We start from the raw sequence: 72,089 nt of genomic DNA, 5'->3' as shown, positions 1-72,089 counted from the left end.
AAGGTCCGTATAGTAAAAGCTATGGTTTTCCCAGTAGTGATGCATGGAAGTGAGAGCTGGACCATAAAGAAGGCTGATTGCCGAAGAATGGATGCTTTTGAATTCTGGTGCTGGAGGAGACTTTTGAGAGTCCCATGGACTGCAAGAAGATCCAACCTCTCCATTCTGAAGGAAATCAGCCCTGAGTGCTCACTGGAAGGACAGATCCTGGAGCTGAGGCTCCAATACTTTGGCCACCTCATGAGAAGAGAAGACTGAGGAGATTTCACCCCTCCCATACACAAGAATCTCCTGATCATCTCCTGATGGTCTCTGCTGACTCTCCAGAGAGAAGGAGGCGTGTCCTGCCTATCTACTTATTCTGCCCAGCAACATATCTGTGTGTGTGTGAGAGAGAGTCAGTCAGTCAGTGTATCGGAGAGAGTGAGAGTGTTGGAGATCCTAGAGATAAGATTGCTGTTAGAGCAGCTGCAGACTCTCAGTGTAGCATTGATTTATGCTTAGAATATTCAGCTCTGTATATAGTTTTGTATCATAGTTGTAGTTATAGAATGAAAGGAAGATATTCTACAGAGCTGCTCTCCGAGTGGTTTATACTCTGCAAGACTCTGCGAAACTCTGCTGCGCAACGACTGTATTATTGAGACAGTGAATCCGGTGCTCTCAGCTCTAAGCTGTGAGTCCACAGCACTGTGACCTGTTCCTGTGGGAAAAGGAGGTCTCTGGCGGTGCTACCCAGCTCGCCTAGCCCAGTCGGGGTTGAGGTGCATGAGTCCAGTTGGCGCACTGGCTCTAGGGCGATGCTGACATCGGTTATGGGCCCAGTCGTTGTTCCAGTCGTCTGACCTGGCATTGTTCCAGTCATCCCAGGCGTCCCAGGCGTCCCAGTCGCCAGAGGTTTCTGTTGCTGATTGCCGGACGGTGGAACGGACGCTGCATGCTGGACTGATTTGCGGTGCCCAGAAGCAGAGCTGTTTTGGAGCAGAGTGTTCAAGCTGCCGCTGTTGCTGTTGCTGCTGCTTGATTTATGGAGGTATGTTGCTGACTGCCAAAGGAAGAAGATAGCATCCCTGTTTGCCTGTTAATTGCGCTCTGAGTGGGAGAGAGAGTGGCTGAGGGAGTCAAGGCTTTATCTGTGTTGCACGAGGGAAGTGTCTTGCTCTAAGTAATAGCAGACATGGCCTGTGCACATTCTGGCCAGATGGCTCTGTCCTTTCCTCTCCTCACGCCTGAAACCTATGCAGTTTGGCAAGTAAAGATGAAAGCGCTTTTACAGAGGGAAAAGCTATTTTACACGATAGAAGATGACCGTCCCGATAAGGATGATGATGATTGGGCTGAATGGCATGCTGCAGATATGAAAGCCCGAGGGACAATTATTTTGAGTGTTTCAGACCACTTGCTGGTGAACTTAGAGGGTCAAGAGACTGCACAAGCTGTTTGGCATAAGTTGAGAGATATGCATCTTAGACAAAATGCTGGTTCCAGTGTGATTTTCTTTAAGAAGCTGTGCAGGCTGCAGTTGGAGAAAGGTGGTGATTTGCCTAGCCATCTATCTCAATTAAAGCGTCTCAGACAGGACCTTGTTCAGCGAGACCTGGCTATTTCAGAGGCTGTGTTTGCAATGCTGATGATCAATAGCCTAGATGAGTCTTATGATGGAGTGGCTGCCCAGATTTCCACAATGCCTTCTGACCGGCTAACAGAAGATTATGTGTCTAGCGTGCTCTTGAATGAGTGGGATCGCAGACAGGCTGTTAAAGAAAGCCAGGACTGTGCTGTTAAAAATATGCTTGAAAATGTGCCTGAGTCTTCAGCAGGGGAAAGTGAAAGTGAAACTGCTGCTGTTAAAGCTTTGAAATTGAAGCGGTGCTTTTCGTGTGGAGCACAAGGCCATTTGAGTTTCCAGTGTAAGAAGTCTTCAAAGAAGAAGGGAAACTTCAGAGGCAGAGGGGGAGGAGGACGAAATCCCCATGCACCTGCTACTTCAAAGGCCTTGATCTCTCGCTGTTCCAGTCAACGTGGGCGGAGTTTCTTCGTGGTCGACTCTGGCTGTTCAAACCACGTGGCCAAAGATAAGAATCTCTTTGTTCAGCTTGAGAAGCAAGAAAAAGAAATTCATCAAGCAGATGGGACAGTTCTCACGAGTGTGGCTCAGGGAACTGTGTTCTTAAAGAGCCTGAATGCAACTATTAAGAATGTCCTGTATGCGCCTGATATTCAGGACAATTTGTTGAGTGTTTCCCAGCTTGATCGTCAAGGGTTTAAGGTGGTGTTTGCTAAATCTCGCTGTGAAATTCTTAGAGATGGCAAGCTCATTCTGTATGCAAAATGTGTAAATGGATTGTACCAATTGCCTTTTGTTTCAGGTACAGGCACTGCAGAAGCTACTGAGAAAAAGTGTTGCAATTTAACTGTAGATAAGAATGAGAAGTTGCATGACCAATGTATTCATTATTACCATCGCGTTTATGGTCATTTGAATTTCCAGGCTGTGGCAAAAATGCCTGATATGGTTCAGGGTATGAAGTTGAAAGAATGTCCCTACCACATGAAATGTGTTTCTTGTGCAGAGAGTAAGGCAAGGCAAGCTCCCAAAGGTACAGAGTCTGGGAGAGAGGCCAAGAAACCATATGAAGTCATTCATGCAGACTTAGTGGGGCCTCTAGCGCTCTCTAGAGGCAATTCAAGGTTTTTCATGGTTCTGATAGACTCCTATTCGAAATATGTTTGGGTCTATATGCTGCAGAAAAAGGCTGAAGCCTTTACCAAGTTTCGCCAGTTTTGTAAATGGCTCAGAAATGTACATAATGAGAATGTACGTTTTCTTTTCACAGACAAGGGTGGAGAGTTTTGTTCAGAAGAGTTTGAGAGTTTTCTTTCTGAACAGGGCATTGAGCATAGGACAGCCACGCCCAGATCACCCTGGCAGAATGGTTTATGTGAGAGAGTAAACCAGACTCTGCAGCAAGGAATCAGAACGCTGTTACATGATTCAGGGCTGCCCAATCCTTTTTGGGCTGAAGCTCTTTCGTTTTTCTGTCATGTGTATAACAGGAGGTACCAGTCTAGTGTAAATTGCACCCCATATGAGATGCTTCACGGAAGAAAGCCATGTGTAAAGCATTTTAAAATTTTTGGTTCGGAGGTTTGGGTGCACACCTCGCAGGGTGACAAACTGAGCAAGCGTGGAGAACATGGTGTTTTCCTAGGATATGAGAAAGGGTCTTATCGTGTTCTGATCACAGACACGAAAACCATAAGGCTGACCAGGAGTATTGATGACAATCCACAATGGGACAGAGTTGGCGTTTTTCAGTGCAATCCCATTTGTGATGATGGTGCAAAAGGGGCAAAGAAAGTTAAGAGGGAGGCAAGTGTTGTTGGTGGTGATAATCCTGATGCCAATGTAGTTCCAGATGATGGCACAGATTATCAGAGCACAAAAGCCTCAGGTGAGTCTGACGCTGACTCAGACTTAGCAGCTTCATATACTTTAGCTCCCCATTCTCCCAAAGAGGAGGAAGCACCAGAACAAGAGGATCAAAGAGTTCTGCGCAGGTCCGAGAGAACAACCAAGGGTGTACCACCGAAAAGGTTTTCTGAAGAGTTTGCAAAGACTGCGGTCACAAGCAACTCTGGTGGAGTTTTTAAACCTAGCATGAAGTGTGCTGAGAGTAATAGCACAAAACGCTGCATTTATTTCCTTACCTGATATTTGAAGGGGAAAGCGTGTATTTGAGTTCTGAAAATGGTTTGTTCAAATCTGCCTAATTAGAGATGTTAATTTGCATGTGAGAAAGAGAAATGTGTGTGAAGATTTTTCCAGAAGCTGTTTATTCAAAATGGTATTGTAAAAGTGTGTTATATGCCGGGAAAAGAGATACCTGCAGATATGTTAACCAAGGTTGTAAGCAGAGAACAACTTTTGGAGTGTATGTGCAAATTGCAGTTATGTTAAAGATTCTTGAAATGGTCGGATGAAATGGGGGAGGATGAGGAGATTTCACCCCTCCCATACACAAGAATCTGCTGATCATCTCCTGATGGTCTCTGCTGACTCTCCAGAGAGAAGGAGGCGTGTCCTGCCTATCTACTTATTCTGCCCAGCAACATATCTGTGTGTGTGTGTGAGAGAGAGTCAGTCAGTCAGTGTATCGGAGAGAGTGAGAGTGTTGGAGATCCTAGAGATAAGATTGCTGTTAGAGCAGCTGCAGACTCTCAGTGTAGCATTGATTTATGCTTAGAATATTCAGCTCTGTATATAGTTTTGTATCATAGTTGTAGTTATAGAATGAAAGGAAGATATTCTACAGAGCTGCTCTCCGAGTGGTTTATACTCTGCAAGACTCTGCGAAACTCTGCTGCGCAACGACTGTATTATTGAGACAGTGAATCCGGTGCTCTCAGCTCTAAGCTGTGAGTCCACAGCACTGTGACCTGTTCCTGTGGGAAAAGGAGGTCTCTGGCGGTGCTACCCAGCTCGCCTAGCCCAGTCGGGGTTGAGGTGCATGAGTCCAGTTTGCGCACTGGCTCTAGGGCGATGCTGACAAAGACTCCCTGAAAAAGACCCTGATGCTGGGAAAGATGGAGGGCACAAGGAGAAGGGGACGACAGAGGACGAGATGGTGGGACAGTGTTCTCGAAGCTACCAGCATGAGTTTGACCAAACTGCAGGAGGCAGGGGAAGACAGGAGTGCCTGGCGTGCTCTGGTCCATGGGGTCACGAAGAGTCGGGCATGACTAAACAACTAAACAACAACAACAACATGAGAGAGGGAGAGAAACTTCTCTCTCTCCACTTTCTCCATGCCAGGCATCTTCTATCATGTTGCCTCATTCTCAACTTTTCTCTGAAGACAAAGTCCCAAATGCTGCCACCTTTCTTCCTGGAGGAGTTGCTCCACCAGCTTCATCATTTGGGTTGCCCTTTCCTGGACCTTCTCCAACTCTGCCATCTCCTTTCGAAGAGGGAGGCACCCATCTCGCCTCCACTTTTCTGGCCCTGGCATCTTTGCTCCCTGTCCGTTGGCCTCCCTCTCAGGTTGGGTGACCATCTTTTCTCACCTGGGAGAAGCTTCCCTGCCAGTCCAGCTGCCATGGGTGGCCTTGGGGCAGGGGTGCCCAAACTTTTGTCAATGCAGGCCAGATTTGATGAAATGAACATGTGTGAGGGCTGACTGAAGTTTTTGAGCTTTTTTTACGATTTAACCCCAAAGTTGCTGAGCTTTTTAAAGGACATATACTGCCATAGGGGCCAGATTAATAATAATAATAATAATAATAATAGTAATAATAGTAATAATAACAATTTATTTATACCCCACCCATCTGGGCAGCTCCCAAACAAATATTAAAAACACAATACAGCATTAAACATTAAAAGCTTCCCTAAACAGGGCTGCCTTCAATTGTCTTTTAAAAGTAAATTAGTCGTTTATTGCCTTGACATCTGGTGGGAGGGTGTTCCACAGGGCAGGTGCCACCACCGAGAAGGCCCTCTGCCTGGTTCCCTGTAACCTCACTTCTCGCAGGGAGGGAACCGCCAGAAGGCCCTCAGCGCTGGACCTCAGTGTCCGGGCTGGATGATGGGGGTGGAGACGCTCCTTCAGGTATACAGGACCGAGACCGTTTAAATCAACCAGCGGGCCGGATTAGGCCCCTGAAACAGACTTTGGAAATGCCTTCCTTAGGGGGACTGCTGGCCAATGGGAAAGCCTCATCTGCCCGAGTCTTTGTTTAAGGCTAGCTAATACAAAGGAGCTCCCATCCATCAAAAGTTTATTACTGGTGCCTGTAATCAAGCTGTGCGCTTGAGGCTGCTGCTATTTGCGTTTGACTAATTGTTCTTCTGGAGCTGTGGAGGGTGGCTTAATAGCATTCTCCCAAACAGTAATTCTCTCCCCCCACTCCTGCTCCCCATCCTCCTCCAACTCATCTCCATCTGCTTGGCTCCATAGCTATCCGCTCTGGGTGATGGATGGCCAGATACTCAGACACACAGAGTCAGGCGGATGACAGCTAGCAAGATAGCCAGATGCAATCCGGATGACATCAGCTACGATGAAGCTCCTACACTGGCCATGACCCAGTGACCTACTTTGTAGCGATGACCATGAGTAACGTCCGTCCAAAGACAGATGGAAGGAGCATTATTTGAATCTCATTCATAAGAGGTACCTGACTTTTCAGGCTCTGAGTATGTTGACTCAGAGCACCAGCCCAAACTGTTGGAGGGTTCTTGAAAAGGTATCTCAAGTATCGAAAGGTCAGAGCTCAAATGACCCCTTTCCCCCACATAAGGCATGGCTTCATTTCTTATACAAATATTGAGGCACCCGGCCACTCAGCAGACCAGTAGATGCAAAGGTCTGGCTTATTTATGAACCTTTGTTCTCACAGGTGGAGAATAGTTGACTGACCGAACCCAAAGGGTGCTCATCAATGGTTCCTCTTCATCCTGGAGAAGAGTGACTAGTGGGGTGCCACAGGGTTCTATCTTGGGCCCGGTCTTATTCAACATCTTTATCAACGACTTGGATGATGGACTCAAGGGCATCCTGATCAAATTTGCAGATGACACCAAGGGTGGGAGGGGTGGCTAACACCCCAGAGGACAGGATCACACTTCAAAACGACCTTGACAGATTAGAGAACTGGGCCAAAACAAACAAGATGAATTTTAACAGGGAGAAATGTAAAGTATTGCACTTGGGCAAAAAAAATGAGAGGCACAAATACAAGATGGGGGACACCTGGCTTGAGAGCAGTACATGTGAAAAGGATCTAGGAGTCTTGGTTGACCACAAACTTGACATGAGCCAACAGTGTGACGCGGCAGCTAAAAAAGCCAATGCAATTCTGGGCTGCATCAATAGGAGTATAGCATCTAGATCAAGGGAAGTAATAGTGCCACTGTATTCTGCTCTGGTCAGACCTCACCTGGAGTACTGTGTCCAGTTCTGGGCACCACAGTTCAAGAAGGACATTGACAAACTGGAACGTGTCCAGAGGAGGGCAACCAAAATGGTCAAAGGCCTGGAAACGATGCCTTATGAGGAACGGCTAAGAGAGCTGGGCATGTTTAGCCTGGAGAAGAGGAGGTTAAGGGGTGATATGATAGCCATGTTCAAATATATAAAAGGATGTCACATAGAGGAGGGAGAAAGGTTGTTTTCTGCTGCTCCAGAGAAGCGGACATGGAGCAATGGATCCAAACTACAAGAAAGAAGATTCCACCTAAACATTAGGAAGAGCTTCCTGACAGTAAGAGCTGTTCGACAGTGGAATTTGCTGCCAAGGAGTGTGGTGGAGTCTCCTTCTTTGGAGGTCTTTAAGCAGAGGCTGGACAACCATATGTCAGGAGTGCTCTGATGGTGTTTCCTGCTTGGCAGGGGGTTGGACTCGATGGCCCTTGTGGTCTCTTCCAACTCTATGATTCTATGATTCTAGTTTTATTCTTATGAATCTTTATTATTTGTAAAGGGAATCTTTGTATGAGTCAATGCTTCCTTGAAGGTTTTTATGCAGAGGTTGGATGGCCATCTGTCATGGATGCTTTAGCTGAGACTCCTGCATTGTGGGGGGTTGGACTAGATGGCCCTTGGGGTCCCTTCCAACTCTACAATGCCATGCTTTTATGAATACTGCATTGGCAGTTTCTTAAAGGGTGCCTGTGGACACGGGTGGCACTACGATTCTGTGATCCATTTGGAACTGTGTTGCATTTTTCTTCTTTTGTCCTTCCAGGCTGTGACGCTTTATGATTTAACTTTTTGATCCCCCTTCCCATTATATTTGCACTTTGTTAATAAACCAAATTGTTGGAAGGGCTGAGGAGGTCTAGGGTACATGTTGCCATATGTGGTGGACATGCCCTGTGATTGAGGAGTTTTGGAAGGTTTTCCATGTGTTCCGGTGGACTACAAGACACCAGATCCACTTAGAAAGCTGTTTATAAAACTTCCTTAAAGTTTATTGGTTTCCTTTTTCATTGCGGCCCATATGGCCTCAAACTGGAAACTAGTAACAGCTGATTTGATGGGGGAATGTCATTCTCAGATTTGCATGGTGGCCCTTATGGGGGGAAATTACTTGTCAATTGTGGGAAAGGAAGAACCCAGGGAGAAAATAATATGCTTTATGTGAAATTGTTTTGTTTTGTTAAATATGCTTCAGTCAAAGTGCATGATTGGCTCCTTCCATCAACTCATCCAGCTTTATGGAGAGACATTATGGGCTGGCTGAGTTAATCTTCTTCCTTCCTTTTCTGCTTGGCTGGGTAATTACTTCCATGATGGTTCCTGATTGATTCACTGAGTGTTTGTTTGTTATGGGTTGTATATTTGTGGGAGAGTTTCTGTTGTTTCCCTGTTTTGCTCTTATGTTTTCTGTAATGAAATGTTATTGGTGTTGATACTCTGAGTCCCCCCCCCCATTCCTTTGCTTGTTCTGCCTTTGATATGAAGCTTACAGCAATGGAGCTAAAGAACTCAATAGCATGTTGTGGGTTTGGAGGGAGGTCAGTCTGAATGACGCTCTGAGTCCCTTCCAATTCTTGGGGTTCTCTAATAGAGGATTTTGCTGAAGTGGTCAGATATGTTTCCTGGTAAGGCCTTCTCTGACCACTGAAGTGTCCTCATCAGCATCCCAAAAGAAGGCCTTTGAGGTCCATTAGGTCCAGTCGTGACCAACTCTGGGGTTGCGGCGCTCATCTTGCTTTATTGGCTGAGGGAGCCGGCGTACAGCTTCCGGGTCATGTGGCCAGCATGACTAAGCCGTTTCTGGCAAACCAGAGCAGCGCACGGAAAGGGCATTTACCTTCCCGCTGGAGTGGTACCTATTTATCTACTTGCACCTGACGTGCTTCCGAACTGCTAGGTTGGCAGGAGCAGGGACGGAGCAAAGGGAGTTCACCCCGTCGCGGGGATTCGAACCGCCGACCTTCTGATCGGCAAATCCTAGGCGCTGTGGTTTAATCCACAGCACCATCAGCATCCCTCCTGTATAAATATATGTTTCTTTTTTTTAAAAAAAAGAGTTATTATTTTGCACCTTTTTGGCTCAGCACCCTGTGTGTGAGAATCGCCCATACTTCCCTAAATCTGGTGCGAAATCCACCCCCCCCCAAAAATTAAATTTAAAGTGGCTGAACCGCTTTATGAAAGCACAGCTAGACCCATGTCTTCAAGGGATTCTTTCACTGGGATTCTTGCATTCTGAGGGTTGGACTGGATTATCCTTGGGAGTCCCTTCCAACTCTACAAGTCCAGGATTCTAAGTCCAGGATTTATTTATTTTTATCCCCCTCCCCTGCAGTTTTGTGTTCCTGCTCCTTTCTCCCGTAGATCACAAGATGCTGAAGAACAGGCAAAAGAAGGTTTTGGAGAAACTGTGAGTCACCGGCATTGATGATGAGTCAGTCATCCTACCTGTTAGGTCTGTGGAGAGGATGCGCATTAAAGGACTGCAGAAGGCCAACAGATTCTTTCTCTGTGACATGTACATTAAAGGAAAGAAGAAAGCGAGAGGAGAAAGGAAAGGGGACGGTGGAGAAGGCTAATGGCACATCCTCTTTCCTGCCAGTCATCTTTCCGCATCAAACTCTGTCAAAGGGAAATATGGAGAGAAATGTGCCACGCAGGGAAACGGGACTCTAATGTTCCCCTCCCTGTTTCCATGATGGCTTTGACAGGAACATGGCTCAAAACAGCAGTACAGATTCCTGCCCGTTTCAGACCAGTCCAGGAACTGCAAGACACAGGGCTCCCTCTGGAGCAAGGCTCTTGCAAGAGCGATGAGAGACTGCACTAGGAAATCAGTTCATGTAATGAATGTATGGGAGCTGGGGATTGGGGCCAGGAGCCACTAACACATGTTTATTTATTTACAGATGTATTTGTATACCACTGTGTCATAAGAATACATATCAAAGCTTTTTGGGCACAAAAGCATAAAACCGTGTTATCTGTACTTCCTGTCACACTGCGCATGTCCAAAGAACAGTTCCCACAGAAAAAAAAAGTCCTTGCATAGACAAAACAATCTCAGCCTTCTGCTGCTTCTTGAAACTTCTTCTCTGTTCTTCTCTGTTTCTGGAACAAAGGATTCTCAGCCATACACAGAGAATATCCAACACTGCTATAGGGGCTCCATGGCAGCCGAGGGTCATGTCGAAAAGGCCACCATGTGGGGAGGCTGCAACCAACCAAATTCAAACTCCTACAACATTTGAAAGGAATCCCAGAAGCTTCTTCAGAGCTGGGTTCTTCTCACCAGCTTGACTGGTGTGGCAAAACACTCAAACAGTCTCTACAGCAAATACCCCTAACACACATCTCTGAATCCTGGAATCATAGAATCAAAGCACAGTGAAGTTGGAAGGGCCCAAGGGCTGCTCCAGACCAGCAGAAGGAGCCCTGCCAGCCGGCCCTCCAGCCTCTGCATAAAAACCTCCAAGGAAGGAGAGTCCACCACCTTCTGAGGTCGTCTGCCCCACTGTCAAAAGTTCTCCCTCATGTTTAACAGAGGAGGAGATCTTCAATGTGAAAGGTGGGGACTATCATCAGCTGAATGGATACATGGCTTTCTCTACTCCGTTATGATGCTGACACTCAGGAGCAGGGGTAGGCAAACCAAGGCCCGGGGGCCGGATCCGGCCCAATCGCCTTCTCAGTCTGGCCCATGGACGGTCCGGGAATCAGCGTGTTTTTACATGAGTAGAATGTGTCCTTTTATTTAAAATGCATCTCTGGGTTATTTGTGGGGCATAGGAATTTGTTCATTTTTTTTTTTTCCAAAATATAGTCTGGCCCCCCACAAGGTCTGAGGGACAGTGGACTGGCCCCCTCCCTGCTGAAAAAGTTTGCTGACCCCTGCTCAGGAGACTTATCCGGAAGTCATTCTCACTGACCCGGAAGCTGTTCCCCTGGATCTTGGTTGGTGGCAACTTGCTCTGGTGGGGAAGTCATTAGGTGCACAGTGGGTCTTCGTCCCTCTTTTGTCGGCTCAGCAAGGGAGTGGGGGCAGGTAATAATAATAATAATAATAATAATAATAATAATAATAATAATTTATTATTTGTACCCCGCCCATCTGGCTGGGTTTCCCCAGCCACTCTGGGCGGCTTCCAACAAAGATGAAAAATACAATAAAATGTCACATATTAAAAACTTCCCTGAACAGGGCTGCCTTCAGATGTCTTCTGAATGTCAGGTAGTTGTTTATCGCTTTGACATCTGATGGGAGGGCGTTCCACAGGCGGGCGCCACTACCGAGAAGGCCCTCTGCCTGGTTCCCTGTAACTTGGCCTCTCGCAGTGAGGGAACCGCCAGAAAGCCCTCGGAGCTGGACCTCAGTGTCCGGGCAGAATGATGGGGGTGGAGACGCTCCTTCAGATATACTAGACCGAGGCCGTTTAGGGCTTTAAAGGTCAGCACCAACACTTTGAATTGTGCTCGGAAACGTACTGGGAGCCAGTGTAGGTCTTTCAAGACCGGTGTTATATGGTCTCGGCGGCCGCTCCCAGTCACCAGTCTAGCTGCCGCATTCCGGATTAGTTGTAGTTTCCGGGTCACCTTCAAAGGTAGCCCCATGTAGAGCCCATTGCAGTAGTCCAAGCGGGAGATAACCAGAGCATGCACCACTCTGGCGAGACAGTCCGCAGGTAGATAGGGTTTCATCCTGTGGACCAGATGGAGCTGGTAAACAGCTGCCCTGGACACGGATTTGACCTGCGCCTCCATGGACAGCTGTGAGTCCAAAATGACTCCCAGGCTGCGCACCTGGTCCTTCAGGGCCACAGTTACCCCATTCAGGACCAGGGAATCCTCCACACCTGCCCGCCTCCTGTCCCCCAAAAACAGTACTTCTGTCTTGTCAGGATTCAGCCTCAATCTGTTAGCCGCCATCCATCCTCCAACCGCCTCCAGACACTCACACAGGACCTTCACCGCCTTCACTGGTTCTGATTTAAAAGAGAGGTAGAGCTGGGTATCATCCGCATACTGATGAACACCCAGCCCAAACCTCCTGATGATCTCTCCCAGTGGCTGCATGTAAACGTTGAAAAGCATGGGGGAGAGGGCAGAACCCTGAGGCACCCCACAAGTGAGAGCCCAGGGGTCTGAACACTCATCCCCCACCACCACTTTCTGAACACGGCCCAGGAGGAAGGAGCGGAACCACTGTATGACAGTGCCCCCAGCTCCCAGCCCCTCAAGACGGTCCAGAAGGATGTTATGGTCGATGGTATCAAACGCTGCTGAGAGATCCAGCAGAACTAGGAAACAGCTGGGGGTGTTCTGGGGCAAGGTTATCATGTCCATATGCCTTAATGTCAGGAGTCGTGAGAATTAGGGGTTTTGCTATATTGGGTCCTCCCTTAAAGAGGGCACGTGTTGCGGTGAGACCTGGCAACCTAACCCTGTGTTGTGGGCGGGTACGTTTGGATAGCCACAACACCCAATTGGTAGGTCCCTTGATGCTGGGTTCAATCAGGCCAATGGGACGCAGTCCAAACAGATCAAGGGATCTATTTATGCCCATGCACATGACCCAGAGCGTCCTCTTTTGGCGTCTGCAATCGGAACACCCGCCCACCTCTCCCTACTTTTAGGGCTTTGCGCTTGACCTTGCTATGCCGTTATGTGTCTTCTGTCGTTGGGATGGGCATGACAGGAATTTCCCCCACTTGGCTGATTGGCTGGTGCCATTTGGGTTTCACCTGCCGCGTAGCAAATCTTTGCAACTTAGAATCATAGAATCATAGAATCATAGAGTTGGAAGAGACCACAAGGGCCATCGAGTCCAATCCCCTGCCAAGCAGGAAACACCATCAGAGCACTCCTGACATATGGTTGTCAAGCCTCTGCTTAAAGACCTCCAAAGAAGGAGACTCCACCACACTCCTTGGCAGCAAATTCCACTGTCGAACAGCTCTTACTGTCAGGAAGCTCTTCCTAATGTTTAGGTGGAATCTTCTTTCTTGTAGTTTGGATCCATTGCTCCGTGTCCGCTTCTCTGGAGCAGCAGAAAACAACCTTTCTCCCTCCTCTATGTGACATCCTTTTATATATTTGAACATGGCTATCATATCACCCCTTACCCTCCTCTTCTCCAGGCTAAACATGCCCAGCTCCCTTAGCCATTCCTCATAAGGCATCGTTTCCAGGCCTTTGACCATTTTGGTTGCCCTCCTCTGGACACGTTCCAGTTTGTCGGTGTCCTTCTTGAACTGTGGTGCCCAGAACTGGACACAGTACTCCAGGTGAGGTCTGACCAGAGCAGAATACAGTGGCACTATTACTTCCCTTGATCTAGATGCTATACTCCTATTGATGCAGCCCAGAATTGCATTGGCTTTTTTAGCTGCCGCGTCACACTGTTGGCTCATGTCAAGTTTGTGGTCAACCAAGACTCCTAGATCCTTTTCACATGTACTGCTCTCAAGCCAGGTGTCCCCCATCTTGTATTTGTGCCTCTCATTTTTTTTGCCCAAGTGCAATACTTTACATTTCTCCCTGTTCAAATTCATCTTGTTTGTTTTGGCCCAGTTCTCTAATCTGTCAAGGTCGTTTTGAAGTGTGATCCTGTCCTCTGGGGTGTTAGTCACCCCTCCCAGTTTGGTGTCATCTGCAAATTTGATCAGGATGCCCTTGAGTCCATCATCCAAGTCGTTGAATAAGAGCGGGCCCAAGACAGAACCCTGTGGCACCCCACTAGTCACTCTTCTCCAGGATGAAGAGGAACCATTGATGAGCACCCTTTGGGTTCAGTCAGTCAGCCAGTTACAAATCCACTGAGTGGTAGCATAGTCAAGACCGCATTTTACCAGCTTCTTTACAAGAATATCATGGGGTACCTTGTCAAATGCCTTGCTGAAATCAAGGTAGGCTACATCCACTGTGTTCCCATCATCTACCAGGCTTGTGATTCTGTCAAAAAATGAGATCAGGTTAGTCTGACATGACTTATTTTTCAGAAATCCATGCTGACTATTGGTGATCACAGCATTCCTTTCTAGGTGCTCACAGACTGTTTGCTTAATGATCTGCTCCAGAATCTTCCCTGGTATTGATGTCAGACTGACTGGGCGGTAATTATTTGGGTCCTCTCTTTTCCCCTTTTTGAAAATAGGGACAACATTTGCCCTCCTCCAGTCTGCCGGGACTTCGCCTGTTCTCCAGGAATTCTCAAAGATGACTGCCAGTGGTTCTGAGATCACATCTGCCAGTTCTTTTAATACTCTTGGATGCAGTTCATCTGGCCCTGGAGACTTGAATACATCTAAACTAGCCAAGTATTCTTGTACTATCTCCTTAGTTATTCTGGGCTGTGTTTCCTCTGCTGAATCATTTGCTCCAAATTCTTCAGGTCGGGCATTGTTTTCTTTATCGGAGAAGACTGAGGCAAAGAAGGCATTGAGGAGTTCAGCCCTTTCTGTGTCCCCTGTTTGCATTTCACCATCTTCTCCTCTGAGTGACCCCACTGTTTCTTTGTTCTTCCTTTTGCTACGAACATACCCATAAAAGCCTTTTTTGTTGCTTTTAACCTCTCTAGCAAGCCTGAGTTCATTCTGTGCTTTAGCTTTTCTGACTTTGTGTCTACACGTGCTGGCTATTTGTTTGAATTCCTCTTTGGTGGTTTCCCCCCTTTTCCATTTTTTGTACACATCCTTTTTTAATCTTAACTCAGTTAAAAGTTCTTTAGATAGCCACCCTGGCTTCTTTAGGCACCTTCCATGTTTCCGTCTCATTGGTATTGCCTGACGTTGTGCTTTTACTATCTCCCTCTTAACAAACTCCCAGCCATCATGAACTCCCTTTCCTTTTAGTATTACTGTCCATGGGATCTCACCCAGCACTTCCCTAAGTTTTATGAAGTCGGCTTTCTTAAAGTCAAGAAATTGAGTCCTAGTATGCTTGGCTGCTCCTTTCCGCTGTATAGTAAACTTCAGAAGAGCATGATCACTCGCGCCTAATGATCCTTCCACTTCTACCCCACTAACCAGGTCATCAACATTGGTTAGGACCAGATCTAAAATGGCTGTTCCTCTTGTTGCTTCTCCCACTTTCTGGACAATGAAGTTGTCTGCAAGGCCAGTGAGGAATCTGTTTGACCTTATGCTCTTGGCTGAGTTTGACATCCAACAAATATCCGGGTAATTGAAGTCCCCCATTACTACTATCTCCCTTCCTTTGTAAGGAACTTGTAAGGTTGCGGATAGGCTCTGGTTCAGGTGATAGGGATGGAGGAACGCTTTCGCCATCCCTATGTGAAGGGTATTCCGTTAAAGGAATCCAGGGACTCAATGGTTTGGTCAACCCCTGAGAGGGGGTTGTGCCTGTGCCTGAGTCCAGGGGGGCATTTGGGTGGCAGAGATAGCCTGTTCCTGGCTTTCCGCTTATCCAGGTGTTCACCCTAGACTGACCTATGCTGGTGCCCTGGGTCAGCGCTACCTGCCACAGTGCAGGGAGCTAGTTGAACCAGAGCCTGTGCAACCACTCACCTTCTGTAATCAATAAAGTTGTGGCCTAAATTCTGCCAAAACTAAAATTTGAGTCTTGTCTGAATTTATTTAAGGGGGAGGTTTAAAGGTCTAAACACTCAAATACAGGCAAAAGCTCATAGTCTCATAGGCAAAAGATTGTTGCATGCCGAGTTAATATCCCTGTGGGAAATAATGAGGCCTGTCACATAATTCAGAAAACCTTTTGCCAGTTAAGTGTGTGAGTTTTAGCCTATTCCTTGAGCAAATCTGCATGAATCTGCATACGAATGAAAGCCGTGATTCTGACAAAGCCGTGAAATGAGAGCAGGAATTGCCGACATTTGCTTATTCGCCCCACGTCCGGAACAGAAATCAATTTGGCAAATATGATTGGTATTTACTGTTGTTGTTGCTCTTAGACTGCAAGCAACGCCTAATGGATTAAGTTCCCCCATTTCCTTTGCATTGCATTTCCTTTGCATTGAAAGGAATGGGGCGAAATAACCTGACGGCAATGCAACTTACGGAACTCACATAATTAATTGCATAAATTAAATGAGTTGCATGATTTTGACACAGTGGATAGGAAGGTGAATAATAGCCATTTTTGATGGAAGCTGAACTGTAGAGGAATGGCAAGTGATGAATATAGGCTGGAATGGAAAATGATGGCCCTCTCCCTAAATAGGAGGAGAGAGGGGAGGGGGGTGACTATGTTCATATGATGAGATGGAGGCCTAGCCGGCTCTTGGGGTGCAAATCTGACCACACAATAACCATTGGAAACCTATGCCAGCCGCACCCCTCTATTTCCTGATCTGCATACCCAGGGAGACACCTTGCACAGCTGTGCCAAGGGTGTTCTGAGCATTACACAAAGTGCAAAGTGTTTGTACAGAAGCTGAAACACCAACAAGCGCATGACTCACTTCCTCAGATATCCTGGAAAATTACAAAAGTTGCAAGAAGATTTCAACGAGTTACTAAAATTGGCTTGTGCTTTTAGGTCAGTCTACACAGCAGTTATGTTGCTTTGCTGGCTGTCTGTGTACAGGCGTGGGAACATCTTTGCATAACGTTATCCTTGCGGTTACAGTAAAACATGAACCAAGAGAACACTGGTTTTGCACACATTTTAACCAGGCAGAGGGCCGTCTTGGTAGCGGCGCCCACCCTGTGGAACGCCCTCCCATCAGATGTCAAGGAAATAAACAACTACAGCGGTACCTCAGGTTAAGAACTTAATTCGTTCCGGAGGTCCGTTCTTAACCTGAAACTGTTCTTAACCTGAGGTACCACTTTAGCTAATGGGGCCTACCACTGCCGCCACACCGCCGCTGCACGATTTCTGTTCTCATCCTGAATCAAAGTTCTTTACCCGAAGTACTATTTCTGGGTTAGCGTAGTCTGTAACCTGCAGCGTTTGTAACCCAAGGTACCACTGTATCTGATGTTTAGATGACATCTGAAGGCAGCCCTGTTTAGGGAAACTTTTACAGTGGTACCTCTGGTTGAGAACGGGATCCGTTCCAGAGCCCCGTTCGCAACCTGAAAGGAACACAACCCCATCTCCGTGTCTGCGCACGTGTGGGTCGCAATTTGCCACTTCTGCACATGCACGTGATGTCATATTGCGCGTCTGCACATGCGCGAGTGGTGAAACCCGGAAGTAACCCTTTCCGGTACTTCCGGGTCGCTGCGGAAGGCAACCTCAAAACGCGCAACCTGAAGCAAACGTAACATAAGGTAAGACTGTAAAGACTGATGTTTTAATGTATTTTTAATCTTTTGTTGGGAGCTGCCCAGAGTGGCTGGGGAAACCTAGCCAGATGGGCAGGGTATAAATAATAAATAATAATAATAATAATAATAATAATAATAATAATAATAAGTTGACCACCAGAGCAAAGTTCATTTGCCAATTAAACAGAAGTCCAGGCCTTGTGGATTTATATACCATGCCGTCTAGAATCCTGTTCTGGCATTCAAAGGCAGGCCTAACAGAAGAGGGAGAAGAGCGTCCTTGTGGCCAGCAGTCTTCTCCTTCATGCGCCTGCTTATAAAATCATGCATGGTCTGGGTAAAGTCGATAGAGAAAAGTTTTCTTCACTCTCGCCTAACACTAGAAGACGTGGACGTCCCATGAAGCTGAAGGTTGGGAGATTCAGGACAGATGGGAAAAAGGACTTCGTCACACGGCGCAGAGTTAAACTATGGAACTCCCTCCCACAGCAGGCAGTGACGGTCACCAATTTGGATCCCTTTCAAAGAGGATTAGGCAAATTCATGGAGGAGGAGAGGGCTGTGATAGGGCTGCCATATGTCTGGATTTCCCCGGCCATTACCGGGATTTAAAAGGCGAAACTGACGTCCAGGAGGATTTCCAAAAGGTGGCGCTTTGTCCTGGATCATAGGCAAGTCAGGAGGGTGGCAACACAAGAACGGGGCCTTCTCTGCAGTGGCTCCCCTCCTGGGGAATGCTCTCCCCAGGAAGTTTGCCTGACACCTTCATTATACATCTTTAAGCGCCAGGCAAAAACGTTCCTTTTCAACCAGGCCTTTGGTTGATCTTATTGACATCCAACACCCTTTTAGAATGTTTTTTTTGGGGGGTGGTGCTATTGGGTTGTTGTTATACTTATTAGGTATTTTGTGGTTTTATATCTTGATTTTATTCTGTGAACCACCCTGAGACCCCCGGGTATAGGGAGGTACAGTGGTACCTCGGGTTAAGTACTTAATTCATTCCAGAGTTCCAATCTTAACCAGAAACTGTTCTTAACCTGAAGCACCACTTTAGCTAATGGGGCTTCCCACTGCAGCCGCGCCGCCGGAGCACGATTTCTGTTCTCACCCTGAAGCAAAGTTCTTAACCCGAGGTACTATTTCTGTGTTAGCAGAGTCTGTAACCTGAAGCGTATGTAACCTGAAGCATATGTAACCCAAGGTGTTGTTGTTGTTGTTGAGTCGTTTAGTCGTGTCCGACTCTTTGTGACCCCCTGGACCAGAGCATGCCAGGCCCTCCTGTCTTCCACTGCCTCCCACAGTTTGGTCAAACTCATGCTGGTAGCTTCGAGAACACTGTCCAACCATCTCATCTTCTGTCGTCCCCTTCTCCTTGTGCCCTCCATCTTTCCCAACATCAGAGTCTTTTCCAGGGAGTCTTCTCTTCTCCTGAGGTGGCCAAAGTATTGGAGCCTCAGCTTCACGATCTGTCCTTCCAGTGAGCACTCAGGGCTGATTTCCTTAAGAATGGAGAGGTTTGATCTTCTTGCAGTCCATGGGACTCTCCAGAGTCCCCTCCAGCCCCAGAATTCAAAAGCATCAATTCTTCGGCGATCAGCCTTCTTTATGGTCCAGCTCTCACTTCCATACATCAACCTGAGGTACCACTGTATATAAATTTAACAACAACAAACTCTGCTTAAAAACCTCCAAAGAAGGAGATGCAATGACCATCGTGTCTTCTGCCACTGCTCCATGGCCACCATTTTCTGACTGGCACCCAAATCCCAAATGAGCCAGCTGTCCGCCCCCCAAGGGCTGGAAACCCCTGGCCTTAACGTTCGTCCCTGAGGCTGGAAGCGCAGCAAGTGGGACCGAGAAGCCATGCTGGGACCAGATCTTCAGGAATTGCTTTAAAAAAGAAAGCAGCAGCCCCTTCTTTTCCGCCTTGGGTTCTGTCTCCCAGCATCGCTAAATAAATTCCACGAGCCGAGGCAGGGAGTACGACCCACCAGGGGCTGACAGGGAGCCGAGAGGCTGCGCCTTTGTGCTGTGCGTGAGTTATTTATGAGCCCCTCCGGTTTGTGGATATTTATGAGATGCAACATCTGTACGGCGTACAAAATGTGTGGCTTTAAAAGGGAGGCAGAGGAAGCCTTGTCACTTCCAATAAACTCAGCACTCCAAAAAGGCAATTTGTAGAATTGCCTGCACTCACTCGGCACGACATCTACGTATTCCCCCTCCTTTCGCTTTCACCCCCCTTTTTCTTCTGGCAACGTCTTAGAAGGAGGAACGGCTTCAAACGATAGAAAGTTGCATAATGAGGAGGTAGCAGCCGCCCCCCCCCCAATCGCAGCTTCCTCCCCAACAAGCATGATCTGACGAGGGAGAACCGCGAAGGAACGAATTCGGGTTACCAGGTCTGCATTTAAAGCAGGGTAGAAGAAAGGATGTCTCCGCGCAACGTCCGTCTGTGGAACTCCTACCCACAAGAGGCGGGATGGCCCCCACCCTGTAAAGGAGGATTGGACAAAGTAATGGAGTAAAAGCTATGGTTTTCCCAGTAGTGATGTATGAAAGTGAGAGCTGGACCATAAAGAAGGCTGATCGCCAAAGAATTGATGCTTTTGAATTCTGGTGCTGGAGGAGACTCTTGAGAGTCCCATGGACTGCAAGAAGATCAAACCTCTCCATTCTGAAGGAAATCAGCCCTGAGTGTCCACTGGAAGGATAGATCGTGAAGCTGAGGCTCCAATACTTTGGCCACTTCATGAGAAGAGAAGACTCCCTGGAAAAGACCCTGATGTTGGGAAAGATGAAGGGCGCAAGGAGAAGGGGACGAAGAGGACAAGATGGTTGGATAGTGTTCTTGAAGCTACCAGCATGAGTTTGACCAAACTGGGGGAGGCAGTGGCGTGCTCTGGTCCAGGGGGTCACTAAGAGTCGGACAAGACTAAATGACTAAACAAAAACAACAACAAAACAGTCTTTCTGAAATAGCTGTTTCGTGGGCTGTTTCATACCAATTGTCCACTGTCCCACCCGAAAGATCTTTCCAGTGTCTGGTTCCGCTGCGCCTGCCGGCTTGTAGCCGATGGCTTACTAGCTCTCTGTTGCCTAAATGTCATGGATTGGTTGGACAATTGGGGGGGAGGAACTGGCCGGGGAACCCCCAAGGGAAGGAGGCTCAGAGTCCAGGTGTTGGTAAGGAGATGATGATGATGACGAGTGGTCATAGGGTGAAGAAGAAGATCAGGAGGAGGAGGAGGTGTCAGAAGCTGAAGAAGTAACTACTGCCATGCACTCTGTGTGGGGCTACCTTTGAAGGTGACCCGGAAACTACAACTAATCCAGAATGCGGCAGCTAGACTGGTGACTGGGAGCGGCTGCCGAGACCACATAACACCGGTTCTGAAAGACTTACGTTGGCTCCCAGTATGTTTCCGAGCACAATTCAAAGTGTTGGTGCTGACCTTTAAAGCCCTAAATGGCCTCGGTCGAGTATACCTGAAGGAGCGTCTCCACCCCCATAATTCAGCCCGGACACTGAGGTCCAGTTCCGAGGGCCTTCTGGCGGTTCCCTCACTGCAAGAAGTGAAGCTACAGGGAACCAGGCAGAGGGCCTTCTTGGTAGTGGTGCCCACCGTGTGGAACCCCCTCCCACTAGATGTCAAGGAGATAGATAACTCTCTGACTTTTAGAAGACATCTGAAGGCCGCCCTGTTTAGGGACGTTTTTTAATGTTTGAGGTTTTACCGTGTTTTTAATATTATTTTGGGAGCCGCCCAGAGTGGCTGGGGAAACCCAGCCAGATGGGCGGGGTATAAATAATAAATTATTATTATTATTATTATTATTATTATTATTATTATTATAACAGGGTTTAGTGAGAAGGGAGAGTCTATGGCAGAGAGAAGTCCAGAAGCTAAAGCAGGAGAGAAGGGAGACCAAGAGGCAGAAATGAGTTGAGCTGGTGAAGAGGGGTCTCCCCCTCCTGCTGTAACAAGCTCCCCTCCCTCCTTGTCTCCCAGAACCAGGAGAGGCATGAAGCAAAATGAGCACACAGGCGCAGTCTCAAACGCCTTGTGGAAAACCCTGGAGAGGAGACTTAGGCAGTTGTGGGAAGATAGGGACCTTTAGTCTCTGCAACTGCCAAATAGGGGCAAGACCTACCAAAGAGAGTTGCTGCACCCATTAGGCCTGGCACTCCTGTGCAGATCCTGGTTTTCTAATAAAGAGTTAATTTCACCTACTCTGCATGATTTATTGCAGGCTCGCTTCTGGCAGAAAATCAGAATTATTATTTTGAAATCTGCTCACTAAAGCTAAATCTGAAAAAGAATAATTTTATTTGTTGCTAATGCCTTGGATTATTAGGGCCCAGAAAGGCTGGATCTTAGCACAGTCACACCACATGTGCAGGAAAGTCTTGGAGAGAGATGTTTGGAAGAGAGATTCTTTATTTTCTCATAGCAGTGTTAAGAACAATGGCAATTGCTCCAAGTACACTAAAACTTGATTTATTATTATTTATTAAATTTGTATACCACCCTTCTTCTGTAGATCTCAGGGTCATTTCTAAGATAAAAACATAAAATACAGAATGAAAACAAGAACAGAACAGAACAGAACAATAATTCCCCGCCCCCCATCCTCATCCACCTTTAAACAAACATTCCCCACAAAAATATTTAGGCTAGAATAAATCACAGACACGGTAAATAGGTGGAGATTTTACTCACAGGGTTTCCAGAAGTTACATCAAACAAGTCTCCACCTGTTGGCAGTAATTTTTTTTTAAAAAGATGAAAAAAAGGTTCCAAAAGACTTAAAAAGAAAAGTACTTGGTTTCGTTACAAAAAAGATCATGCAATCTTTGGGTTAGCAATGATGCAGGCTATCAAATCTTCCTTTTGGAGAGATTTTTTTCATTCACATGGAGCATTTGCTGAGTTGGGAGCCAAGCCACATGCTTCCTTCTTCGCCTTTTCCAGGAAGCATGGGAGGAGGGAGGAAAAAAGGGGGTGGCAGAGGCTGCTGAGAGGCTGCTGCACTCACCCACCCTGGTAACTTGAGCTCCGGGCTCAGGTTAACCCTTTCATGCACGCAAGTGTGATTCAGTAACTGCATATTGCAAAGTTCTCCCTGGTTCTTAATGATACACATGTTTTTATATAAACCTGAACTCAGTGTGAACTCCTGTCCAAGAGGTAAATAATGCATGCATTTGAAAAAGAAATACAAGAGAGCAATTATAAAAGGAAAGCTTGTGAGCATGTTCAGGTGCTCTCTGCTCTCAGAAAGCCTCATCTCTGACTCACTTGGCCTAAATCTCTTCCAGGAACTACAAAACGGGAGCCACAAACCAGCACCGTAGCTTTAATTCCTACTAATGGTTTTGGATAGGCACTTAAAAATTAAATCATGTTGCTATTTCTTGTTTGCAGAAAGGGCTTGGGAATACTTTGCCTTCCTGAGCAGGGGAACCATGGTATGGTAATGTGCAGCGGTAAGGAGATTTGATTCAGGTAGCTATCTCCCCCATCAGCCTTTAGCACAATTTGATTGGTTTAAACCCCCCCCCCATGGATGTAGCCAGGATTTTTGTTAGGGGGGGCTGGACTTGGTTGGGGGGGGAGTGCTTTTTGAGGTGGGCAGAACCGACATGATTGGTCAGTTAGTTAAGTTTTTCTATTGTTTTCCTTGAACTGGGCGGAGAGGCCCACTTGCCCCTCCCCTGGCTATGCCCATGCTCCCCTCCCATTCATATTCATAAGTGCTCCAAGTCACTTTACCTGCAATATGAAGGAAAATGGTTATTAAATAATATACTTGACATGACAGCTGATGCTCACCTTTCACGAGTAATGCATCCAACTTGTTATACACTGCAAACATCAAAGATACCTAGTTTCATATTGCTGACTGCTAATTGTTTATTACTTGTTACAGGTAGGTAGCCATGTTGGTCTGCTGTAGTTGAAACAAAATTAAAAAATTCCTTCCAGTAGCACCTTAGAGGCCAACTAAGTTATTGGTATGAGCTTTTGTGCGCTTGCACACTTCTTCAGATACACTGAAACAGAAGTCACCAGACCCTTATATATAGTGGGAGGGTGGGAAGGGGTCTTACTCTGAAGGGTGGTGGGAGATGGGTGATTGGCTGGTAGGTGTGGTAAACCTGATGATGACTGTTAACGACTGCAGTTGGTCTTACAGGAAAAAGCAAGGGGTGAGATGGCTAAAAATAGCTTTATCATGTATAACGAGATAAGAATCCAATGTCTCTATTCAGACCAGGTCTCTCCAGAGTTTTAAGTTTGGTAATAAGTTGCAATTCAGCAACTTCTCTTTCCAGTCTATTTCTGAAATTCTTTTGTAATAAGACAGCTACTTTGAGATCTTGTATAGAATGTCCTGGGAGATTGTTTATTACTTAAGTTCTTTTATTTTCCTTCTTCAGTATTTACCAAGTTGTATTGCAATCGCTGCTGATAATGTATTAAGCACATTGTCTCTTTTAAAGTGCTTTCAAAATGCTGTATCTTATCTTTGTCCTGAGTAAAATGTAATAGAATCATAGAATCACAGAAGGATAGAATTGGAAGGGACCCCGAGGGTCATCTAGTCCAACCCCCTGCAATGCAGGAATCTCAGCTGAAGCATCCATGACAGATGGCAACCAACTTCTGCTAAGAAACCTCCAAGAAAGGGGAGTCCATCACCTCCTGAGGGACTCTTGTTCCACTGTCAAACAGCTCTTACTGCCAGAAAGTTCTCTCCTTTCTTGTAACTTGAAGCCGTGGATTCGAGTCCTGCCCTCATCTTCAGTTGTTTATCTGCACCATTTGACCCATCACTCTGACTAGCCCTTCAGCCATGCTGTCCTGCTGTCTCTTCTTCACCACCAGCAGCTGTAGTTGCTAAAGGAGGATTAAAAGTGGATTAGAGCTATTCGCGAAGGAAGAAGAGGAGACTAGCAACAGCCACTAGTCAGGATTGTGGCATAATACCTCCTCCAGGACCAGGATCAGAGGCTGAGGAGCAGGAGCAGGTAGAGAGAGGACTCTTGCCTCCCCATCCCGTCTGGTGGCTTCTGACTGGGGCATCTGGGGGCATCTGGGGGGGATGCAAGGCAGGCCCAGAGAGGCCCCTGGCCAGATCCAGCCCACCGACTCTCCTGACATGGCCCTCTAAAAGCTCTTTCCTCCAACCCTCCTCTGAGTCCATCGGGAAAGAGGCAGGCTTCTGTTGCCAAGAGGGAGTTTCAGAGTTTGCTTCCATCCATTATTCCTGCTTACCTTGTTATCTGTATTAAGGGAAGTTTAATTACGCCGTTAATAGAGAGTGTGCCTTATGCTATATCCGATCGACAGCTGGGCCCTGGCCATCTTTGGGCCTGACTCTGCATAAATGTCTCTGCGGCTGGCGAGAGGCAGAGGGGCAGCAGGACAGAGGCCTTCTGCAATGCTTCTGCTTCTCCTTTCTTCTCCTCCTGGCCCCCAATTTCACCCACACAGTCATTTTCCCTGCCGGGTAATTGCACCTTAGAAACACCCATCGCAGCTGCTATTTCTGTCCAGAGGGTGCGAAGGAGATTCCTCTTGGCTTCGTAAGAAATTCTCTTGCTGAAAACTTGCAGCTCATTCATCAGAACACAAGGGCATACCCTCCAACATTTATCAGGCCAGTGGTCCATCTAGTCCCACATCCTGTTCTCCAAGTGGCCAAATTCCCCTAAGAATTTGCCACTGTGATCCACATGATGGTCACTTCCAGACTGGATTATTGTAACTCGCTCTACGTGGGGCTGCCCTTGAGACTGACCCAGAAACTCCAGCGGGTGCAGAATGTCGTGGTGAGACTCCTTACGGGGTCCTCGCCGCAGGATCACATTCACCCGGTGCTATACCAGCTGCACTGGCTCCTGGTGGAGTACAGGATCAGGTTTAAGGTGCTGGTTTTGACCTTTAAAGTTCTATATGGCCTAGGACCCTCGTTCCTACGGGACCGCCTCTCCTGGTATGTCCCACAGAGGACCTTATGGTCTTCAAACAAAAACATCTTGGAGGTCCCGGGCCACAGGGAGGTTAGGCTGGCCTCAACCAGAGCCAGGGCTTTTTCGGCCGTGGCCCCGATCTGGTGGAATGTTCTGTCACAAGAAACTAGGGCCCTGCGGGACTTGACATCTTTCCGCAGGGCCTGCAAGACAGAGCTGTTCCACCAGGCCTTTGGCCAAGGCACAGTCTGACCCCTTCCTTTGGCAATCCTCATAGAACTCTAGCCCAACGGTTGCCCTTAATTTGATTTGAACTGATTTTAGAATGGATTGATTTTAGAATGCTGTATTATTTTCCTGTTTTTAGCCGCTCTGAGTCCAGCTTCGGCTGGGGAGGGTGGGATATAAATAAATTATTATTATTATTATTATTAAGAACCTTGTCATCTAGATGGACTGGCAGAAGAGGAGGCTGCAGAGGAGGGAAGCCAAGAGGCAGTGCTGAGTCAGGCAGGTCCTGGGTGTCTCCCCCTCCGTCTGGGACAAGCTCCCCTCTCCCCTGGTCTCCAGAAGAGGGATGAAGAGGGAGGAGCAGAGACAGGTGTGTTGGCATAGTCTCAGATTGCTGGGAAGGACCGGGGGGGGGGGGAGGAGAAGATTTGCTGTGCTCATTAGGCCTGCTGCTCTTGAGCAGACCTTTCCCCCTCCTAATAAAGAGTTGAGTTCATGTACTCCATGTGACTGAGTGCTGGTGGGCTTCCTGACAGTCGGATGGGCAGGGTTCAAATCATAAAATTATTAAAGAATATTATTATTAAGACCACCTTTCCAGCCGCTTCTTCCAGCTCCTCTTCCTTCTTCACACAAGAATACAGGATGACTTTATGGAACTTACTGCTGGAAGAGGTGATGCAGAAAATACCTCTTTGGAGAAGGAGAGATTTATTTGTGGCCTGTTAGGCAGGATAGCTCAATGGAACCTCCACTTCTGGAAAGTACACCCCCAAATTCCACTTTCTGTTCCCTCATGTACTTTTAGCCTGAAAAAGGGCATGAAAAACGCATCATTCTCATACCTGCGCCCATGCATTTTAAATGATTTGGGGAACAGGGAAGTCGTTGTGGGATGGAATGGACGAAGAGGTTACTAGAGTGCTTCCAGGGCTCACTTCTTTGGTTAAAAATAAAAATGAGGATTTCAGAAACTGATTTTCCAGCTATTCCACTCTTCTACTATTTCCAGTGTTCTACTGCGAGAGAATTTCAATGTTTCCCGAGAAGATCAGTGCCTCTTGCTCAGAACGGTCCCAGCGCATAGCAAGGGATGAAATCCTTAAGACTGAGAAGTGAAGGAGCAGCTTAGAGTCAAAGTGCAAGAAGGTAGAATGGGTGGAACTCTTTGGGTCCAGTTCTGCCTGTGTCCCAGCTGGCCAAAAGCTCCAGGTGGATTGTGAAGCTCAGAATGAAATGGCAGCTGTGAAAGGACGTGGAGAGGTTAAAGAAAAGAAATGTATAGAAAAAAAGAAAGAAAATGTTGGAAATGTAAAAAAGTAGATGGGGATTATTTTCATATGCGGTGGACCTGTGATAAGGTTAAAAAAAATTGGGAATCAATTTATAATGAACTCAAAAAAATATTTAGGTATACTTTGCCCAAAAGACTGGAAGTGTGTCTATTAGGTTTAATAGGAATGGAAATCAAAATGGGTGACCAAAATCTGTTCATGTATGCTACGGCTGCCGCAAGAACCCTCCTGACCCAAAGATGGAAATCACAAGACATACCAACCATCCAGGAGAGGCAGGTGAAGTTGACAGAATACGCAGAACTTGCCAAATTGTCAGGGAGGATCCGGGACCAGGAAGATCAAAGATACCAAAATAATTGGAATAAATTTATTGAATATTTAAAGGAGAATTGTAAAGAGGTCAAGACACTAGCAGGATTGACATAATACCTTCAATGTATAATAGTACTATTGTGAGAATGATGTGCATGATAGAAAGGGGTTAAATATACCAGTTGCAGGGAGGGAGGGAGGGGAGTCGCGACTCGGCAGAGTCAAAGGGAATGTATGGCATTAATATGGTTTGTTGGAAAAGAATATGTAAGGAAAACAATAAAAACAATAAAAATTTACTTAAAAAAAAAGAAAAGGCTTCTCAGAAGAGCATGATCCTGATGGAGACGACTCTTTGGACTCTGTCTGGCTGATTCAGGGTATTTGTGAGCCTTTGTATTTGAACCCTCTAGGGCAACTTCCCCCATGGAAAACTGAGACAGGAAGCTGCTACCTCACTTCCTCCCATGTCAATAGGACTTTCTCCAGAGACCCTCCTGCTGGATCGTGGCCACTTTCTTCTTCCAGAAGCCAAATGAGCAAGCGGGACGCAGATGCTGCTGCAGGTTTTCCAGGACTTTTGGCAAAGCGTGGCTATTTCCAAAGACGCTGCCTCTCTTTCCTTCTCTCTCTCTCTCTCTCTCTCTCTCCACCCTTTCTTTCTGGCCGCCGTTGTGTGTTTCACTGCTCCAGGTTAGCAACAATTAGTTCAATCCCAACCACTAATTGTTATTTTATTGGAAAGAATAATTGTTTCATTAAAGCCTCCCACTGAGAACTCTTGTTAGAATAAAGTTACAGTACTATTGCATTTGCCAATTAGCGCAGATTTATATCCTGGCTACACCAGCTGCGTCTCGCGGTGGCTCATCCGTAGACTGAGGAATGCCCACCCTCCTGCCAGCCAGCTTCCTCCAGGCCCCTGCCTCCCGCAAACACCAGGTCCTGCTACATCACGGCTGCAATTTAATGTCCAGGTAAGAGGAGAGGCGGGTGGCACTGTGGGTTAAACCACAGAGCCTAGGACTGGCCAATCAGAAGGTCGGCGGTTCGAATCCCCGCAACAGGGTGAGCTCCCATTGCTCAGTCCCTGCTCCTGCCAACCTAGCAGTTCAAAAGCACGTCAAGTGCAAGTAGATAAATAGGTACCGTTCTGGCGGGAAGGTAAACGGCGTTTCCGTGCGCTGCTCCGGTCCGCCAGAAGCGGCTTAGTCATGCTGGCCACATGACCCGGAAGCTGTACACCGGTTCCCTCGGCCAGTAAAGCGAGATGAGCACCGCAACCCCAGAGTCGGCCACGACTGGACCTAATTGTCAGGGGTCCCTTTACCTTTAAGAGGAGAGGATGAGCCTATGAGCTCAGTACCAGCCCAACACATTTTGCTGCCTGAAGCAGACAGCAAAAAGTTGCCTCCCCCCAGACCCATTCCAACAGACCATTGGATCTTATTCCAACATCCTCCATCCCGAGGGCAGTGGCTTTGTTTATGTGATGCGATTCGGACTTGGATGCTGAACCTGAGGGATCCCAGCCTGCACAGGATTCCCCGCCTCCAGAACCAGCTGGGCCGGGGCTGGGGCATGAGCCTGAAGGGCCCTCACCTGTGCTGGATCCTCAGGTGCAGGCATCAGCTGAGTCTGCTCTGGCCCCTGAGGTGATGGAGGACCCATTGCCTGCAGGTGCTCCACTCTCAGCCCCGTCAGGGGAAGCGGAGGTTGCCTCTGGGTCCGGTCACCCTCCAGCCTCTCCTGAGCTGCAGAGGCTCAGGGCAGAGAGGCAGAGGGAACAAAGTTCCCGCAGGAGGAGTGCTCGCCTCCAGGCCAGGAGAGGCGAGTCACCTGTAGACCGGGACCGCCCTATGCCTCGGGGCAGATAAAAGCCAGCCAGCCCCAGTTCCAAGTTGCGGGAACAACGTTGTTGGTTGCTAGTTCCTGCCTGCACCCTGTCCTGCTCTCCTGCCTGAGCTCCTGATCCGCCCTGACTCCCTGCTTGCAAGCCTGTTCCCGACTCCCTGCCCTCACCCAGATTCAGCTACTACGGACTGCCTCCACGTTGCACCTTTGACCATGGACCAGACCTGGACCTTGCCTCTCGGGTAACCCAAGGGACCAGCACAGTTTAGTTGCTGCAAGACAGACTTAACAGCACACACACACACACACCTCCACCTGCTGCCCTTCAATATTTGCCACCAGAGGCACCTGCCTCACTCTGCCTCATTCCAGGGTCGGCCCTGAGAGCACTCCGTTGCCCCTTACATTTTAGGCTATGCTTTTTGGGGGAAAGCTTTCCATGAAGCACACCTTAGCTGAAAAAAGAGACCCCTTTGCATCCTAAAACAGCATTTGTATTCCACTACTCTGAAACTGCTCCACAACTTTCCTACAAGGAACTCATTACTCCCTGGGTGACCCCAGCACAACTTACTGTTGCAAGGTATTGGAAGACTCCCAATGTGGACGTGTTGGAAATGTGGACCTCACAACTTTGAGACTTATTGTTGTTGTTGTTTAGTCGTTTAGTCGTGTCTGACTCTTCGTGACCCCCTGGACCAGAGCACGCCAGGCACTCCTGTCTTCCACTGCCTCCCGCAGTTTAGTCAAACTCATGCTGGTAGCTTCGAGAACACTGTCCCACCATCTCGTCCTCTGTTGTCCCCTTCTCCTTGCGCCCTCCATCTTTCCCAACATCAGGGTCTTTTCCAGGGAGTCTTCTCTTCTCATGAGGTGGCCTGCCTTGCCATGGCAAAGGGGCTTGCATAACTCAGAGAAGCTATGAGCAGGGCCATCCAAGATGGACAGGTCATAGCGGAGAGTTTTGACCAAACGTGATCCACCTGGAGCAGGAACCGGCAAGCCACTCCAGTATCCCTGCCAAGAAAACTCCATGAGACTTATTACTATTGGACAAACCAACAACCTATGTCCAAGAGAACCAAACAGATTAGGAAACAACTGTGTTTCAATCAACTTGGCATCCGTAGAACGTGGTTTTAGGTCTTTGAGAACATGTGGCAACACATGGAATGATACCTTTGCTTAAAAACTGAAATGACTTTAAGGTCAAATGTTATTAAATAGATGCTGCTTCTTTGGGGGTTAAGTGGGATTAATAGTAATAATAATAATAATAATAATAATAATAATAATAATAATAATTTATTTGCCACCCACCTGACGGGGTTTTCCCAGCCACTCTGGGTGGCTCTCAACAAAATGTTAAAAGTGCAATAAAACATCAACCACTAAAAACATCCCTGAATGCTGATTATTACTTATTGTATAAATAAATGAAAACAATAAAAAGAAAATTGTGGGGAGTCTATGAATTTCTGATGTTGGGGGTAGCATTAAAAATATTTTTTTTTAAAGTGGATGGTCATGGGGCTTGGAAGTGGGGGCACAGAGATTTAAGCCTCTCTGCCCAGACAGGGAGGCAAATTGTTCTGTTCCCAGTCATCTGGTTGATTATATCATGACTGGGTAATAATCTCCTGCAATGTAGGGCTCACAGCTCAAGGGTCCCTGACACGCGGCCGCCGAACCTCCAGTAAGCCGATTCTCCTGATCTGAATTGGCGGCTGCGTTTCTGCATGTGCTGCAATGCAGAGTGCCAGGACTGAGATCCTCTTAAGCGACAGTGTAAAAGAATGAACTCCGGACCTTCAACATGCCAAATGTGTGCTCTGTCGCCGAAGAAGCATTTCCAAGGCCTGGCCGCGCACTTTTGGCCGCTTGAGGATGAGACGGAGAGCGAGCGAGCGAGCGAGCGAGCGAGGTGACCGAGGGCGCGGAGGTGACGGCTGGAGGGTCCAGGGAAGGTTTTGAGGTTGAACCAGAGCAGACGCGCCTCATGCATTAAACATTGGCGAAGGCGGGGGCAGAGAGAGCGCCGTGGTTGCGGCGCAGTAATTCAATCACGGGGCCGTTATAATGTAATAAAGTGGGAGAATGATGACCTGTTGTCTGGGATAATTCATCCTCTCTGTCTCCTTTCAATGATGCACAGATCTGCTTAGTGGGTTTATGGAGATTTAATTTACACTATCAGATGACACAACTGAGCAGCCCAGTGAAATACGCCCCAGCAGAATACTCAGGGCTTTAAAGCGCATCTCTCTTTATGGCCTGATGTGTCACCGAGGAAAAAGGTGAGCATCACTCACGCCAGGCACAAATCACAGGCCAGGCTCCCTACCTGCTCCTCACTTCCCCCTTGTGATGACATTTGGCCACGGTCGACGTCGTCTTTGTCTCGCCTCTTCCCTTTCTGCGGAGCCCGTCCTCGCCAACCAGGGAGTTCTTACACGGCTAAGGATGCAGAAGGAACAGAAGTACACAAGAAGAGCATCCACTGGATCAGGCCAAGGGCCCGTCTAGTCCAGCATCCTGCCCTCATAGGGGCCAACCAGATGCCCATTAAGGAACAACAGACAAGCAGTTCATTGTTCAATCTCCCATCCTCCATCCCTCAAATATTGACTATTTGCTGGTACAGTGGTCCCTTGGTTCTCAAACGCCTTGGTACTCAAACAACTTGGAATCCAAACACTGCAAACCCGGAAGTAAGTGTTCCGGTTTGCGAACGTTTTTTGGAAGCCAAACGTGCTCTGTTTTGAGTGTTACGCTTCCGATATGAGTGCCACACTTCTGTTTTGAGTGTTACACTGAAGTCTGTCTGTTTTTGCTATTTATTTTGCATTTTTGTGACTTTTTTGTTTGTTTATGTGACTGTGGGGAACCCAGTTCAGCTACTGATTGATTGATTGATTGATTGATTGAGTGTGTGACTGCAGTACATTGTTTACTGCTTTCATTTCATGGATCAATGGTCTCGTTAGATAGTAAAATTCATGTTAAATTGCTGCTTTAGGGGTTGTTTTTAAAAGTGTGGAATGGATTAATCCATTTCACATTACTTTCTATGGGAAAGCGCCTTGGGTTTGGAACACTTTGGTTTTGGAACAGACTTCCAAAACAGATTAAGGTTGAGAACCATGGTACTACTGTATTTGACCTTGCTATGGATACTGGCAGCTACTATATTCAGGGCCAGGCAGAAATTTTTCCACCTGCCTCATAGCAATCGTCACAATTTTGTGTGGTTATGCATTGGGTAAGCTGCCAACCTAGCAGTTCAAAAGCACGTCAAAGTGCAAGTAGATAAATAGGTACTGCTCTGGTGGGAAGGTAAACGGCATTTCCGTGCGCTGCTCTGGTTCGCCAGAAGTGGCTTAGTCATGCTGGCCACATGACCCAGAAGCTGTATGCTGGCTCCATCTGCCAATAAAGCAAGATGAGCGCCGCAACCCCAGAGTCATCTGCGACTGGACCTAATGGTCAGGGGTCCCTTTACCTTTACCAATGCATTGGGTAAGCTGTGGCTTTGGCTGGAGATGAGGTTGTAGTCTCTACCTGCCCCTCCTTGGTTAAGGGTATCCCATCAAAGGGATCTGCAAGGAGTGGCTTCTGTTTGGGTGCCCAAGTGGGCACTAGGGCCACAGCACTCCTCCAAGAGGGACCCCTCCAGAGTACCCCTATTTGATGTAGGTCATAGGATTCACCCCCAAGGTTGGGTTGACCCTAGAATACACTTGCAGTCAATGGGCTGGAGTTAAAATAGTATAGGTAAAGGTAAAGGGACCCCTGACCATTAGGTCCAGTCCCAGACGACTCTGGGGTTGTGGCGCTCATATCGCTTTATTGGCCAAGGGAGCCGGCGTACAGCTTCCGGGTCATGTGCCCAGCATGACTAAGCCACTTCTGGTGAACCAGAGCAGTGCACGGAAATGCCGTTTACCTTCCCGCCGGAGTGGTACCTATTTATCTACTTGCACTTTGACGTGCTTTCGAAATGCTAGGTTGGCAGGAGCAGGGACCGAGCAACGGGAGCTCACCCCGTCACCGGGATTCGAACCACCAACCTTCTGATCGGCAAGACCTGGGCTCTGTGGTTTAACCCACAGCACCACCCTTCACATCTGTAATCCATAAAGTTGTGGTCTATTCGACCCATGATTCTCTTACACTCATCGTCCTGTCCGGTTATTTTACTATATTGGGGGCGAGGGGATCACAGGGCCTTGGAACGCAAATGGAAAATATTTGCATTTGGGGTGTGTGTGTGTTGGTATGGAGATACAACTGAATTAACAAATCTGGAGCTCCCACAAACTGCATATTGACCCAATCTCTTCTTTTTACAAAATCTTAGTTAAACTAGTTTCCAGCACTGGGCAAAGAAATAGCAGAGAGAATAATAAAGGTATGTAAAAGAGGGGAAAGTGCTGAAATGGTTGAAACTCCTCCGCTTAAACTACTTTCATGGTGAATAATGCACAGTTAGAGCATATTAAAGCACCGTTAATATGCATTATTTATTGCATTTATCCTCCATCTCTTCCTCCAAGGAGATCAAGGCAGCTGGCGAGGTTTCCCCATCCCTGATTTTATCCTCACATCAACCCTGTGATGTAGCTCAGGCTGAGAGTATGAAAAGTGGAGGAAACAGATTCAGTCTGCAGTAAAGAGGTGAGTCCTCCTAAGTTTCGCTTCCCCAAACAGGATGCAAACAGAAACACGACTCTTCTTTGAAATTTGAACTTCTCTGAATTTGCAATTTTCCAGGCAATTAAAGTGCACATACTATGATAGCGTGTGTATAAATATGCATGCATTAGTGAAAATAACATACGAAAATGTACTCTGTTAGGGAACAGTGCCTTGCCAAAATAAAAAAAAAAGTGTATATTTCAATATAAAGGTAAAGGTAAAGGTACCCCTGCCCGTACGGGCCAGTCGTGTCCGACTCTAGGGTTGTGCGCCCATCTCACTTAAGAGGCTGGGAGCCAGTGCTGTCCGGACTCACTTTCGGGTCACGTGGCCAGCGTGACGAAGCTGCTCCGGCGAACCGGCACCAAAGCAGCACACGGAAACGCCGTTTACCTTCCCGCTAGAAAGCGGTACCTATTTATCTACTTGCACTTTTTGTGCTTTCGAACTGCTAGGTGGGCAGGAGCTGGGACCGAAAGATGGGAGCTCACCCCACCACGGGGATTCGAACCGCCGACCATGCGATCAGCAAGCCCTAGGCACTGAGGTTTTACCCACAGCGCCACCCGCGTCCTATATTTCAATATAGCATGGAAATATTTGTGTGTTCAGAGAAGTTTGCACTAAAATCCTGATGAATTTCCATGAGGACTTACGATTGGGAAAATCATAAACTGCCACAGTCCTCTTTGCCCATCCCTTCCCCAGAGAGAGCAAATCACTCAACATCACCCACTGATTTTCATGGCTGAATAGAGATTTGAACCCAGGTCCTACAGTTCTACTCCAACACGCCAGCTACTGCACCACAATGACACTGCACAAAGTCTTTTGAGCCTGGATCGACAAAGAGCTACTTCGAGTCTCCATTTCTGAGCGTTAAAGGGCTTTAAACAGAGCAAAGACTGGTGCCAAAAGTTATTTTGTCATGCCAAAGAGGACTTAATTAATCATCCAATTATATCCTCTACTTAATTAAAATAACAGCATTCCCTTGGGGCAGTCTTCCTTCTATTACAGACGGCTTCACATAAACCACAAGAAACACAAAACATTCCCCGTGGTTTGAGCTCAGGAGTCGATGCCTTTGCGCCTGTGTGCATCTCTACGATTCAGACCACAAATGGAGAGCGCACACAGTTTCCTAAAACGGATGGAGAAGGTGCCATCACCATGGTGCTGAAAGGGGACCCCTGTTGGGTGAGAGAGATCTTCTGCCATCAGCTGTGCAGACCTCTCAGTTTTGCAAGACAGCATTAAATTGAGAGCCAGTGTGGTGTAGTGGTTAGAGCGGTGGACTCGTAATCTGGGGAACCGGGTTCGCTTCCCCGCTCCTCCACATGCAGCTGCTGGGTGACCTTGAGCCAGTCACACTTCTTTGAAGTCTCTCAGCCCGCTCACCTCACAGAGTGTTTGTCGTGGGGGAGGAAGGGAAAAGAGAATTTTAGCCGCTTTGAGACTCCTTAAAGGGAGTGAAAGGCAGGATATCACATCCAAACTCTTCTTAAATGATAACTCTGCAGATCTTGTTCTGGAGCACCTTGAGCCTCCTTGGGGGCAGTAAGATCATGTCTACTCTCCCTTTGCCCACAGTGGATCTGCTGTAACTTCTGAAAGAGCCAACCTGTGCCCACACTTCATCTCCAAGTCTTATGAGGAAGAGTTGAGGGCCTGTAGAAAAGGAGACTGAGAGGAGATCTAGCCATCTTCAATTATCCGAAGGGGACTGTCATGCAGAAGATGGAGAAATTTTGTTTTCTCTTGCTCCAGGGGATTTGAATCAGTGGATTCAAATTACAAGAAAGGGAATGCATGATAACCGTTATGAAGAACCTTCTGACGGTAAGAACTGCTTGATAGGGGGAGGACTTTCGGGGTGGCGCCATCGGTAATGGCGGATTCCCTCTGATCCGGAGGGACCAGCTCCACGGAAAACGGGTCTTTCCCGCTACGGCGAAGCGGGGACCCTTTCAAAAATCACAGGCAGGTGAAGCCTGTGACCATGGGACTCGACGGGCACCTTTCGTGCCCCCCCAACTCGTAAAGAAACCCCGTTACGGGCTCCGGAGCGAAGAGGGGCAAGTGGCGCAGTGCTGAGAGTCAACTGCTTCTTCCGTGGAGCGAAGCTGCACAGCCGAGCCGTTGCCGGAGAGCGCTGCCTTTTTCCTGGGACAATTTGGCTTTTAAAACAATTACCCGTGAGTACTTTAATTTCGGACAATTGGACTTTAAATAATGACCTGCGAGTAGAAAGGAAAATTGGACTAAGAAATTCATCTCAATTTGGCACTGAAACGGGAAGGTCTAAACAGGAAGTCAGCCTTCCGTTTCTTGTAGATAGATTAAAGCAAAGACATGGCAAACTAGAGTTTAGAAAATCGCTTGTAAAGGATTAACTTTCATCATTTAAAATTGTTGAACCCCCTTCGGAAGCAGGAGAAGAGGGGTTTTTTTCCCCCGGACTGTTTAAACCTGCAGAAGAGAGTGTAAAGCAAAGTAATTTTCCACCGTCTTGATCCTGGGAGCGGGGTGTCAGGACTGACGTTCTTTGGGAAGCTCATTGACCAGAGACAAACGTCTTTGACAGATAGTTAAAAGAAGAGAAACATAGTGATTCCATTGTTCTCCTTCGCATTTTAAAGGAACAAATATTGACAAAATATCTGAAAAAGGAAACTTTGTTGTTAGATCTGCCTTTAAAAGAAAAGAACAAATAGAAGTTCTTCCCCTAGAGGGAGCCTGTGAAACTGTTACTAAATCTGAATCGGGGAGCTTGCAGCTGCAACAGATTACGATCGTGGGAATAGACTTCTGACCTTGCAGAACAATGTATCCAGAAGCTCTGGTGAGTGCTTTCTGCAAAACAAGTGCCCTACTGGAACAGTTACATGAGAAGACGGACTTGATTACTGCTGCGATCAGAAATTTTGGACAGGTAGTGGGAAATTATATAGAGCCCACCCAGGAATCAAATCAGGAGTGTGCTCTGACAGATCAGATGAGGGAAGAGGATGTTTCTGAATCTTGAGCGCCAGAGATGGAGGGAGCTGTGGCCCAGCAGGAACATGAGTTCTTGGATCTGACAAATGAACTTGGAAAAAGCCAGATTTGGAAAGATAAAGTTTGGTTTGGTTTGGAAATGGAGGGTTGGATAGACTCCCCTATGCAGGGATGTTTGGACTTTTCAAGTCTGGCAATGGGCCGTGAGATGTTTGGGGTTGTGGGGGCTCTTAATTCTGGAGGGACTTTGTTGTTGTTTTTTTAAATGATATTTATTAAGGTTTCCAATAAAAAAAACCACATCAATAAAAGATTAAACATAAAAAAGAAATACACAATTCAAAAATACACAATACATAATCCAAAAAACAAAAAAAACCAAAAGACAAAAGACAAAAAAGAAAACAGTTAAAAACAATATCACCTTTTCATCTCCATTTTTAAATTTACTTATTTTCTGGACCTCCTCATACCTCCCTCTTTTGTATTCCCGTTCAAATTGTTTGTCCAGCAGTTTCTTTCCCTCTTTTTTAATCCCAATCTTTAGTCTTAATATAATATAACATTAAATTTTACTTCTTAAAAAACCAGATTTCCATTTCCTTTAACTTTTTTAATCCTAATCCTTAATCTTAATCTATATATAACTTTAAATCCTGTACAGCTAGAAGCCACTTATTCTGGAGGGACTTTGAATTCTGGAGGGACTTTGAAACATGTTTTTAAATACCACATGGAGTTTAGTGTGGAATATGGAAAAGGGGCTGATTTGTCGAGAAGGGTCAAAAACACTGTCAAGTTGGAGTTCCCATGAGTGAAAGGAGCAGGAGACAAAGTAAAGTACAGGTATAAATACGAAGAAGAGCCGTGGAAGGGACATGGAAGAGACTTAAGGGCCTCGGACATAAGATTACCAGGTTAATGCGCTAGATTGATGGGATAGAAAGGACTGACAAAACCCGGGACCAGGAGGAAGAGACGCTGGATGAAGATTGGAAGAATTTTTTTTTTTATTAGGATTGCTTTATAAAATTGATGAATGTTAGAAAAATGTTGGAACGAAATCATTTGGCTTTAGTAAAAATGTTAAAAGAATTATGTAAGAATATTATGGTTATGAGAAATTGGTATAAATAAGATCTAAGTTTCAAGTTTTAGGGTCTTGTATAGTAAGATAAGGTTAAAATAGATTAAGGTAATGTAATGACAGAATATTATGAAAAATGGAAAGGATTTGCTGTGACAATTAACAACTAGGATACAAAAAAAGGGAGGAGTGAGGAGGTCAAAGAAAGAAGGTAATGACAGTTAAGGATTTGAGAATATTGGATTTGTTTTTAAATGTTTGTGGCTTATTTTTGTCTTTTGATTGTGTTGTGTTATTTTTTGATTTTGATTCTTATCAATTTGTATTGTTTGATTGTGGTTTGTTTTTCTTTTGTTTTCTTTCTTTCCTTTTCTCTTTTGTTTTTTCTGTAATTCTAAAATTCTTAATAAATATCATTTTAAAAAAAAAAAGAACTGCTTGATAGTGGACCAGACGCCTTGGAAGATGGTGGACTGTCCTTCATAGAGGATCAGATAACTAATTTTTAAGAAATTATTTATTTATAATTTTTGGGTTGCAGGGGGTTGGGCTAGATGACCTCTGGGATCCTTTCCAACTCTGTTGGATGTGGCTGGACCCAGGAGGAGCAGATTCTTGATGACGAACAATTTGATGCAAATGGAGAGTAACCTGTCATTGCAGGAGCAACTTTCAGAAAAGGAAATGAGTGAACGGTCAGGGCAAAACAGGAGGCATCTGCTGTACTCTGAGATTCTTCTGCAAGAGAGATGGGTTGGGCGGCTGTTCTCCACAGGCTCAGCCTCAGCAAGGCGCAACCTAAAAATAGCCCAAACCATCGTGAAAGCGGGAGAGATTAATGGTTATTGTTGTGCACAAATGGGTAATCAGGAAGGAAACAGCCCAGGCATGGTGTCTAAATTTAATTTACGGATATACAAATCTCTGCCTAATGAGAGTCTAGCAAGTATATTATGTGGCAAAAAAGAGAAAGAAACCCAGTCTCTGAGAGAAATATTCACTGATTTCACCCATTCCTTCGGCCTTCTAAACAACGCTGAGAGACAGGCGAAAATGTATGACTAACCGAGAAAGGAGTTTGTTATCCCAAAGTGCTGACGGAGCATCTCTGGAACATGCAGGTGTTTGGAACGCAGAGCGAACTGAACTTTGGAAGGCTTTGAGATGTTGTGGTGGAATCATTTCTTGCGATAAACCTGAAGGATTTTTGTACCGAAAAAACGGGCTGGAATGTATTTATATAAATCTATTGTGTGGCTGCATTTGGAATACTGCGTCCAGTTCTGGTGGCCCCACCTCCAAGAGGAGATGGTAGAGCTGGAAAAGGTTCAGCAAAGGGCAAGCCAGATGGTCAAGGGAGTGGAGCAGCTCCCCTATGAAGAACAGTTGCAGCATTTGGGACTTTTCAGCTTAGAGAAAAAGCGAGGGAGAGGCAACATGGCAGAAGCTTGAAAAACGAGACATGTTATGGAGAAAGCATTTCTCCTTTGCATGGCTAGAACTCATGAGCTGAAAGTTGGAAGACTCAGGACAAAGAGAGCACTTATTCACACAGCGCAGAGCCAAACTATGGAGCTCACTCCGGAGGAGGCAGGGGAGGCCACCAACTTGGATGTCTTTAAAGAGGATTAGACAAATTTTCCTGTTGTCTTTGTCCATGGAGTTTTCTTGGCAGGGATACTGGAGTGGCTTGCCAGTTCCTCCTCCAGGTGGAACACGTTTGGTCAAAACTCTCCACTATGACCTGTCCATCTTGGGTGGCCCTGCATGGCATAGCTCATAGCTTCTCTGAGTTATTCAAGCCCCTTCGCCACGGCAAAGAGACATCACCTTGCCAACAAAGGTCCGTATAGTAAAAGCTCTGGTTTCCCCAGTAGTGATGTATGGAAGTGAGAGCTGGACCATAAAGAAGGCTGATCGCCGAAGAATTGATGCTTTTGAATTCTGGTCCTGGAGGAGACTCTTGAGAGTCCCATGGACTGCAAGAAGATCAAACCTCTCCATTCTGAAGGAAATCAGCCCTGAGTGCTCCCTGGAAGGACAGATCCTGAAGCTGAGGCTCTAAGACTTTGGCCACCTCATGAGAAGAGAAGACTCCCTGGGAAAGACCCTGATGTGTGGAAAGATGGAGGGCCCAAGGAGAAGGGGACGACAGAGGACAAGATGGTTGGACAGTGTTCTCAAAACTACCAGCATGAGTTTGACCAAACTGCAGGAGGCAGTGGAAGACAGGAGTGCCTGGTGTGCTCTGGTCCATGGGGCCACGAAGAATCGGACATGACTAAATGACTAAACAACAACAACAACAACAACAACAACAACAGACAAATTTGTGGAGGAGGAGAGGTCTATGGATGACCATACTCTGCTTCTATGGCCAGAGGCAGCAATGCTTCTGAAAACCAGTAGCTGGAAATCAGGAGGGGAGAATGTTGCTATTGCACTCAGCTCTTCCTTGCTGCTTCCCCAGAAGAGGCATCTGTTTGGCCACTGTGAGAACAAGATGTCGGACTAAATGGGCCATTGACCAAATCCAGAAGGCTCTTCTGATCTTCTTCTGTTCTTGACGCCTAACTGAATGTGCAACATGATCCCTGCTGACCCCAATTCTACGGAAGCAGCTGGAGTGGAGGCCCAGGTGAGCGACGTGCCCTGGAGCTGTGCCCAGACTCACTCGACTCCTCGCAGTGCCACGTTCAGGGCATGTTGGAGCACGCCAGCACCTGTGCGCCTGGTCCTGTTTCCCCCTGCCTTATTTAGCAGATGATGTGGGAAGTCAGCATCAAGACGGCATCAATCTTTAATGCCCTCCAGTGCTCTGAAACATTTATGCCGGGACTCCAGAGCAAATGAGGTCAGGGGGCAGCTGGGGTGGCAAAGGTCTCTTGCACCCTCAGCGCCAGGCAGGGGGCTTCCCTCCTGACCCTTCCAAGAGGAACACAAGGCTTCTGCAAGCACCGGGAAACCTGCGTCTTGCTTTGCCAAACATACCTTCATATGACACAGGAAAAGAGGATGCAGAAGATATACGGACTTCAGCATGAAAGATACATGAAAGAACTTTTCTCTAAACTGTCTCATAACACAGATAAAGGGAATTCCTTCTTCATAGTTTGACCACGGAACTCCCTCCCACAATGCTTCTGAATGGCAGTTTCTGGAAACCACAGGAGGAGAAAATGCTCACGGGCTCAGATCCTGCTTGAGGGTTCTTGTCCCCCTCAGGATGCTGGGCCATCAAGATCTTCTGATGGTCTTACGTTCCACCTCTCTCTCCTAGGAATTGAGGGAACAGGTAGGGATTCTTCGAAAGAGAGGGAAGCGCAGAGCAAGGCAGGCGGCCAGCTCTCAGCCCCCGGGATGCTTCTGTCAAGAGACAGAATGATTTACTCCCAGGTAATTACAGGAAAGCGTTTTACGGCTGGAGGCAATTGTCATAATTCTGCTTAGAAATTAACTTCCCTTTCAGGCTGCTACATAATTCAGAGATGGGAGACAATAGAGACGGCTTGTTTATTCCTGGCCGGGGGGGGGGGGGCAGCACCAACTGCTTGCTCAGTGCTTTAGAGGCAAGGATGCCGACGCAAGCAGCTACTAAACTCTGGCAGAGGCAGAAGGGGGGCAGCGACTGTTGGGTGACTCTCCTTCTCGGGGTCAGGCTGTGAATAAAACAAATAGTTGGGGTGTGCTTTTCTTAGAGAGAGAGAGAGAGAGAGAGCGCACTGGCAGTGGGAAGATACCTTTGGTGGACCACATGGGATGCCGTCATTGCAGTGCCGCCTCTGTTGAAACCGGGGATTGGACTAGATGACCTTTGGTGTGCCTTCCAACTTGACAATTCTACGCTTCTATGACTTTCAGGTGGTTGAAACATTATACAAACTAGGAGAGTTTTGTGTTTGCCAGAGACAACGGCATAAAATCTCCATTTAGGCTTCTGAGTTTGTGGAGGGAGGGATGAATTGGTCAATTTCAGTTTTTTCCTCAGTTTCTCAGTCTTAAGCTCAGACCCCTACATTCCCCAGTCGGTTTGGAACTGATGCAATCCTCATGAAAATTCACCAGCATTTTGGGGTGGATTTCTCTTTATACATATCTGCATGCAATTTTCCCAGCATAGTGCACTTTTGCATGTTATGTTCAGCAATGTATATACATTGTTATGCATTTCCCCAAATATTGGCATATTTGTATAGATTATTTGGTTGGAGGTCTGTGCCATAACTTCCAGAGAAGTGTGAGGTTTGAATCTCCCACTGGGGTCCCTTCCAACTCTACAATTCTATGTTTCTATGAATACTTTGGAGGTCAGCCTGGTGATGTTGGTGAGATCCTGGCCAGCCAGTTTCCTGGTCAGCTCACCATCCCTCTGGATGCTGACAGAATGTTCTGGGAAGTCGGGTGGAGATGCGCTCTCTCTCTCTCTCTCTCTCTCTCTCTCTCTCTCTCTCTCTCTCATCCTGTGGTGCTCAATTTCATTGCTATAAATCAAACATGTTGCGCTTTTCTGAGTACAGACTCCTTGCCATACTGCCTCGCCTTAAAATGTGCAAATCCATTTAGGAAGACAAATTGTCTTCCAGCTGAAGAAACTGTGAGTTTCTGCTCCACTGCTTTTAAGACCTGCTCTCTCTGTTCTGCTCTTTTTCAGGGATTCAAAGAGGGCAGTCATGTCCTCCCTGTGCTCGTCTAAATGCACCGTCTTCTCTCAACCTCTCCTCCTAGGACTTCTTTTGTGGCCTCTGGACTTTGGAGCATTGATGGAATGCTTCTGGGTCTTGTGCTTGTCGCAGCTCTCAGATCTTTTGCAAAACAAGAAGTCACCTCCACGAGCGTTTGCTCTCTGGGCCACAGTTTCCCTGCACATTCTCACACGTCCCCTCAAGTCTGTTCTTTGGGGCATAAATGCACCTTTTCACAATGGCCGACAGGGTTCCTAATCCACTCGCGAAACAGCCCCTCTCAAAGCCCACTTGCCACTCTGCTTTTGAAGACCTTTTTTATTGTTGAAAACTATCTATACAATTTTTAAAGGAGTCATAAAAATAAATGGTTCTATTGTCCCACAGGCATCCCCAGCTGTGTCTCCAGTCAAATACTGACACACCAACTGACAGACAAAAAACGGGTCTTTCTGCTAATTAAATCTAACAGTGAAAGTAGCATGTTGAGCTTGAAAGGATCTGTTAGGAAACAGTCCATTAACGATGGAACCTGGTTTTCAGAGCAGTGAAAGCCAGATTGATTTGCACAACTGGAGGTAAAGTTGGGGCCTGGCGGAGTCCACATGCTTTCGGAAATACTGGCACCTTTCACTCGACATTCGGAGGATTTGGCTTTCAATTCTTATCCGTAAAAGAAACATTTCTACATCCTACAGCCGGCGAAGGAAGTTTAAAGATTTAATGACATGAGAGTTGGGGAGGGTGGGGAAGCAAACCTGAATGCCAGACATGGAGAATCAAACACAGAATCCAGTCTGTGTTTGAAGGGGCCCTTATTTATTTATCTATCTGTATATTACATTTCTATTCCACCTCTCCTCCCACCCCAGGAGCAGAGGATGATGTACATATACAATTATAAAGTGTCCAGATCAAGGAAAGTAATAGTACTACTCTAGTCTGCCTTAGTCAGACCCCACCTGGAGTCCTGTGCCCAGTTCTGGGCACCACAGTTTAAGAAGGATGTTGACAAGCTGGAAGGTGTGCAACCAAGTAGGGCGACCAAGATGATCAAGGGTCTGGAAACCAAGCCTGATGAGGAACGGTTGAAGGAGTTGGCTATGTTTAGCCTGGGAAAGAGGAGATATGAGAGCCACCTTCAAGTATCTCAAGGGCTGTCCCATGGAGGAGGGGGGCAAGCTTGTTTTCTCCTGCTCTGGAGGGGAGGACTCAAACCAATGGCATCCAATGACAAGGAATGAGATTCTGACTAAACATCAGGTAGAGCTTTCTGCCAGTAAGAGCTTTTCAACAGGGAAACGGTCTCCCTTGGGAGATGGTGGACTCTCCTTCCTTGGAGGTTTTAAAGCAGAGGTTGGATGGTCATCTGTCATGAATGCTTTAGTTGAGATTTCATGCATTGCAGGGGGTTGGACTAGATGACCCTCAGGGTCCCTTCCAGCTTTATGATTCTATGATCCCCACAACAACAAGGTGAGGTTGGTTAGGCTGAGAGGCAGTGACCTGCCCCCAAGGTCACCCAGTGTGCTTCATGGCCATGTGGGGATTTGAATGCTAGTCTCCCAGATCCTTGCCTGACACTCTAACCACTACTCCACATGACCCTTGGCAAAACCCCTGTGGGTAGACCCTGCCCCTACTCCTGTGCAGATGAACCTTGGATGCTGAGCACACCATTTTCAGACCAGGTTAAAAGTGTAACTCCAGCTCCAGCTGCCCAGTGCTAACTGTTAGGAGAGTCCTACTCTCGTGTAGGACCCTGGCAGAGACATATGCCCGACTGGCATGTTCTCTCCCTCCTGGTCCATTGTTCGGGAGCTTCAAAAGCTTTCTCCAATCCGAACATCACAGCGACTGATGCCTTGGAGACATCAGCACACTTAGGGATCCGCAGAGTCTTCGCAGCTTGCGTAACAGAACCAATAGCACAGCATTTTGGCTAATCTACTTTATTTACATATAATACACTCAGAGCATTCTGACTTAGCTCCTGCCTCTTTCTCATCAGACAGCAAAGAGAGAAGAAAAACAAAGGACAATAGTCCCACTACATGGAACACAGTAACACAAACAAACTGTCTCCCTCACTTCCCACACTGTGGAATGAAAACATACACCGTCATGGGACAGACAACAATCCCATGACTGCAGACACGGGGAATGAATCTCCAACCGTGCAATTGTTAAAGAAAGGGAGGAGATAAGGTAAACTGAAACTGAATTCTAATAAAATGTCCTGAGAATGAAGCTGAACTGAAGGACAAGTAGCATGCATTTGTTAGAAAATAATCTCATGGCAGTGCCTGTGGTTCTATTTCTCCTAACTATAGCTTCTGTAAAGAAGGTTAGGCTGAGGAATATTCAGTGGCTGAGGACCACCTAGTGACCCTCATGGCTAAGTGGGGATCTGAACTGGGGTCTCCTCAATCGGAACGCAAGACACCACCTTTCTCCTGACCCTGAGAGGTGGTGGCCAAGAGCAGGGATCTGTCCATGCTGCTGCTGCTGACAGTACCAGTGTCAAAAGCATAAGAAGAGTCCCACAGTTTAACTGAGCATTGCATGAAGAGGGGCTTTCTTTTCTCTGCCTCAAACCTCTCAACATTCACCTTCGTTGGAGTTCTCATGTTGTGACAGAAGTAGAAAAGCTCTCCTCTACCAACTTTCTCCTCCCTCCCTAGAAAGACCCTCCAGGCAAGTTTCACTGTTGAGTTTCAGAAGAGGCTGATGAATATCTCCACTCTCGGAAGAGCCTTCGCAGAGCAGGCTTGGGTCTCTGGTCTTCGGTGGTCATGTTTTGATTTGTTTTGAAGTGTTGTGAGCTGCCCTGAAAGACCTTGTGCCCCCAACCCCCCTCCAGGGAAAGAGGATGACGGTAATAAATGAAGCAGGATGAAGCGAGGCAGCGGATTTGGGCTCAATAAGTGCAGTGCCACTCAATAAACATAATTCCACTGTGACCGTTTACAGCAAATGTAGAGCAATTATCTTGCAATCAGATGTTAATTGCCAATTGCATCTGTCTGCCCTGGTGAAGCTTCCTTTGATGGAATCAGCTGAGAGATGTGATTATGGTTTGGGTGACTTTGGGTGTGAGACATTCTGCCCAACTCCTTCCACCACTTCCTAATTAGAAGACTGTTCCCAGGAAGGGTCTTTTACAAATGATTGTGGGGCAAAGTTCGGTGGTTCATTCATTCCATCCCTGATAGAAGAAACCGATGAGTCCAATTTATTGTGAAAGTAATATATAATAATACTAATGGACAGTGCATTATTTGAAACTGAGATCAGGGAAATGGAGTGCAAACCATAAATGTAAACGGAGTGCCAAAGGGAGCAGAAGTCACAGAATCCCATGCAGACTGTTCTAGGCTGCCCATAAAAGGTAAAGGACCCCTGGATGGTTAACTCCAGTGAAAGGCGACTATGGGGCTGTGGCTCTCATCTTGTAGTGGTTAAGAGCGGTAGACTCGTAATCTGGTGAACCAGGTTCGCGTCTCCACTCCTCCACATGCAGCTGCTGGGTGACCTCTCAGCCCCACTCACCTCACAGAGTGTTTGTTGTGGGGGAGGAAGGGAAAGGAGAATGTTAGCTGCTTTGAGACTCCTTCAGGTAGTGATAAAGCGGGATATCAAATCCAAACTCTTCTTCTTCTCTTCTTCTATAAGCTGAGGGGGCCGGTGTTTGTCCGCAGACAGTTTTTCTGGGTCATGTGGCCAGCATAACTAAGCCACTTCTAGCGAACCAGAGCAGCACACGGAAACGCTGTTTACCTTCCCGCCGGAGCGATACCTATTTATCTACTTTCACTTTGATGTGTTTTTGAACTGTTAGGTGGGCAGGAGCTGAGACCGAACAATGGGAGCTCACCCCGTCGTGGGGATTTGAACCGCTGACCTTCCGATCAGCAAGCCCTAGGCTCAGTGGTTTAGACCACAGTGCCACCCGCGTCCCATACCCTGCACCAATTATCAGAAAGGAAGAGAAACCTATTCAGAATCCCAGGGGGGCAAAATGTATGCGATGAGAAGTGGCATGAGAGCCCTCTTCCAATATCTCAAGGGCTGTCACATGGAAGAAGGAGCAAGCTTGTTTTCTCCTGCTCTGTAGGGGAGGAACCAAGACAATGGCTTCAGGATACAAGAAAGGAGATTCTGATGAAGCATCAGTCTTGGGATCAATGACCCTTTGGTGCCCCTCTCAAATCTTTGATTCCGTGACTCCTCCTTTAGAAAAACAAAAAAAAGCCAACAACTGTAAATTGACCTCTTTTGTTCTGTGAATAGCATAGTTATTTTTTTGCAATGGCAGGTGGTGGGGGGGATGGGTTCCCACCTCCAAAATATTGATCAATAAGGAATGGACAAGACAGTTTGGCTCCTCTAGCTGCTCTAGCTGCCCCCCCAGCCTACAATCTTGCAAATGAGTCCTCCCCGGGGGTCAGGGCCACCCTCTCCTTGCCCCACCCTCTCATCGCTTCCTGCCCGACCAGCTAGTGGAGCTTGACAGCCCCTTCCCCCCCCCCCCCGGCAGCTCCCCAGGGAGAGGAAGATGCAGCGTCGGCCCCCTTTGCTTCCCACTCTGCTCTCCATTCCCTTTGCTTCATTAGGCCTGCAGTGGAAAGGCAGGTTAATAAAAGGTAAGATTTAGATCACTCACTACCCAGCGGTGCAGAAAAACAAAAATCAATCATGGGGCATTCAAACAATTCCTGCCCACGCATTTCATACGCCACTGAGCCGCAGAGGAGAGGAGGCCCTTCTGCTAATTGCCGTGTGTGTGTGTGTGTGTGTGTGTGTGTGTGTGTTGCTAACCAGGAAACAAAAACTGGCATTCTGCTGCCTCTTTGGGGCTTTGCTGCTGGAGGAATAATTTTCCTGCAGCGGAATCGTCCGATCTGAGACATTTTATGGTGGACTGTAGCTAAACTGTGGAGGCAGAGCACAGCCATTTTGGCTAGTAGTCCTTCTTTAAAAATAAATAAATAAATGGTTTTTATTGGTTTTATATATAATCACATTATGTAACATCGTACCCTCTTGTTTAATCTCTTTGGCTCAACTGAGCCTAGCTCCTCCTCCCTGTCTGATGGTTTACAAAATTAAACTTTACATCTTTACAATTTGCTTTGTTTCCTATCCTTGTTGTATCATTACCTGAAATATTATATTACTCAACCTGAATTTCATCTTACAGATCTTCAGATAACCCTGCCAGTGGTGTTAATTGCTTGCAGTTGTCTTTCAAATATAATATAAATTTGTTCCAGTCCTTTTGGAATGCTTGGTCTCGCTCGTTCCGGATTCTTCCCATCAGTTTTGCCAGTTCTGCAAAGTCCATCATCTTCATCTGCCGCTCTTCTGTTGTTCCCATCTTTGGGCTAACGTATTTTGGCTAGCAGTCCTTGATAGCCATCTCCTCCATGAATTTCACTGTCTATTGCTTCCTGCACCTTGCGCTCTTCCTTTCCTTCTGTGAACATGGGGAGATCTACATGGGGGGGGGGGGGCTGAGGCATGAACTGTCATGGGAGCCCCTTTGCAACCAGCAACGAGGGCTTGGTAACCACTGTTATCTTCTTCAATGGGGTTGTTCCACGACTGCCAAACTTTGGGGTTGTTGTTGGCTTCCAACGGCAAGAAAGGAGATTCCGACTAAATAGTAAGAAGAACATTCAGACTACAAGAGCCATTCAACATTGGAACAGTCTCCTTTGGGAGGTTGTGGACTCTCCTTCCTTGGAGGTTCTGTGATTCCTTATCCTGTGGATACCCATTTGGACATTAGAAGATATCTGAAGGCAGCCCTGTTCAGGGAAGCTTTTAATGTTTGATGGATTACTGTATTTTAATATTTTGTTGGAAGCCGCCCAGAGTGGGCAGGATATAAATAATAATAATTTGTTGTTGTTGTTGTTGTTGTTGTTGTTATGTACTTATATTCTTGATGTGAACCTATGGTGGATTATCATTACAGTGGTACCTTGGTTTATGAACTTAATTTCTGCCAGAGGTCCGTTCTTAACCCGAAACCATTCTTAACCTGAGTCATGCTTTCACTAATGGGGCCTCCCGCTGCCGCCATGCGATTTCTGTTCTCATCCTGGGGCAAAGTTCTCAACCCAAGGTACTACTTCCAGGTTAGCAGAGTTTGTAACCCAAAGGGTCTGTAACCCGAGGTACCACTGTACTATTCATATATTATTTCTTTTTCTCTCATTGTTAAATTTGCAAATAAAAAAATTAAGGAGGGGTGGAAGGATTAAGAAAAAAGGACCTTGAGGTTGTAGTGGACAGCTTGATGATGGTTTCTATCCAGTGTGTGGCAGCTGTGGAAAAGACAAATTCCATGCTGGGGAAAGGATTGAAGATTAAATGCCTGGATACAGATCCGTGGTTTCTTCTGACTTTGAATAATGTGCGTATTGCAGAAGGTTGGACTAGATGAGCCTTAGGGTCCCTACAACTCATTGACTCTTCACTTTTGCTCATCCTACTTCAGAAAGGATGTTGGAGGGCTGGAAAAGGTTGAGGAAAGCATCAAGGGTCTGGAGCAACTCCTCTCTGGTGAGAGGTGTGCTTCTGAATGCTGCTTGCCCTCAGGTCCTGCTTGCAGGCTCCCAAGATGGGCACCTGGTTGGCCCCTGTGAGAGAACAGGATGCTGGGCTGAGCTGGCCCCCTCTGGCCTGATCCAGCCGCTGCAGGCCTCTCCTGATGTTCTTGGCTTGGATAAATGAGCAAATTTGGAGCAGCTCCAAAGGTCAGCTTCTTGTCCCTCTCTTTGTGTTCCAAATCCAAAGGAAGATTGAGCGGGGGCTCTAATTGCATGATGCATTGCAGTCAAAAGACTCAGCACATTCAAGGCTGCAGGCTCTTGTAAGTCTGGCGTACCCCTCGGAGTTCATCGTTAATTAATTCCGAAAAGGTTTTTTTCTTCCTTTCCCTGTCGTTCTTTGAAGCCTAATTAAACCAATCTAAGGCCAAAAGCTTTGTAAACCAGACCCTGCGGATTAGGGCATAATTTTGCGTCTGTCTGTCCATCCAAGGCAGCCAACCATCCATCTAGTTATCTGAGTTTCAAATTGTACACTAATTGCAGGCACTGCCCCCCGCTGATCTCCAAATGGCATTTGAGTTATTTCCATGTGAAGCAAGCCCAAAGTGCAGCTAAATGTCCTTTCGTGAGAAACAAGCCCCCCCCCCCAAATATCTGGCATCTCTGCGGCAGATTAATTGTTAGTAATTAATTTAAGGAGGAACCATCTGAAGAAAAGCCATGCTGCTGGAGACATCTGCTCCAGCACCTTTTCTACAGTGGCCATCGTAATGAAATGAAAATAATGAACATATCCAGCATTGCGTGAATTTAGGTTTTTTGCAGGAGGGTTGAGGGGTGGTTTTTTTGCTGCAAGGGGTCAAAAGTGGTTCAAGAGCTCTTCCTGCAGTCAAGGTTGCATTGCTAAGTGTCTGTGCCCCTCTCCTTTCCAGGCTATTATTCCTTGACTTGAACCCTTGGCTTGGCCAGGAGATACATTCCTGCACTCAGCTGCCATGGCTTTGCCGACACAGTTTTTCAGTTGCAGAAGGAAGCAGCATCTTGCCGTGAGCCTTCCCAGACTTTTGTACCGAAGGCACGAGGCTGCTCTGTATTCCCAGAGAATCCGCTGAGTTACTCAGTCTTCTGGTTCCATCAGTTTGGTTCTTGTGATATGATTAAGGCACATCTATGGCTTAACAAGACTTCACGGTCTTCCTCCTTAATATAAATCACTATTCATTGCTCATGCTGTTCCAGCCTGCGGAGGGAAATGCATTTAAGGAGTTTTATACCTGTTGGTGATTCATAGTTTGGAGATCGTAGAGCTGAAAGGGACCCCTAGGATCATCTAGTCCAACCAGCTGCAAAACATAAATCTGAACTAAAGCATCCATGACAGGTGGCCATCCATCCTCTGCTTAAAAACCTCCAAGGAAGGAGAGTCCACAACCTCCCAAGGGAGTCTGTTCCGCTCTCAAATGTCTCTTGCCACCAGAAAGTTCTTCCTGCTGTTTAGTCAGACTCTCATTTCTTGCAACTTGAAACCATTTGTTTGGGCCCCAAGCTCTGGAGCAAGAGCAAAAAACAAGCTTGCTCCAACTTTCATGAGACAACTCTTCAGATGTTTGAAGATGGCTATCATATCTCCGCTCAGCCTCTTCTTATCCAGGCTAAACCATCCCCAACTCCCTCAACTATTCTTCATAAATCTTGGTTTCCAGACCCTTGATCATCTTGGTCACCCTCCTCTGCACACCTTCCACTTTGTCAACATCCTTCTGAGAATCTGGTGCCACGTCACGCAAGTTCCCTGCACTGTCCTTGGTCCTGAAAACTGCACAGTTGACCTTCTTCCTTCTCTTGAACTCTAGGCCTGTCTCAGCTGCCTGAGGATAACATGTAAGTCTTTCTGCCCTCTTAACCTGCCTTCTTGCGCTCAGAACAGACTGCTTCTCTACACATGGACAGGGGCATTGCTTTCATGTAAGGTGGACAGGTATGATTTCCCCATGAGATTGACTCCATACTGTGGCAAAAAACAGAACAGAACAGAACAAAACTACTAAACAAACACACTTTTAAAATGTGGGGAACTTTTACTTCCAGCTGCATGGAATTTTCCTTACCCCCCAAAAATCAGTTTAGTTTTTCGTTATCCAAAATGCATTTTTCTGTAAATTAAAAGAACAAAGTATTCCAACCAATAGACACAAAAATGTTAGGTTTGCATTTTTTGGTACAGAAAGTATTGGCTTAAAGTGCAGAGATCTTTCCTATTCTAATTGATTCAAGAAGGTTCTGGAATCTATTCTGCCTGGAAACAAGCAGAAGGTTCCTGATGTTTGGCTTATTCCTTCAGAGAAGCTGATTCTGGTTCTGTTATCTCTTTCTTGAAGGTCATGCTGACTATAAGAAGAGGCCAGAAGGTGCCTGGTTTTCACTTTCTGTCTCTCTTTCCTTCTGGTGTGGTGGTCTGTACTATATAGTATGCTTAGTGCTAAAGTTCTAGTCTTATTGTAAGTTTCAGTTAAGTCTGCTGCAACTGGATTTCTTAAGGACTGCGCCCATCCTGAAGACTTGGATTTGTGACTGTTATGCTCATTTGTCTTCAGCAATGAAAAGCTCTGCTGGATGAAGCTGATTGCCTTTGAGTTGTTGTTTTGGGAACCCTGCACTGTGTTTGAGCTTTTGCTCTGCTAATAATACATTGAAGTCTGCTCTGGATCAATATGGAGCAAAATCATGGTAAAAAAACTGATTATTTCATTTGAGCAAGGGCACATTGAAACACAGGAGGACAGATTTGCAAAGCCCGAATAGGCAAAATTATAATCTCTGCCCCTGTGTAGAACACATCACAACAGTCGAATCATAATCAGTCGAGATTTGGAAGAATATCTTTCAGGTTTAGGGAAGGATGTGGAGTCATGCCGGCAGACACAGAGCTTACACTTTTCATTTTAGAAATTTGGTGGTGAACTCACTAAAAACCAAGGTAGAAAGAAAGGCAAATGCATGTTCCTCCATCCATCGGTCAGGGAAAAAACAATGCTGTCCAGGGTTGTAAAGACTGCAGAGAGAATAATTGGGTGCACTCTTCCCACCTTGGATCAAATCTGCACTTCCAGGTGCTATAAGAAAGCTGCAGAGATAGCGCAGGATCGTGCACACCCCGGAAATGTTCTCTTTCAGCGTCTGCCTTCTGGAAGAGGGTACAGGGTTATAAAGACTAGGACTAGCTGCCTGAGAAAGTTTCTATCCAAATGCGATTTTGGTTTTAAAAACCAGGGCTGATTTCTGAAGGAAATCAGCCCTGAGTGTTCACTGGAAGGACAGATCCTGAAGCTGAGGCTCCAAGACTTTGGCCACTACATGAGAAGAGAAGACTCCCTGGAAAAGACCCTGATGTTGGGAAAGATGGAGGGCACAAGAAGAAGGGGACGACGGAGGACGAGATGGTGGGACAGTGTTCTTGAAGCTACCAAGATGAGTTTGACCAAACTGCGGGAGGCAGTGGAAGACAGGAGTGCCTGGCGTGCTCTGGTCCAGGGGGTCACGAAGAGTTGGACATGACTAAATGACTAAACAACAACAGCAACAACATAATCACAGAATGGTAGAGTTGGAAAGGATCCCAAGGATCCAGTGGTGGAGCAAGGTCAGGTGGTACCCGGTGCAGAAAATGTCTTGTCATGCCCCCCATTGAATTATTATTATTATTATTATTATTATTATTATTATTATTATCTGCAAAAATGGTTTGACTATATTTCATATTTTTTGGGGGAACCTCGTTGAGCTTTTTTCAGGGTGCCAGGAGATGGTTGAGGGTTTTTTGCGGAGATTGCATGCCTTGCAACGAGGAGTCTGCCTGCTGCACTACAGCTGGGGGGCGGGAGGCGGCGTGCGGACTGTTTCGGCAGCGGGAAGCCTCCACGCGCCAATGCAACAGCGTGTCTCACAGAGAGCCGCACAGCATTTTGTCACCCCCCTCGGAGGTAAGACCCAGGGCGGCCTGCGCACACCACACACACCTTGCTCTGCCCCTGCAAGGATCATCTAGCAGGAATCTCAACCAAAGCATCCATGACAGATTACTAAGAAAACTTATTTAAGGGAAGAAGTATATGGCTGTTAGTTTCTGTTTGCCACTGAGCAGTTGCTTGGAGTCACAGGACTCTGTTTACATTCCAGAGACCTTCCAGGCTGTTGGAAGTCTCACGGGAGATGGGATGTGACGTTAGTGGTTTCCTGTTCCTTTGTTCCGTTGCCCTTTGCTTTCATAGAGAGAGGATTTCTTTGCTGTCTGCGTAGTAAGAAATAAAGCATACCAATGTAGCCCAAACCTCTCATCTCTTTCCTATGCTGGAAACTCTGTTTAATGGATGGGGACGTGCCTTGGAGCCTCATCAAAAGCTCAGGTCGTTAATTATTCGTCGGGAGGCGATTCCGAAGGCTCGGCCGGAAGATGAAGCTTTATCAGCCTGGCTGAGCGGAGATCCCGACAATGACTATAGATACTGACAGCTACAGATTCGCTGAAGTTCAGTCAGGAATCAGAATGTGGGTTTTAATTGTTATAGGTGAACATTATTGAAGGCACACAGGCTATTACGGAACGTTAAAGCAAATAATTATTGAAGTTTTTTATTTCTCACAACAAACACAACAAAGTCGATATTTATTATAGAAAGATATGCAAACATTGCCCTATTTATTCCAGCTGATAGAGTGGCGTTGGCAGAACACATCTCTCCACGCTTGATGGCTGCCCATCTCTCCCTTGGCCCAGGACGGAACAACGGACTATGCAGGCTTGCTTTCAGAGTTAATCTTCTTCCTTGCAGGGATGGAACTTGCCCTCAGTTGGCAAAGGCATCGGAGAAGGAGATTTCCCCAAGCCCTCTTCTGAAATGAACAGGTTGGATCTGTTTGTTTTCCATGTGCCTGTCATTACCTTCAGATAATAAACAACATCACTTAATGGCGTAATTATGACAGAGAGCGCCGTAAATAGAACAACACAGTTTGAAAATCTTCTGCAGCAGAAGGTGAGCACACATGGATCCAAGAAGATGTGTTTGCCCACCTTTCTTGCATTATTAGACTAATGATTTTGTCCTCACCTTGCCTGGGGCTGAATAATAGACACCAGCTTTGCCACAACCGGTTGGGAAGAGTGATCGCAGGGCTGTCAGATTCAGCTTCAGTGCAAGGGGACGATGACCAAAATTGTCTTCATTTGTTGACATCCTGTGTGGTGTAATGGTGAGAGTGTTGGACTAGGCCCTGTGAGACCCGGGTTCAAATCTCCACCGGGCCATGAAGTCCACTTCTTGGTAGTGGCACTCACCCTATGGAACACCTTCCCATCAGATGTCAAGGAAATAAACAACTATCTGACTTTTAGAAGACATCTGATGGCAGCCCTGTTTAGGGAAGCTTTTAATGTTTGATGTTCTACTGTGCTTTTAATTCTGTTGGGAGCTGCCCATAGTGTCTGGGGAAACCCAGCCAGATGGACCGTGTATAAATAATAAATTATTATTATTATTATTATTATTATTATTATTATTATTATAGCTCCCTGGGTGACCTTGGGGGCCAGTCACTGCCTATTAGCCTAACCTACCTCACAAGGTTGCTGTGAGGATTAGATGAGGATGAGGAGAACCATGTAGGCCAACTTGAGCTCCTGGGGGGGGGGGGGAGCTGGGATCTAAATGTGCCAAATAAATAAAGTTCCCCAAATGAGGGGATTGGTCAAAAGGAAGTAGGAAGGGAAAGCCAGGGTTTGTGTGTCTTTCCATAATGCTTGGGGATCGATCAACTGCCTCCTCCTCCTCTTCTTCTTCTGCTTAAATCCTGCTTGTGGGTTGCCCAGAAGAGACATCTGGTTGGCCACTGTCAGAAGACAATGCTGGTCTAGACAAGTCATTCATTCACTTGCTCCATCAGGTCTCTTCTTATGTTCTTGAAGATCCTGTATACCTGATGTTTTAGAGTTCTCTGAGGGTGTGGATTTGAGTGATCCAGTAGACATTGTGCCCAGCAGACAACGAAAACATGTGCCATTATGAACATGCTATTTTCTTAAAAAGCAGAGACATCACCTTGCTGACAAAGGTCTGTATAGTAAAAGCTATGGTTTTCCCAGTAGTGATGTATGGAAGTGAGAGCTGGACCATCAAGAAGGCTGATTGCTGAAGAATGGATGCTTTTGAATTATGGTGCAGGAGGAGACTCTTGAGAGTCCCATGGACTGCAAAAAGATCAAACCTCTCCATTCTGAAGGAAATCAGCCCTGAGTGCTCACTGGAAGGACGGATCCTGAAGCTGAGGCTCCAAGACTTTGGCCACCTGTGAGAAGAGAAGACTCCCTGGAAAAGACCCTGATGTTGGGAAAGATGGAGGGCGCAAGGAGAAGGGGACGACGGAGGACGAGATGGTTGGACAGTGTTCTCGAAGCTACCAGCATGAGTCTGACCAAACTGCGGGAGGCAGAGGAAGACAGGAGGGCCTGGCGTGCTCTGGTCCATGGGGTCACGAAGAGGCGGACACGACTAAAAGACTAAACAACAAAAAAATTTAAGCTACTGCAAGACTCTTTTTCTTCCACCTTCATGGGGGAAGGGGGAGGCCGGCTATTTTCGGAACTGCACCAGGGCCTCCAATCCCATTAATCCAGGCTTCCTTCTGCAGTAGTGCAGAGGGAATAAGAATGATACCAAGGACTTGTGGTGGTGGTGACAATCTCCGCCAGGAGAGCCACAAACTGTTCCAGGGCCTTGTCTTCTATTTGTGCTCGGAAACCGTTTGTGTACAAAGTGTTTTGATTTTTCCAGAACAGCAATGGCTCCGAAAGCAGAGTTTTAATATTCAGAATCCTTGAAGGTGAAACAGTTGAAAGCAATTCTGATGGCTCTGCCAACAAATTGTAGTGAAAATCTCCCGTTTGTTTATTTCACCTGCACTCCTGTCGCTGCTTGGTGGTGTATTGAGAATGCCGTTAATGGCTGGCAATGTGGTTGCAAATGCAATTCTGCGTGGGAGCAGCGCTCGGTGGGTTTGTATGTGTGTCTTCAAAATTGCCTGCTTTCCGTCTTGGAAGAGGAAGAAATATTACGAACAAAAAGCCATCTGTTTGGCATATTTTATTCCGTGGCTTGCACGCTTGATTAGAAGTCCCAGTCACAGAAAGAAAGGAAAGGAAAGGAAATGAAGACAGAGAGAGAGAGAGAGAGAGAGAAAGAAAGAAAGAAAGAAAGAAAGAAAAGAAAGAAAGAAAGAAAGAAAGAAAGAAAGAAAGAAAGAAAGAAAGAAAGAAAGAAAGAAAAGCTCAAGCAAACATTGCTATTAGTGAACAGGACAGTGCAAAGGTGGTGTCAGGACTGGTTCTGAGTTCCAAATATGCCTCTCTTCAGTTCAGGAAATGCAACCATTGAGCTTAAAAAAGGTTTGGAGCAGCAAATGTTTCCTGGCAAAAAAACTAGGAGCAAAAATTTGCTTTCAAGGATGATGAAATATTACCCCAATCCCCTCGTCTTTTATATATTTATTTAGCATATTTGTTTTCTGTCTGTTAGTCAAGCAGCTCCAAGGGTGGTTCACAACAACCTGCAAACAGCAATGAAATCGGTGCAATAAGACTTCGCAGTGCAGTGCCAACGGGTACCCTGGAGACAGCCATGAAGCTTGCAGAGCATCCTTGTGGTGTGTGTGTGTGTGTGTGTGTGTGTGTGTGTGTGTCCGTGCCTCCTATCTGCCTCAGCCTGTTGCTGGTTTGGTCCCAACCCTTTCACAGAATCGTAAAATTGTAGATTTATGTAACGAATAACAAAAAGAATGGACACTGAAATGCGTATGTTCAGATTATTATTGGCACAAACTATTACTCACCAGTCTGAACACTATATGCCATTGAACATTATATTGTAATGGAAATTACTCTGGCATCCGTCCTTGCCTGTAAGTTTAAATTGGTATTATTTTGACTGTTCTCATTTTATTTTATTAAGTTACATGTTAATATGAAACCAAGTTTGTAAGCCTATGCAACTATGCATGTCTTCTTCTTCTTCTTCTTCTTCTTCTTCTTCTTCTATTAAAGTCATTTTTTAGCAACATCTTAGAGGTCCCGGGCCCTAAGGAAGTCAGATTAGCCTCAACCAGAGGCAGGGCCTTTTCAACACTGGCTCCGGCCTGGTGGAACACTCTGTCTCATGAGACCAGGGCCCTGCAGGATCTGATTTGTTCCGCCTGGCCTTTGGCTTGGAATCAACTTGATCCCCTCCCCCTCTTTCCTTTTCCTTCTGTGATGGAATTCCTATTTGGGGACTTCCCTGGCTTTTTTCTGGCCCATGTAGGACCAGTCTGGATAGTTAGCCTTGGTGAAGACTTGATGTTTTCATCCCCCCCAAAGTTTTTGATTTCAGTTCCACTGAAATGAGGCTGCATTTTAATGTTTTTATGTTGTACCGTATTTTTTGCCCCATAGGACGCACTTTTCCCCCTCCAAAAATGAAGGGGAAATGTGTGTGCGTCCTATGGGACGAATGCAGGCTTTCGCTGAAGCCTGGAGGCGAGAGGCGTCGGTGCACAAAGGGTTGAGGCAACAAAGGGAGGTCAGAACCCCTTTTTTTTGCTTTTTACAAACACTAAAAGGTTATGGGCCCAGTGTTTCTGAGCATGTGCAGAGTGCAAAACGACTGACAGCATCTCAGCAGGGAGCTGGTGAGTCCTGGTGGTGTACGGAGCCAGTGGCTGTGCGTTGGAGCAGTTGGTGGCAAGCTGTAACTGTCTGCAGCGACGCTGGAGCAGCTAGGATCTGAGGATCAGGAAAGCACTCAGCGTCGGCTACTGGAATAGTTTGAACTGCTAGAGGACCACAGTAGGCGACTCACAGAGGGGCTACACCAGTTGCAGAGCCAGGCGGGACCTGAGAGTCAACAGAGGCAGCAGCTAGAAGCCGGTGAGTGCCAGCCAGCACCATCCAGTCAGACTCTAAAGAGAGAGTCAGGAGGGATTGCTAGAGGCCCCACAGAAGGGGCTCAGCAAGCACCAGCAGAGATGGCAAATTTCCAGTCTTCCCAAGTTGCAGGGGGTTGGTGTAAATGACCATTGGGGTCCCTTCCAACTCTAACATTTTGTTATTCTATGACCATCACTGGGGGCAGATGAAGCCAAAGTCATTGCAGGCTGGCTGGGTGGAGGGGGTGGAATGGCACCCACACCAATGGGGCAAGTGGGTCTCGTTCTCCCTTGTCTGACTCATTGGAACAGTTCTCCTGCAGATGTGCCTTCATCCATTTGGCAGCCGGTGATGATTGTTGTTGTTTAGTCGTTTAGTCGTGTCCAATTCTTCGTGACCCCCTGGACCAGAGCACCCCAGGCACTTCTGTCTTCCACTGTCTTCCGCAGTTTGGCCAAACTCATGCTGGTAGCTTCCAGAACACTGTCCCACCATCTCATCCTCTGTCGTCCCCTTCTCCTTGCGCCCTCCATCTTTCCCAACATCAGGGTCTTTTCCAGGGAGTCTTCTCTTCTCATGAGGTGGCCAAAGTCTTGGAGCCTCAGCTTCAGGATCTGTCCTTCCAGTGAGCACTCAGGGCTGATATCCTTAAGAATGGAGAGGTTTGAACTTCTTGCAGTCCATGGGACTCTCAAGAGTCTCCTCCAGCACCAGGATTCAAAAGCACCAATTGATCTTAGTTTTTTTTGATGTTGAGCTTCAGACCATATTTTGCGCTCTCCTCTTTCACCCTCATTAAAAGGTTCTTTAAGTCCTCCTCACTTTCTGCCTTCAAGGTTGCGTCATCTGCATATCTGAGGTTGTTGATATTTCTTCCGGCAATCTTAATTCCGGCTTTGGATTCATCCAGTCCAGCCTTTTGCATGATGAATTCTACATATAAGTTAAATAAGCAGGGAGACAATATACAGCCTTGTCATACTCCTTTCCCAATTTTGAACCAATCAGTTGTTCCATATCCAGTTCTAACTGTAGCTTCTTGTCCGGTGATGATTGGCAGCAGACAAAAGAGGAATTAGCTCCTCGCTGTCTATGTAACAAGCTGTTGGGATGCCAAGATACCAGAAGTGTTGGTGGTCACAAGACGGGCTTTAAAAAAATAATGATTAGACAAATTAATGGGGGAGAGAGATCTAGCAGCGGCTGTTAGTGCAAATGGGTCCCCCGTGTACAAAGGCAGCAAATATATAGCAAACTGGAAACATCGTTTTTGAAGAGCAGGTTATAATTCCAATGAATGACTGAATGAATGATATTGGGGGCCGAAGCAAACTATTCCCTCACTGTTTTGTTTGCACATTAACCAGAAGCCTCTGTCTGACACTGTGAAGAACATAAATTGAGCCAGCTGGATCAAGGCCATGGACCCATCTAGTCTAGCCTCCTGTCCTCACATTGGCCAACCAGATTCCCATTATGGGGAACCTGCAATCAGGATTCGAACACAAGCGCGATTCCCCCCTCCTGCAGTTTCCAGCAATGGGCAGTCAGAAACATTGCTTCCTCCAACTGTGGTGCCTCAATTCTAATCTGGAAAAGCCCTCATGGACCCACATGCCTGTTAGGATGTGTGGAGTGCAATTATTTCAGAACTGTTCTGGTCTTGGTAGGGGAGGAGGGATCCAAAAGAGAATTTTGTTCTGCCCCCTCAAAGGGCTTTCTCTGTAAGCCAGAATTTGGGCTGCAGGTTGGGGCTAATTTGTACATTGCGGACCTTCTAGCCGAGCCTTGTAAATATAAACACTCTTGAGAGAACGAGGAAGGGATTGAAATAACTCGAAACGTTTTTTGGGAGCTATTCCTTCCAAGGCATTTCAAAATTCTTTCATGTGAGTGACTGTACGGTTCATTTTTGAGACTGGTTTTAGCATCAAAGGCTTTTTCAAAAACTTTAATTTATGGATCTATGGGAGAGGGGGAAAAACCCCCTGAACTTATCAGACTCTAATTTCAACCACTTTGCTGCTCTGGCTGTATCTTACATCACAGACTTCAAACATAATCAGGTTACACCCCCCCCTTTTTTTTGGATTCTAGGTAAAGCAAAAGAGAGAGCGTTTGATTGCTAAGCCAGCAAAAGACCTTAGCTACGTGCTGCAGTTTAGAAAAAAATATGCACTTGTTTCTTGGTTGGACTAGGACTTCCGATACTAACCCAGGACTGAGGCAGGCAGGGAGTCATGTGGCCAAACGCTCCTGAATTGCAAAATGAAAAAATTATTTCCATGTAGAAATCTAAGCTGTCAGGGCTAGACTTGAGCCCTCCAGCCTGACACTCTAATCTTCTATGTGCAGGGAATCTCTGTACGGAAGAGAATTCAGGCTTGTCAGCCTTGTTTGCCACCAGCAGACATGTTATTCATTTCTTTCTTACTCTTTCTTTCTTTCTTTCTTTCTTTCTTTCTTTCTTTCTTTCTTGTCCACCTTTTCTTCCAAGGAGCCTGAAGTAGCAGACATGGTTCTTCTCCCCTTCATTTAACCCCCATAGCAACCTTGTGAGGTAGGTTAGGCTGAGAGGCAGTGACTGCCCCCCCCAGTCAGCTTCATGGCCCAGTGGGGATTCGAACCCTGATCTCCAAGGTCCTAGTCCAACGCTCTCACCATTACACCACACAGGATGTCAACAAATGGAGACAAGTTTGGTTATCGTCCCCTTGCACTGAAGCTGAATTTGATAGCCCTGGGATCACTCTTCCCAAATGCTTGTGGCAAAGCTTGTGTCTATTATTCCGCCCCAGGCAAGGTGAGGACAAAATCATTAGTCTAATAATGCAAGAAAGGTGGGCAAACGCGTCTTCGGATCCTTGTGTACTCACCTTCTGCTGCAGAAGATTTTCAAACTGTGCCGTTATATTTACAGCAGTCTCCGTCATAATTTTGCCATTAAGTGATTGTTTTTGATTAAATGATGTTTATTGTGTGGATTCTGGTCTCTCTCAGATCCTAACGGTAAAGGAACCCCTGACCGTTAAGTCCATTCACCCCCCCCCAAAAAAAAATAAAGGGGAAAAAAACCTGCATGTACATTTCCAAAATATAAGATAAAAAACAAATAAAATAAAACCTACATCCAGCAACAGTGTTTTGTGTTGTGTAGGCTCCTGTGGTGTAAGTCATGGGCCCCACCTGCTCGCCTGCTCCCTCAAATATCACTAGTTTGCTCATTTCTACATCAATTACTTTGACAGAATACATATTTTGTTATGTGCAAATGGCTTCAGATACCTATGAGGTCCATAAATTACCATATAGCATATATTCAACACAGAAAAAACAGTGACGATTTGTTGTTCACAAAGGACAGCTGGACATAGAAAGGGCCCCATCACCTTCAGGAGCTGAGGGCCACATCAAACCTAAATCTGGCCCTGAGCACAACACATCCCCCAACCAGAGGTGCTGCCCCTCGTCTTGCACCCCATACACCTTAGATATTCCTATATAAATGGGGATTTAAGGATTGTGCCTCTGTGTGTTCACCAGTCCAGCTCACACGCTGAACATTTCCTGCTGGCGTCTTGGAGAGTGCAGTCATTTATTTGGGGGGGGGGGGAGCCGATTCAGGTAACGCTCTCCTGGTGACATACAACATAAAATAGTAATGACAGCATAGATATGAAACTGTGCATATTTATTTTTAACTATCCCATCTCTGCATTTTCATTTGGCTTTAATTAGGCGCCGTATAAAATTTTGCAATGGCAAAGTCTGTTCGCTGCCCAAGAGGAAAAAAACTCCCTGCAAAGCTTGAAACATTTCAAATCTTTTAGCAACCCAATAAAAAACAAATTGCCGCAGTCAGGAGAGGACCTCTTCAAACACTTTATTAAGCACTACTTAAAATTAAACAGGAGGGATTAGGGGACCGGTCCATTGATCTGGGTGGAGAATGTACTGGCAGAGTCCAATAGAGGCTGGCAGCACCGAAGGGCAGGTGAAAGAGAAACGCGATCAGTCTTCTCACCAGAGGGAATCTCCTTCCACTTTAAGGTGCAATTTTCTTGACAACAGGAACATTCTCTTCCCTGTACCTTTCAGCAATTATTAAATCCAGTTGCGGGAGAATGAGAAAGATGGAGAAAGTTGCAGAGTACTTAAAAAATAAAAAATGTGTCGGATGTCAGGGGAGATGCCACAACGCAAATATATCAAAGCATATCCTTTTGATGATTGTTCATAATACCTTTCTGAACTCTTTCTAGTTGGCTGGCTCATGTATGTAAAACTCCAATTCATCAACTGAAAGGCCATTCTATGTTCATCTCACAAATCAGTAAGGAGCATGGGATTGTGGGCTCCGTGAAGGTCCCCTCAAAATGATGACCGATGACAAATTCCATGCAAGGGATCATTGGGAATTATATCCAAAATAAAGCGACCAATATCTTAATTGCAAATGTCTTAATTACAAATTTATGGTCTGACTGCATTTGGAATATATTGTATGCAGTTATGGTCTCCTCAAAAAGGATATTGTGGAGTTGCAAAAGGTTCAGAAAGCGTTTAGAAAAAGGCAACCAAATTACCAAGCGGAAGGAGTAAATATCAAGATATCAAGGGGAAAGTTTGCAGCATTTGGTACTTTTTAGTTCAGATAAAATATTTTTCCTCCTCCCTCTCCCATTGTAATAAATGAAAATCTGCCCTTATCCCCTTATGGGGGGACACAAGAGCCCTTGTAGAGTCCTTTGCAGGTTCTCCATCGGTTGGAGAAAATAGCAGAGGCCAACCAGAGAATATTGAGAAGCAAAGCAGCTAGTAAGCCTGATCTTTATTGATCTGTTGCAACAGGGGGCTCCCCTCACAAGCAGGAAAGGAGGAGGACCCAGAACCCAGGTGTGTCCGCCCTTATATAGACATTTTAAATTGCCCGCCCTGGAGTCCAAGACCACCCCCAGAAACATCATACATACATCACGGAAAGGGCGGTCTACAACAGAAATCCGAGTGCATTGTTTACCTCCTGTCTGGCAGGTTACCTGTTAATGCTTACTTGATTGGATACCCTGGGGAGCCTGGCCAGTCTTTTGTAATGATAAATACTTAGTTCCTGAGCCAGGTCACAGGCTCACCCTATTCATACGCAGACATACCCTTAAGACAGGATTTGTGGATGAAAAGACAATGGGGAGGCTATTCCATTTTCCTTTGACCTTGCAGAGAAAACATTTGGTCAGTTTGGGAATCAAAAATGGTTTCAAGTGGGTCTTCCTGTGCTGATCTATGTACATGCTTGGTTGGTACATTTATGAACATTTATTATACATCTAAGACCTTAAAATTCTTATCACACCATAACCCTGGAACCTGTAGACACCCACTGAAGCTGTATTTTGGAAGATTTGGGACAGATAAAAGCAACGGCTTTTTCACACAGCTCATAATTAAACCATGGAACTCCCTCCCACAAGAGGTAGTAGTGATGACCACCAACTTGGATTACTTTATAGGAGGATTGGAAAAATCCATGGAGGAGGAGACCATTTCTGGCTCTAGCCATGATGGCTATGCTCTGCCCTTCACAGCTGGAGAGAGCAAGGCTTCTGAATACCAGTAGCTGGAAGCCATGGGAGGAGAGAGGGCTCCTGGGTTTGAGTCCTGCTTTCAGTTTTCCCACTGGGGCATCTGGTTTTCCATTGTGAGAACAGGATGCTGGGCTGGGAGGGCCATGTTGGGATGCGTCCAGGGAGACGGGGCATTTGGCGAACTCCGGTTCTCGGAACAGCATCAATCAGCGACTCAAGCCTCCGAAATGCTCAGAAGCTGAGCACTCTCTAATCAGCAGAGTGAATCACTTCTTACAATGGAAGAGGCAGACAGAGTCATGTGTAAGCATTATTTACAGGCGTTTATTCAGCATCAGGAACAAAGGAAAAACATGTCTGCTTCCCTTTGTGTCCAAGCAAAAAACGGCGGCATAGCAAAAGCAATATACAAACGGACAGATCCTGAAGCTGAGACTCCAAGACTTTGGCCACCTCATGAGAAGAGAAGACTCCCTGGAAAAGACCCTGATGTTGGGAAACATGGTGGGCGCAAGGAGAAGGGGACAACAGAGGACGAGATGGTGGGATGGTGTTCTCGAAGCTACCAGCATGAGTTTGACCAAACTGCAGGAGGCAGTGGAAGACAGGAGTGCCTGGCGTGCTCTGGTCCAGGGGGTCAAGAAGAGGCGGACACGACTAAACGACTAAACAACAACGAAGTTCCCAGCAAGCCTGTGCTGGAAGTAAACAGGCATGTGACACACAACAGCCATGCCTGTTCTTTTTAAGGTGGAAAGGAACTATATCCTAACAGGCCACTGGCCTGATCCAGAATCATAGAATCATAGAATCATAGAGTTGGAAGAGACCACAAGGGCCATCGAGTCCAACCCCCTGCCAAGCAGGAAACACCATCAGAGCACTCCTGACATATGGTTGTCAAGCCTCTGCTTAAAGACCTCCAAAGAAGGAGACTCCACCACACTCCTTGGCAGCAAATTCCACTGTCGAACAGCTCTTACTGTCAGGAAGTTCTTCCTAATGTTTAGGTGGAATCTCTTTTCTTGTAGTTTGGATCCATTGCTCCGTGTCCGCTTCTCTGGAGCAGCAGAAAACAACCTTTCTCCCTCCTCTATGTGACATCCTTTTATATATTTGAACATGGCTATCATATCACCCCTTAAGCTCCTCTTCTCCAGGCTAAACATGCCCAGCTCCCTTAGCCGTTCCTCATAAGGCATCGTTTCCAGGCCTTTGACCATTTTGGTTGCCCTCCTCTGGACACGTTCCAGTTTGTCGGTGTCCTTCTTGAACTAGACACAGTACTCCAGGTGAGGTCTGACCAGAGCAGAATACAGTGGCACTATTACTTCTCTTGATCTAGATACTATACTCCTATTGATGCAGCCCAGAATTGCATTGGCTTTTTTAGCTGCCGCATCACACTGTTGGCTCATGTCAAGTTTGTGGTCAACCAAGACTCCTAGATCCTTTTCACATGTACTGCTCTCAAGCCAGGTGTCACCCATCTTGTATTTGTGCCTCTCATTTTTTTTGCCCAAGTGCAATACTTTACATTTCTCCCTGTTAAAATTCATCTTGTTTGTTTTGGTCCAGTTCTCTAATCTGTCAAGGTCGTTTTGAAGTGTGATCCTGTCCTCTGGGGTGTTAGCCACCCCTCCCAGTTTGGTGTCATCTGCAAATTTGATCAGGATGCCCTTGAGTCCATCATCCAAGTCGTTGATAAAGATGTTGAATAAGACCGGGCCCAAGACAGAACCCTGTGGCACCCCACTAGTCACTCTTCTCCAGGGATGATGCTCTTCTGATGTTCAAGGAATACACACACCCTCCTCAGTGTGGCTTATCTGGACTAGACTCACCTCTGAACATAGAACCATAGACTCATAGAATTGTAGAGATTACCTAATGGCAATCTAGTCCAACTCCCAGCAATGCAGGAATCTCAGCTAAAGCATCCAGGACAGATGGCCCTCCAACTGCAACTTAAAAAGCTCATTTTGTTGCTTTGGGCCTAGTTCTCCAATCTATTGCGGCCAACCTGAGTCCCAGTTCTGTCTTCTGCAGCACTGGCTGCCCCTCCCAGTTTGGTGACAATTGGATGAGCTTCCCCCTCCATTCCTTCATCCAAGCCATTTAACATGAAGTGTTGCTTGAGAGAGGAAGGACAAAGCTTCTCTTCTGCCCTGAAGATTATTGTGGATCAAGCTGCAAAGAGCCCCAATTCAGCGTTGTTCTGAATACCCGTCCGTTGGTTTGTGTCTGGGGAAGACAATGGGCATTTAGTCCAGCTCAGAGTCTGGAGGAACTTGACAATAGGGAAAAGATTTCAGGACCGTCTCGAGTATTCCTTCAGCCACGGCTCTTATCTGGGATGCCGTGAGTGTAATTGCTTCTTTGTAGAAAAGTATTCAATTAAATTCACAAAATGTCAAGATCTTTTATGTTTCCACGCGGCCGTCAGCGGGGGCTTCCCAGGATCTTTAAAACGCCTCCAAAATAGGCTTAAGAGAACGATGCCTCTTACGAGCGGCAGAAACAAGAAGGGCTCCCGTGGAAGAAAGCATTCGGTGGGAAGTTAATTTTGTCCCCACACAGGTAAAAATTCAAAGGCCCAGAGAAACACTTTGAGAGCAGAAATTCAGGGCCATGTCCTTGCCATTTGAAGAGCCGTCCTCCACACTGCCGATAACCTTTGTTAGTTCTGTGTTGGGTGGCACTGTGGTCTCAACCACTGAGCCTCTTGGGCTTGCTGATCAGAGGGTCAGCGGTTCGAATCCCCGTGACGGTGTGAGCTCCTGTTGCTCTGTCCCAGCTCCTGCCAACCTAGCAGTTCGAAAGCACGCCAGTTCAAGTAAATAAATAGGTACCACTGCAGTGGGAAGGTAAACAGTGTTTCCATGTGCTCTGGTTTCCATCACAATGTTCTGTTGCGCCAGAAGTGGTTTAGTCCTGCTGCTGACATGATCCGGAAAGCTGTCTATGGACAAACGCCGGCTCCCTTGGCCTGAAAGCGAGATGAGCGTCTCAACCCATAGTCGCCTTTGCCTGGACTTAACCATCCAGGGGTCCTTTACCTTTGTGGGTTACAGTAGAACTGCTGAGCATTAGCTGCAATTCCAACATTGCAGAGGGTTGGACTAGATGACTTTTGGGGTTCCCTTGCCATTCTGCAATTCTACGATCCTACGACCGATCAGCAGCATGCAGCCGAATGGGAGGTGGGTCACAGTGAATTAACTTCATCAGACCAGCTTCCACCAGGTCACCCCCCTTTTGTATCTGATTAAGTCTCCATGGGCAAAGTAATGAGAGGTGAAGGGGTAAAGACCCATGAAATTACCTTTTCTATTACTTCCCTTGTCATAAATACACGGCGAGGTGCTTAATTCACAAGCAGAGGTGAATGGAGCACATGGCCTTGAAATCCCCCTTGAGCTGACCCCCAGCCACAGCCTAGCTCAGCTCTTACCACGACCGGCAGCCATCTGGTAGCTTAACCCTGAAGCTGCTTTTCCAGCCTCGAGGCTGCCAGGAACTTTCCAGCAGAAATCCAGGCAGTGCCGAAAGCTGCCCTCCGGTTCCCTGGTAGTTTCATTCTGAAAGAGAACGTAAGAAGGGGTGCCTACTGGATCAGGCCAATGGCGCATCCAGTTCAGCATCCTCATGTTGACAAATCGGGCGGCCCAATGGGAAACCAGCAAGCAAGATTCGGGCAGAAGACCCTCTCCCCTCCTGTGGTTTCCAGCAAGGGGTATTCAAGAGCACTGCTGCCTCCAGTCATGGAGACCCAGCACAACCATCACAGCTAGTGGACAGCCCTCTGCTCCATAGATTTGCCTAATCCTCTTTGAAAGCCATCTAGGGTGGAGACCACAACAAGACCTGAAAGGATGAGGGAAAGAAAGAACCTCTTGGATTTCACCTACATAAGAACCTAGGAATAAAGACACATGAAACAGTATTTTAGGTTAATGGGCGAAAAAGGCCACAACTTTATTGGTTACAGAATGTGAGTGCTATTGGCTTAGGCATTGGAAACCACACGACTATATCTGACTCCTGACTCTTGGAAGAGTTAACCACCAGTAGGGGGAGCCCTTCTTTGGAGGTCTTTAAGCAGACGCTTGACAACCATATGTCAGGAGTGCTCTGATGGTGTTTCCTGCTTGGCAGGGGGTTGGACTCGATGGCCCTTGTGGTCTCTTCCAACTCTATGATTCTATGATTCTATGATGCACATGAACTAGGAACTCCTCCAGGGTCACTGCTAGGGGTCGTGTCAAGGCCATAGCCCCCCCCCCCGTCCAGGGCTTCGGACAGAGACCACACCCCCTGGATTCCTTTAACAGAATACCCTTGAATTAGGAGGGGTAGGTGATGGCCACTACCTCCCCTCCCTTCCACCGAAAACTCCAGTGCCTAACCGCCAAACCTTACAAAGTTTTGATGATTTGCTACGAGGTAGGTGAAAAACCAAATGGCCAGTGCCAATTTGCCAAGTGGAAAAAATTCCTACCAGGCCCCTTCAACAGGCGACCAACTGAGGTCTATAGCAATGTCAAGAGATAAAGAGCCTAACCTAAGGGAGGGAGGGAGGGAGAACTGATCGAGCAGAGAGAAAAAGGGGGCGAGCCCTCGGCCATGGGCAGTTTTCAATAACCTGTGCCACGCCCCCAGACCTTTCGGATTGGACGGACTAGGGATGACGTGGCTGAGGACCCTCCAATGACACAAGGGCTATCCTGCCCTGTGCATGTGGAGAGGGCTTGCTCCCAGCCCACAACGTCATTTCCCCGGGAATGGGAAATGGCTATGTCTCCACCTGTTGGTAATGGCCTTACAGCGGGGATGCCCCAAGACATCATCATCATCATCATCATCATCATTGATCATTTATACCCTGCCCATCTGGCTGAGTTTCCCCAGCCACTCTGGGTGGCTCCCAATCAAGTGTTAAAAACAATACAGCATTAAATATTAAAAACTTCCCTAAACAGGGCTGCCTTCAGATGTCTTTTAAAAATAAGATAGTTGCTTATCTCCTTGACATCTGAAGGGAGGGCGTTCCACAGGGTGGGCGCCACCACTGAGAAGGCCCTCTGCCTGGTTCCCTGTAACCTCACTTCTCGCAGGGAGGGAACCGCCAGAAGGCCGTCAGAGCTGGACCTCCGGGCAGAACGATGGGGGTGGAGACGCTCCTTCAGGTCTACTGGGCCGAGGCCGTTCAGGGCCGTTTTGGCACTGGAGATGAACCCCAAAATGGTTGCCCCCTCCCCACCCTGGAAGAAGGGTGAGTGAAGATCTATATCCAAAAGAAGGGGAGAATAAAAATCTGCATTGCGATCTGATGGCCCTGTGAATCCAGCCACCAGAGGCAGTCTCCTCGCCTTGCCTTATGGGTGGACTCACGCTGCCCTTCCAGGTTATAGCCAAGGAGTCTTTCCCAGTCATAGAATCCTAGGATTGCAGAGTTGGAAGGGATGCAAAGGGCCACCTGGTCCAACTGACTGCAACCTCCTCCTGTTCTACCTGGAGATGCTGGGGTTGAACCAGGGACGTTCTGCATGCGCGACAGAAGCTCTGCCATTGAGCTGTGGCCTTAAGTAGCTTTTGTTTGTTTTAGGCACGCTAAGTTTCATTGCCACGAAACATTAGGCCGCGATCCGTTCAGTGTCCTGCTGTTGGCATATCCCTTTGCTGCCCTTCCCGCACTCTCCTCCTTCAGAACCCGGGACTCAGAGGCTGGCTATGGCCCAGCAGGCAGCTTCAACCTTTGGGAATGTGCCTCTGCTGCATTTGTGGTCTTCCCAGGAGGAGGGGTGGGTGGGCAGAGGCAGCCTCTTGGTTGCAAGCAGGCAGCCTTTCTGCTTGGAGGAGATAAATGATGAGCTAATTTGCTGCTAACTGAGGTGTCAAAATGCAGGATGCAACTCAGGCACCTTCTTTGATCCTCCTGATGCTCCTGATGCATATTTCATGGGTCTGTCAAGATCATCAACCAGCTGCTGCTTCAATCACACACACTCACACTCACACACAGAAAGAGAGAAAGACTTTCTGCCAGGAGTGCGCGCAGGAGCCAGGCCCTGTGACCAGTTGCTGGAAGCCACAGGAGGGGAGAGGGAGAGCTTTGCAGGAGCTTCGCAGGAGAGCTTTGCAGGACTGGGGCCGTCCTAAGTTTGTTCTGGAGAGGCAAGGTGTGGCCACACAAGGTGAGTCCGTTTGGTAACTCACTGCACCTGGTGGCAAGAGCCAGGAAGGGATATAAGGTCAGCATTTCCCTTTGGCTCTTTGCCACAGCAACACGCTTCCTGCCTTGCTGCATTTGGCTTCTTGCTCCCTGATCCTCAGGCCTTGACTTCATGACTCCTTGCTTCTCGACCCTTGGACCCTTGACTTCAAGACTCCCTGCTTCCTGACCCTCTGACCCCTGGCTTCTGGACTCTCGTTCCTGCTCCCACCCCGCCATCTTGCCCCTGGTCCTGACATCCTCAGCTGGGACTTCGATCGCCGGTAGACCGGACCGTGACACTTTCCCAGGGAGGGCGATGACAACAACCTCCTGTTCAAGAGTTGGGGCAAATGTACTCAGTGAGTGACCTTTGAGACATGCAGTTCCTGGGATCACATAGCACCATAATGCCCTCTGCTGGATCAGGCCAGCAGCCTGTCTAGTCCAACATCCTGTTCTCACAGTGGCTGAACAGTTGCCTGTGGGAAACCCGCAAGCAGGATTCGAGCACAAGAGCAGGCCTCTCCCCTCCTGTGGTTTCCAGCAACTGGGATTCAGAAGCATCACTGCATTGGCTACTTTAGAGCAGTCAGAGCATTTGTAGCCCATTCTGCATCCAAAGAGGCTCCCAGAAGGCCTCTCACGCCATCCATTAAAAGAAGAGATTCTTCTCCTGCAGACTTACAGTGGTAGCAACAACAGACCACAACACATATGAAAATGAAAAGAAACATAAATGAAAATAATATGCAAAATGCAAATCTCTTGAATGGAATGAACTCACATGAGAGTTGGTGGACTCTCCTTTCTTGGAGGTTTTAAGCCAGGGGTCAGCAACCTTTTTCAGCCCTGGGCCAGTCCTCCGTCCCTCAGACCATGTGGTGGGCAGGACTATATTTTGGGGGAAAATAATGGACGAATTCCTATGCCCCACAAATAACCCAGAGATGCATTTTAAATAAAAGGACACATTCTATGCATGTAATAACACACTGATTCCCAGACCGTCCCTTGGCCGGATTGAGAAGGCGATTGGGCCGCATCCAGCCCACGGCCCTTAGGTTGCCGACCCCTGTTTTAAGCAGACGTTGGATGGCCGTCTGTCAGGAATGCTTTGGTTGTGATTCCTGCATTGCAGGGGGTTGGACTGGATCACCGTTGTGGATCCCTTCCAACTCTACCATTCTATGATTTCCCTCCCTACGTGCGCTTCCTTCACAGCAAGGACAGATCAGCTTCAAACTCACTTTGTCACCTGCTCAAACAGAGGGAGCTGCTGCGCCTGACTTGTTAGTGATCTTCCCTGGATGTCTGGTGCCCAAGTCTCATTCATTGGCTTTTAAATGTTGCAGTTCTACATTCAGAGTCTCTGTGTTCTCTGTCAGGCAGCGAAAAGGCCCTCAGTGAGATCAAAGCAACCTGCCTTTGATGAGGACGGGAAAGATGCTGCAAACTGACGCAAAAGGGACCCTTTGTCATTGCAACTGCCAGCCGAGTGTTCAAACATCTCCCATTTGTTTGAAGTGTATAATTTGGTGTCAACATGATCTGAGATGGCTTTGCAGACTAACGAGAGGGAATCAGGAAGTGGCAGTTGAATCTTCCAGCTCGGCGCTAACTTGTGCAGGAAAGGGGACCCACACAAGATGGGGAGCTGAGAAGCTTGCTTCTTCCTCTTGGGATGGACAGGAGGACATAAGGAGATCAGACCAATGACCCATCTGGTCCAGCATCCTGTTCTCACAGTGGCCAACCTGGAGGAGACAATCCTCTTTGGAAGCCATCCATGTTGGTGCCCACAGTTTAGCTACGCACGGTGTGAAGAAGGACTTTCTTTTCTCTGTCCTGAATCGCTCAGCCTTCAGTTTCCTTGGATGTTCTCCACTTTCAGTGCTGTGAGAGAGGGAGGAAAACTTTCCTTTGACCGCTCTGTCCGAGCCATGCAAAGTTTTATGCTCTTCTATAGCATTGCCTGTTACTCATCTTTTCTGCAAGTCCCAAATGTTGCATCCTTTCTTCATGGAACAGTTTCTCCAACCCCTTGACCATTTTGGCTGCTCTTTTCTGACCCTTTTCTAATTCCACACTTTCCCTTTTGAGGTGGGGTAACCAGAAATCATGAGAAGAGAAGACTCCCTGGAAAAGACCCTGATGCTGGGAAAGATGGAGGGCCCAAGGAGAAGGGGACGACAGAGGACGAGATGGTTGGATAGTGTTCTCAAAGCTACCAGCATGAGTTTGACCAAACTGCGGGAGGCAGTGGAAGACAGAAGTGCCTGGTGTGCTCTGGTCCAGGGGGCCACGAAGAGTCAGACACGACTAAACGACTGAACAACAACAACAACAACCAGAAATATGGTCATTCTCCAAATGTGGTCACTGCTGGATGGTG

Source organism: Podarcis pityusensis (genome assembly GCF_964106645.2).
Source record: "Podarcis pityusensis genome assembly, chromosome: 1".
NCBI lineage: Eukaryota > Metazoa > Chordata > Lepidosauria > Squamata > Lacertidae > Podarcis > Podarcis pityusensis.
This window is presented reverse-complemented; position numbering follows the sequence as displayed.